At 38.7% G+C, this 72,089-nt stretch overlaps 1 protein-coding gene across 1 annotated transcript; it reads left to right on the top strand.

Annotated features, from left to right (window-relative positions):
- The first annotated feature begins 56,577 nt into the window (after positions 1 to 56,577).
- On the top strand, positions 56,578 to 59,109 carry LOC111920537 (transcription factor MUTE). The gene is made up of 3 exons (XM_023916122.3): positions 56,578 to 56,794; positions 57,593 to 57,985; positions 58,771 to 59,109. The coding sequence occupies exons 1-3, from the start codon at positions 56,699 to 56,701 to the stop codon at positions 58,846 to 58,848; spliced, it is 567 nt and encodes a 188-aa protein (XP_023771890.1). The 5' UTR covers positions 56,578 to 56,698; the 3' UTR covers positions 58,849 to 59,109.
- Positions 59,110 to 72,089: the final 12,980 nt, after the last annotated feature.

Genomic DNA, 72,089 nt, shown 5'->3' with positions numbered 1-72,089 from the left:
TTTACGAATTAAATGATTATTTTTAAATGAAAAATTGTTTTGAAATTTACGGTGTTACAAGTTGGTATCAGAGCCTTGGTTTGAGGGATTCGGATGCACCTTCGGGTAAATCTGGACTCAAACTGAGGATTTAAGACAATTTTTCAAAAAGAAATGTGTTTTTATAAAGCGAATAAGAGTTTCAAAGAGAAAGCAAAAAGAGCAGTTTGTACAATCAGCTAGAGCCCGAACGGTGATTTCCCAAAACACCCTTATTTTGTGTTATGAGATATTTGTGATACATTTTATGAGATATTATGCATGCTAGAGACAGGCTAGGCAATTCATATATTAGGACTAGAGTGGCCTGATTTGTGATGCCTTAGCCTAGGGTTGCTGTTATATGTGATGTGCTTTCGAGTATGTGTTGAGCGAGAGTGTCCAGCAGGAATTTTTTTTAGGGGATTCGAGTAGGGGAGTAATATGGAAGAGGTATCTTTATGAGCATATGAGGAGCTTGCCGAGAGGGTAGCCAGATGCCCACATGGGGCAGAGTTGTTAGCATTCAGTGATATCCATCACGTATGAGGAAAGCGAGCGGATAATAACCTAAGGAGGTTTTTCGTGCTGAAGGGGACACTTCAATGCCCGAATGCTGCTTGCTTCGTGCTTTGTGGAGCACTCAATGATGGGAGTCAGCTACTAAGTGAATATGACGATATTCAGGAGGTAGATGGCTGGCATTATTAGGAGCTCTTCAGCAGCTGATGGCAGAGAAGTGTGGGAATCTAGGAAGAGCCTAATGAGTAACCTTATCCAGATGAGTGAGCTGGCAGAGTAGAGAATTTCGCTGGGGGAGCAAGCACGCACGACGGGATTGGTGAACGAGAAGGTCGAGCAGCTACTTAGGAGCTCCGGGATAGTCCTTGTGGAAAGTATGGGTAGATGTGGTAGGTAGTATGGGCCCGTACTACTGAAAGCAGAGGACCCATACTTGATATAGGGAGTATTCTGAAGGTTCTAATGAGCAGATTGAGGAGTGATGTTATGGCTCGAGTACCATACATCAGAGCGGATTGTGGAGTGGTGTTATGGTTCGAGTACCATACATCGGAGCAGATTGAGGAGTGATGTTATGGTTCGAGTACCATAAATCGGAGCGGATTGAGGAGTGATGTTATGGTTCGAGTACCATACATCGGAATGGATTGAGGAGTGATGTTATGGTTCGAGTACCATACATCGGAGCGGATTGAGGAGTGATGTTATGGTTTGAGTACCATACATCAGAGCGGATTGAGGAGTGATGTTATGGTTTGAGTACCATACATCGGAGTGGATTGAGGAGTGATGTTATGGTTCAAGTACCATACATTGGAGCGGATTGAGGAGTGATGTTATGGTTCAAGTACCATACATCAGAGCGGATGGAGGAGTGATGATATGGTTCGAGTACCATACATCGGAGTTGATGGAGGAATGATGATATGGGTCGGGTACCATACACCGGAGCATATTGAGAAGAGATGTCATGGGATGAGTACCATGGTTCGTAGTGAATGATGCTTGTGGTTCTTCGGTTATCCGGTCATGATTGATGAGGTACAGATTGGACGCTATGGGTTTTAGGCCTGTGGGCCATGATTGAGTTCGAAGAGGCGTCCCTTGAGAGGGAGGTCGAGAGCCTTTCAGAGTATTTTGGTAAGGAGTCAGAGGGAGGGGAGAATTTCGGTCTGAGTTGAGCAATCATTCGATAGAGGAGATGTCACCTTCTATGACCTGGGTGGTGCTATTTATGTTCGTGTGCGAAACATGAGAGGCATGATGTTTAAGTTTTGGGTTTGGGGGTAAACCCTGCAGGTTGTCATGGATGATGATTTTCCACCAGAGTATCAGGTAGCATGTGTGCCGCATGGCAGTGATTTATCATGAGCAGATAGTCAGTTGGGACTGAGATAGTCGAGGACCACGTTACACCTATTTGAGTATAGTAGGGCGTATTGTAGTGGTATCAGTGGGGAGTCCAGTCGAGTTTATCAGTGCAGTGGTTTTTTTTTCTATCTATGTTGGGTATTGAATATGGGAGTGGGTCCCTGTTCTTGGGATGATCCATGTGTTGGAACGTTGGTTGATGAGTCGAGGTGGGGGAGTATGATGATTTCGTGGTTCAGTCTATGAGTCAGTGATGTTATTGGACAGTTGAGTTGTTTGGTATTGGATTGGTACGAGACTTGGAACGACTAGAGGCAGTCGTGACGAGAAGTTCTTGAGGATTTCATCTGAGGTTCAGAGTATATGAGATCGATTGATTTTCTTAAAGGGGATTATCGGGCGTTGCGTAGCACTTTCCAGGGGCAGGTGCGATTTTGCTGGTGAAAATAGTTTGTGGGATGGCTGTGTGCCAATTGGTGATGGTCCGAACCCTGAGTGGGGGAGAACCGGGTACCATATGGAAGAAAGCAGAGATTTGTCAAGAGCGGTTATAAGTGGGGTATAGAGATCTGCGGTAAGAATTCATGAGACCAGAGTTATTGGTGATCGAGGAAAGGGTCAGAGTGAGCTAATGCAGGAAGTACTTGTTTGAGAAGAATGAATGTCTCCACGGCAGGTGGTCAATGGTCAGGAACCTGGTAGTGGTCAGGGTCGTTGCAAGTAGGTAGAGAATGATTGAGTAGCCAACTCCCGGGTCCGTATGCGTATTCTTGCTTGGATTTTGAGCGGTAGGAAAAAGGGTTTCAGAGGATTATCAGCGTATTCCGTAGCGTTAGCGTTTTCTCGTGTTCCAATTGAGTATTTGGATACACCGAAGTTGCGCATTGGGAAAAATGAAGATCTAATTATGGGGTTCAGAGCAAATGTATTATTGTATCTATATGATGCTTGGGGCAGGAGATCAGTGGTTGTGGTAGGATCTTGTGATGTTCTGTTGGGGTGTTCCGAAGTATCCGGGTATGATATCTTGATTTCGGAGTTATTCGAGAATCTTGAGTTGAGACGACTTGTGGTGTATCAAGTATCTATGGTTCCAGTGGGAGCCTTGGGAGTTGTCATAAGGAAGGATTATTTAAGAATGTGGATTTTCTGAAGAAAGAGGTATTTTATTATGACGATTGTCGTCATAATTTATGATGCATAATTGGGGCAAGTGTGTGTAGATAACTATGATAGTCCGCGGAGCATGAGCTAGTGGACATAGTGTGGTGTGGTATAAGAATTAGATTATGGGGTAATGGGATCGAGTGTTGTGATGCTACGGGGAGCCGTAGTATTCACTAGTCAGAGAGTGTTGTGATGCTACGGGGAGCCATAGTATTCACTAGTCAGAGGATGTTGTGATGCTACGAGGAGCTGTAGTATTCACTGGTTAAAGGGTGTGGTGATGCTACGGGGAGCTGTAGTATTCATTGGTTAGAGGGTGTTGTGATGCTACGGGGAGCCGTAATACTCACTGTTCAGAAGCTTTTGGTGATGTTGAGGAGCCGTAGTATTCTTGGTGGCAAGAGAGTGTGTTGATGAAGTGTTCTCCGATCAGAGTATGATGCAGAGGAGTTTTAGGCCCGAGTAGCCTAGTATCGAGTTGTTGGAGCTTGGTGGTTAGGCGAGGAGCGAGGCGGGGGTCTCCTTCTCTTTCGGGAATTATTATATTTTGAGTTGAGTTAAGTTGTGTTTGTCGCAGCATGAGGAAATTGGGAAATGGTATTCGCGCGGGGCGTAGAGTGAGTCACGAGATTAATGTTTTATTGGGACACGGGGTTTCAACTTTGGGTCGGACCCAAACTCTCGACTTGAGTTTGGCTTTGATAGTGGGAGGATAACGAGATGAGATTCTAGACTTCTGAGGTAAATTCTCGGATGGGAGGTATTGTTATCGTCGGATATTTTTACCTATATAGGTCAGTAGTCGGGTGCAAGAGATATCGCGTGCGCAGCTAACATCCGAGGTCGGGGTTGAGTTGATCTTAGGTTAGGTTGCAGTCCTTGTATGAGTTAATGAGAATTTCGTGACTGGTGTGCCATTGGGCTAAGATAGTTGATGCAAGGAGGAATTCAGTGAGACATTTTGGATCATGATTATGGGTAACCGTGGAGGTTTAATTTTTCGGCTGAGGTCGGACCTCGTGTGGTGTTAAAAGAGATATGGAATTTAGAGCGAAGGGTTATGAATGAGATATTGAGGACACTTCTGAGCAAGCATGGTTATGCTTTTGTGTCTGAGGGCAGAGTGTCGGGATTTTTGTTCGGATGGTTTCTAATAGCAGTTTTAGAAGATGTGCCCCGATGGAGTGTGAACCCTTTTATTCGTAGGGGTGGGGTTCGTCAGTTATGGCATGATCAGTTTGGAGGAGAGATAGTCGGTTGTTGGATATGGTCGCATGAGAATCGGAAAACCATTGAGAAAGAAGGGTTGTTATTCGAGGAGCAATTATCATGGTGATCGCTCGAGTAAGCGGTCTGGAGGCGGTTCAGGCCACTAGAGTTTCCGGTTATTGGGAAGGCATATTTCTAGCAGCGAAAGTGTTGGTTTAGACTTTGTTTTGGAGGTTCCATGTGATTTTGGATGTCTCTAGAGAAAGATATACGGGCGGTATGAGGATCATTTCGGTGGTGCCTTTCGGGTTAATGATTTAAGTTTTGGGTGGTGCAGGAGTAATTTCGGGGACGAAATCTAATTCAAGTGGGGGGAGAATTGTAACATCCGGATATCCAGGTATGAGAATTTGAGTATTTTATATTGGGGAATGAGGAGACTCGGCGAGACCAATTTAATGAAGGGACTCGACAAGTCGGTGCTGTCAAGGAAAACCCCAATTGTCCGTGTTTGGGACCTATTTAAAGGCCCTTATGGCCTTCAGTGGTGGCCACCTACACCTTTGAGAGACTCCTATCGAACCAGAGAGCTGAGAGAGTGAAGGAGAGCCATTTTGGATCATTCTTGAGGTGGTTGTGCAATGGAGTAGTCATTTCCAGCAAAGGGAGGTCAAGGGGGGTGTCGATTTAGAGCTTCTGAGCTTGCATCTTCACCATAGAGGTATCAAATCATTCTCCCTTTTCTGTTTTGGGTAAGATTGGTGATTTTAGGGTTTTCTAGCTTCTTTTATGGCTTGATTTGTGGAGTATAGTGTCCTATTGAGTGTGAAGCCATAGATCTGGACCCAAAGAGGTCCAGAGAGTCCCTTCCATCCTGCTTTATGCATTCTAATTGGAGTTTTGAGCTAGGGTTGTTATGTAATGAGGGGTTTCACCCAAATGAGCTTGTAGAACCTTGCATGAGTGCCCAAGGTTCGACCTTTTCGTGGTTATTGGCTTTGAGGGAGTTAGATCTATGGTTTGGTGAAGCAGATCTAACCTCAGAAGGTCATATGAGGGTTGTCATGGGAGCAACTCGCCGAGTCCATAGGCAGACTCGACGAGTCGAGTCGGGGTTGCCCCGCGATTCGTTGCCGAGTAACTCGACGAGTGGAGAGGGAACTCGTCGTGTCTAAGAGGATTAAAAAGGATTTAGAGAACCCGCATGGACTCGCCGAGTCACTCTTGTGTACTCGCCGAGTCTGGTCAGTGTTGACCGTTGACTTGAGTTGTCTTATGTTGACTTTGGGAGTTTTGGTCAACAGAGGTAATAGAGGTCAGGGAGGGGTAAAATAGTCTTTTACCCATTACCTGACTAGAGAGGGAAAGAGTAATCGCCGGTTAATTAGAGTTGGGACTTCGAGTATTAATTAGAGGTATTTGCCTTATGTGTTAGGCGGTGGCGAGTCCGAGGTTCGCATCTACAGATAATTGCTTTCTGATTGTCAGACGAGTCTTCTCATTATACTTTACCTTGAGTAGGTAACCAGAGTTATGTGATAGAGTATTTTTATGCTATGTATGCTATGTATGTTATGTGTTGTACTGCATTATTTCTATGTGATTTATGTTGTGCATGTTTATAGAGTTAGAACTGGAAGGTTCCCAGAGTTAGAACCGGAAGGTCCACAGAGTTAGAACCGGAAGGTTCACAGAGTAGGGACCACGGACCCACAGAGTTATAGCCTCGAGTGGCTAATATGTGTTATGTGTGGTATTTTCGGGAACTCACTAAGCTTCGTGCTTACAGTGTTTTGTGTTATGTGTTTCAGGTTTCTCTCAGGATCACGGGACGGCACCGACTCGATTATACACACCAGAGAAAGAGTCATGTTTTGAGGATCCTGGTTTATTATGCAAGTGAAAATGGAGTTATGTTTTGTAATTCGATTATGAATGAGATTTTAAGAAACGTGTTTTTAAGAATTAAATGATTATTTTTAAATGAAAAATTGTTTTGAAATTTACGGTGTTACATTTCCAATCATAGTCATTTCACAACTCCCAATCCTTATCATAAGTATAAGAATATCAAATTCTTGCCACTTATAGAATATGCTAGATTCTAATATTTTATGCAATGATCCTTTCGTAAACTCATATCTCAAAATCATCAAGACTTGGCCAATCTCTATCAGAAACAAATCTATACATATGATGTCTGTGACATCCCCTAATTTCTCGGCCAGAAAAAACCAATTTAATTTATGCTTTTTAAAATAAAATCAGAGAAATCTTTTTAAAAGATGTTGCGGAATTGGTCCCCAAACAACATATGATAAAAGTTTATCAAAATCCTTCATTAAGAAGCTATATATTTTCCATATATATCAAAACCTCGGGATGTCATGTTCTGATACAAGTCAAAAGCATAAACAAGACATTATAAGCCTTTCAACAGTTATTTACAACTACTGGCCTATAATCCAAAAATCTCTCATCGTCCTCCGACTATGCTCGGGGTCCACTACCTGTAATCATAAAACTGAGTGGGTCAGGCTTGGGAGCCTGGTGAGCATATAGGGTTTTCAACCCACAATAATAATATACTTATTAAGTTCACCAATCAACAATAACCCTGATTACCCATTCCCGTTGTCCTCACTTTACGTCCCTAAACACCTATCACAAGGGACCTAACCTAAGGATTATCATCGGGATGGACACTACTACTAAGGGGTTTCCTCAGCCATACATGTCCTTAAGGCAACCATGAGGGGGATGGAGTACGCCAATGAACATTTAATTCATCAACACCTACAAGTTGCGAACCTGCTAGTATTCCACTGGACTATCTAGAAAGTCTGTGGTCGTCATCTATACTCCGCTAGATGACTACAACAACAACAACAACAACATCGAGGCCTCTCACCATTTTAACACGCATCAACTATTTCATCTACCCATGTTCTACCCAACATATTTTGTAGATAAAAAGCATATACAGTTTAAAACATGTATAAAACATCACTTCAACAGTCACCTCGAATAAACAATTAGCATATTTACACATAACACGTATTTCAAGTTAAATACTTCATATCTATGTGTAAATTGAAAGTAACTATACACTCAAATGTTTTGATGAAAATCGGGCAGCAATTCGTTTCCTAAAACGATCGTTTCTAATAAAACCAGGAGTTTTATTGAGAAACCGGACTCTACAAAAGTCGGGCTTCGAAACCGAAAAGATAAATTTTCTGGGCTTCTCGGGCACTTCGTGGAGTATTCCGGGCTTTGGAATAAGTATCGGGGCTTTGGGGGATGTGAAAATAGCCAAAATAGTGAAAAAAGGGGGCCAAAATTGCCAATTTCTAAATTCTAGCCGGGAGGGTTCGCACCCTTCTATTTATAGAGGGGAGCTTCTGATCGGACGGCTGAGAAGTCTTCTGATCCGACGGCTGAGAGGCTTCACAGGGGGGAGACTTGCATGAGGGCTGCGTGTGCGAAGGGGCTGCTGGCGGCCTGTGATTGGACCGAAGTCCGGATCCGATGAGGGAAGCTCGTGGCTTCTGCGAGGGTTCGGACACGAGAGAGAGGGCACGCGTCGGATCTTCACTGGACCACTTCGAATAAGACCATGTGCTCGGATGACTCAGCAGCTCGGGTGACTCAGCAAGACACGTGGCGCATGCGAGGCGAGGGTGACGTGGCAAAGTGTGACTATGCGAATTTTTCTCGATTTTCGCGCCAAAACTTCTAAAATCTATAACTTTCGCATAAGAGCTCCGTTTTTGAAGTTCTTTATATGCACGCGTAGCTAAAATTTCGATCTACAACTTACGTTTAAACTTCATCGGCTAATTTTGACTTTAAATTTTATATTATTATTTTTAACAGACCGGGACAGGAAATCCGTTAAAATTTCATAACTTCTTCATCTGACGTCCGTTTTCGTCAGACTTTTTACCGTTGTGCTCCTAATGATGAGACCTTCAATTCTCGTTTAGGTTGTGTCGGCTAAAAATCGCTCGATCTAAAATTCGAGTTTTTAGCTATCTACTGCTACGCTGAAACTTCGAAAAATCATAACTTCCTCATACGAAGTCATATTTGGGCGTTCTTTTTATCGAACTTCTCGGTTTAACGAATACTACGACTTTCATTTAGATAACTAAGGCTAAAAAGTAGTTTGTCGAAAACTCACTTTTTACGACATTCAGCACCGTGTCGGTTTTGTCACGAAACTTCGACAGGTCATAACTTCTTCGTTATAACTCGGATTTTGGTATTCTTTATATCCCCGAAATCCTTGTTTCGACCACTACAACTTTATGTAAAGATATCGAGCTTATCTCACACTTTAATTTTGACGCTTATTTTTATTCTTAATTAATTAAGCCCTAATAATTAAGCATAAAACACATAATTCACATAATATTCACATAATTCCTTTTCATTTCTTCAAAATGAGTTACAAAGGTTAACCTAGAATATCAACTCAATATAAATGCCTAGGTTAGAAAACGAGTGTTACAATTCTCTTCCCCTTAGGATGATTCCGTCCCCGGAATCACATACCACTAAGCAACTGCAGGTAGCGACTCATCATGTCACTCTCCGTTTCCCAAGTGAGATTTGGTCCATTTGTATGTTTCCAGTGCACAAGCACTAAATTGACCATCTTCCGTCGTAACTTCATAGTCTTACGGTCAACGATTGCCTCAGGTTCTTCGATCAACCTCTTGTTTTCATCCAACCTTAACTCAGAAATCGGAATTATGTCGGGCACATCTCCTGTGAACTTTCTCAAATAACACACATGAAAGGTGTTATGAATACCCTCCAGTTCTTCCGGTAACTGTAGCTTGTAAGCTTGATTCCCGATCCTCTGAAGAACTTTAAATGGTCTAATAAACCTTGGACTCAACTTCCCTCTTTTACCAAATCTTATAAGTCCCTTCCACGGCGAGACTTTAAGTAAAACCGAATCTCCAACTTCAAAGGTTATTGGTTGTCTTTTCTTGTTAGCATAACTCTTTTGTCGATCTTGAGCAGCTAACATCCTTTCCCTTATCACTTTCAACTTTTTGGCAGTCTGATGGACTATTTCAGGTCCCATAAACTGCTTTTCCCCAGCTTCCAGCCAGAATGATGGCGTTCGACACTTCTCCCCATACAGAGCGTGATAAGGTGCCATCTTGATGCTTGAGTGGAAACTATTATTATAAGAGAATTTTACTAAAGGTAAGTGTTCATCCCAGTTACCTTGGAATTCTAGGGTACATGCTCTCAGCATATCCTCCAATGTTTGAATCGTTCGCTCGCTCTGACCATCGGTTTGCGGATGGTAAGCTGTACTCAAACACAACTTGGTACCCAATTCCTCTTGTAGACTCCTCCAAAACCTGGAGGTAAAACGGCTATCACGATCGAACACAATCGTTAACGGAACACCGTGAAGCCTCACAATTTCCTTCACGTAAGAATTCGCAAGTTTATCCATAGACCATTTCTCTTTGGCTGCTATGAAATGCGCACTCTTAGTGAAGCGATCAACGATCACCCAAATCGTGTCGTAACCGTTCCTTGTTCTGGGCAGTTTAGTCACAAAATCCATGGTGATGTCTTCCCATTTATCCATGGGTACGGGTAAAGGTTCTAAACTCCCATATGGTTTCTGATGTTGTGCCTTAACCCTAGCACAAGTTACACACTTAGCAACATCGAGCTTCATCATCGGCCACAAATAATAGGGCTTTAAATCCCTATACATTTTTGTACTGCCGGGATGAATCGAGTACATGGTCTTGTGAGCTTCTTCCATCAGAAGATCTCTTACTCCGCCCGTCTTAGGTACCCAAATTCTATCTTGGAATACCTTCAACCCTTGGTTGTTTGTATCGTATACTAACGTTTTACCCAAACGTTCTTCCTTTTGGTCACTTTTCTCTAAAGCTTCCTCTTGAGATTTCTTTATACTTTCCACAATTGTCGAGACAACTTCAATTCTCAACGCTCTTGGCCTTTTCTTTTCAAGGTTTACCTTCCGACTGAGAGCATCAGCAACAAGATTTGCTTTACCAGGGTGGTAAAGTATCTCACAATCATAGTCCTTGAGTAACTCTAGCCAGCGTCGTTGCCTCATGTTCAATTCCTTCTGATTAAAGAGATATTGGAGACTCTTATGATCAGTGAAAAGTTTACACTTTGTGCCATAAAGATAATGCCTCCATATCTTTAAGGCAAATACTACCGTTTCCAATTCCAGATCATGAGTAGGGTAGTTCTTTTCATGTTCCTTCAATTTCCTCGATGCATACACGATCACTTTATCCCTTTGGGTCAGAACACAACCTAACCCAACTCCAGATGCATCACTATAAACTGCGAAGTCATCAACTCCTTCAGGCAATGAAAGAATCGGTGCTTCACACAATCTCTTCTTCAACTTCTCAAAGGCTTCCTTATGCTTCTCATTCCAAGCATAAGTAGCTCCTTCGTGGTTCAAAGCTGTTAATGGAGTAGCAATCGAAGAAAAGCCTTGGATAAACCTTCGGTAATATCCAGCTAATCCTAAAAAGCTTCGAATCTCCGTAGGACTTTTTGGTTGTTCCCACTTCATCACAGCTTCAATCTTTGCTGGGTCAACCATTATTCCTTCTTGATTAACCACATGACCTAAAAATTGGACTTCTTGAATCCAAAATTCACACTTGGAGAACTTTGCATATAGCTTCTCCTTTTTTCAGGACTTCTAGCACTTCACGTAGATGCTTTTCATGTCCCTGCTTGCTTTTCAAATAAATCAAGATATCGTCTATGAATACTATCACGGATTTATCTAAGAATGGTTTACAAACCCTATTCATCAAATCCATGAAAGCTGCTGGGGCATTGGTTAGTCCGAACGACATAACCAAAAATTCATAGTGTCCATATCTCGTTCTAAAAGCAGTCTTTTCGATATCCTGCTCTCTCACCTTTAGTTGATGGTATCCCGACCTAAAATCAATCTTTGAGAAATAGTTCGAACCCTAAACTGGTCGAACAAGTCATCGATCCTTGGCAACGGGTACTTGTTCTTGATCGTCACTTTGTTCAGCTCTCTGTAATCGATGCATATTCTCATGCTTCCGTCTTTCTTCATTACAAATAACACAGGGGCTCCCCAGGGTGATGAACTAGGTCGAATGAAACCTTTGTCCAATAACTCCTAAAGTTGTGTCATAAGTTCTTTCATTTCGGTTGGCGCTAATCGATAAGGTGCTTTTGCTATCGGCGTCGTTCCTGGTAACAAGTCGATACGAAATTCTACTTGTCGATCAGGGGGCAATCTGGGAAGATCTTCGGGAAAGACTTTCGGGTAATCACACACCACCGGAATATTTTGCACCTCCTTCTTTTCCATCTTGGCATCAATCACGAACGCTAGATATGATGTACATCCCTTGGCCAAACACTTTCTGGCTTTCATTAGGGAAATGATTCCAAAATTTACTCAGCGTTTGTCTCCATACACCATAAACGAATCTTTCCCTGGCGGGTTTACTTTTACTATCTTCTTTCTACATAGTATTTCTGCATCATTGGCGCTAAGCTAATCCATTCCTAAAACTATGTCGAATCCATTTAACTCGATAGGTAATAATTCCTCTTGGAACTTATTCCCATCCAAGTCAATAAGGATGTTTTTCATACGATGGCTAACAGGTACAAACTTGCCACTAGCAATCTCGACTAATAAGGCATTAACTAGCCTATCTACAGGCAAAGCTAGCTTTCTACCAAATTCATGCAATATAAAGGAGTAATTGGCTCCAGAATCAAACAAAATTTGGGCAGGCAATTCGGTTACGAGAAAGGTACCTGAAGCGACATCGGCTTCTTCTTTCGCAGCTTCGAGTGTCATCTGAAAGGCTCTCGCCTATGACTTTGGTGGTAGATTGGGTTTCGCTGCGTCCTTCTTCTTCGGGCAGTCCCTCAAAATATGCCCTTCTTCATTGCACCCAAAACATACGTTCTTATTGAAGGTGCATTCATTGGCATAATGCCCTGGCTTTCCACATTTGTAACAAGTGACTTCCACGCTGCACTTCCTAGCATGTTTCTTCTTACACTTGTCACACCACTTGGCTTCGCTTCCTCCTCCAAACTTTCTCGAAGCAGTCTTCGAGAATTTGTTCTTTTTATTGGAACCTGAAGTTCCTTCAAACTTTCTCTTTTCGCCAACTTCAACCTTGTTGGCGGCTCTCCCTTTTATCATATCTTCAAAAGAATTGGCAGCCCAGATAGCTGCCTCCAAAGTAAGTGCCTGACGTACTGGCACTGCGTACTCCCATGCAAGTCCCTTTGCGTACCTGTCTATTTTTGCCAACTCATCTGGGACAATACGCAAAGCAAACTCCATTTTGTCTGTGAAGTTATTCGTATATTCGTCAACGGTCATACTCCCCTTCTGCAACATTAGAAATTGGTTTTCTAACTCAAGCACGTTTTGGGCCGAGTAATACTTGCGCTTGAAGTGCACTAAGAACTCTACCCAAGTAAATTGCAGTGGCTCATTAGGGCTTAGGGTTTTCCCCAAAGTGCTCCACCAACGAGCAGCACTACCCCTGAACTGACGTACTGCAAACGTAGTTTGTAACTTGCCTTGGCAATCAAAAGTCATGAAAGCCAACTCCATTTCCGAGATCCAGTCCATTACTCTGACAGGATCTTCTTTTCCATTGAAGGTCGATGGCTTGCAAGTCATAAAGTCCTTATACTTGCACCCATTTCTCTCCATTCTACCCTCGTAGTTATTCCTCCCAACCACAAGCAGTTCACTATGACCAACCGATCTACTTTTGTTCCCTTCTTCAGATCGATCGTCATTTAGTTCACGTTGTTGAATAGGAACTGAAGGTTCATCCCTGTCGTTCAACAACATTTGCCTTAATTCCTCCCTCTGTTCAGCCAACATGGTCTGAATCATAGTTCGTACTCCAACCATGGTGATGGGTTCGGGTGCAACTCGTACTATAGGCACCGATTCCACCACTTGGGGTTGAAGTTGTTGGTTTCTTTTTGCATTTCCAGCTCCACTCCGAGTTCTTTCCATTACAATCTATATACCGAATAAGGTGAATTTAGGTCTTTATCCTTGTTAGACATTTCAATTCCCTTATCACTCTGAAACGTTTACATGTTAGTTCTAATCTCGTATTCATACGCTTAGAATCCTACACACATAAGGTTTCCAGATCCGGTCTACAACAGACCATAGATCCGAACAAATAATGGCACACATGGCAAACACATAGCATTTAGCACATAAGGGCATTTTAGGCATCTTCCCTAAAATAAACTAGTGTTCGTGTATAAAATATGGTAGACACTCATCTCACAATCATCACTTAGCATTCTAAGTTCAAGTCTAGAAATTCTATAATTTCTTAGTTCGCTTAAACTAATGCTCTGATACCAACTGTGACATCCCCTAACTTCTCGGCTAGAAAAGACCGATTTAATTTATGCTTTTTAAAATAAAATCAGAGAAATCTTTTTAAAAGATGTTGCGGAATTGGTCCCCAAACAACATATGATAAAAGTTTGTCAAAAGCCTTCATTAAGAAAGTATATATTTTCCATATATATCAAAACCTCGGGATGTCATGTTCCGATACAGATCAAAAGCATAAACAAGACATTATAAGCCTTTCAACAGTTATTTACAACTATTGGCCTATAATCCAAAAATCTCTCGTCGTCCTACGACTATGCTCGGGGTCCACTACCTGTAATCATAAAACTGAGTGGGTCAGGCTTGGGAGCCTGGTGAGCATATAGGGTTTTCAACCCATAATAATAATATACTTATTAAGTTCACCAATCAACAATAACCCTGATTACCCATTCCCGTTGTCCTCACTTTACGTCCCTAAACACCTATCACAAGGGACCTAGCCTAAGGATTATCATCGGGATGGACACTACTACTAAGGGGTTTCCTCAGCCATACATGTCCTTAAGGCAACCACGAAGGGGATGGAGTACGCCAATGAACATTTAATTCATCAACACCTACAAGTTGCGAACCTGCTAGTGTTCCATTGGACTATCTAGAAAGTCCGTGGTCATCATCTATACTCCGCTAGATGACTACAACAACAACAACAACAACACAACAACAACAACATCGAAGCCTCTCACCATTTTAACACGCATCAACTTTTTCATCTACCCATGTTCTACCCAACATATTTTGTAGATAAAAAGCATATACAGTTTAAAACTTGTATACAACATCAATTCAACAGTCACCTCAAATAAACAATTAGCATATTTACACATAACACGTATTTCAAGTTAAATACATCATATATATGTGTAAATTGAAAGTAACTACACACTCACATGTTTTGAAGAAAATCGGGCAGCAATTCGTTTCCTAAAACGATCGTTTCTAATAAAACCGGGAGTTTTATTGAGAAACCGGGCTCTACAAAAGTCGGGCTTCGAAATCAAAAAGATAAATTTTTCGGGCTTCTCGGGCACTTCGTGGAGTATTCCGGTCATTGGAATAAGTATCGGGGCTTTGGGGGATGTTAAAATAGCCAAAATAGTGAAAAATGGGCCAAAATTGCCAATTTCTAAATTCTAGCCAGGAGGGTTCGCACCCTTCTATTTATAGAGGGAAGCTTCTGATCGGACGACTGAGAAGTCTTCTGATCCGACGGTTGAGAGGCTTCGCAGGGGGGAGGCTCGCATGAGGGTTGCGCGTGCGACGGGGCTGCTGGCGGCTTGTGATTGGACCGAAGTCCGGATCCAATGAGGGAAGCTCGTGGCTTCTGCGAGGGTTCGGACACGAGGGAGAAGGCACGCGTCGGATCTTCACTGGACCACTTCGGATAAGGCCATGTGCCCGGATGACTCAGCAGCTCGGGTGACTCAGCAGCTCGGGTGACTCATCAGGACACGTGGCGCATGCGAGGCGAGGGTGACGTGGCAAAGTGTGACTATGCGAATTTTTCTCGATTTTCGCGCCAAAACTTCTAAAATCCATAACTTTCGCATACGAGCTCCATTTTTGACGTTCTTTATATGCACGCGTAGCTAAAATTTCGATCTACAACTTCCGTTTAGACTTCATCGGCTAATTTTGAATTTAAATTTTATATTATTATTATTTTTAACAGACCGGGCAGGAAATCCGTTAAAAATTCATAACTTCTTCATCCGACGTCCGTTTTCGTCAGAATTTTACCATTGTGCTCCTAACGACGAGACTTTCAATTCTCGTTTAGGTTGTGTCGGCTAAAAATAGCTCGATCTAAAATTCGAGTTTTTAGCTGTCTACTGCTACGCTGAAACTTCGAAAAATCATAACTTCCTCATACGAAGTCATATTTGGGTGTTCTTTTTATCGAACTTCTCGGTTTAACGAATACTACGACTTTCGTTTAGATTACTAAGGCTAAAAAGCAGTTTATCGAAACCTCACTTTTTACGACATTCAGCACCATGTCGGTTTTGTCGCGAAACTTCGACTGGTCATAACTTCTTCGTTATAACTCGGATTTTGGTATTCTTTATATCCCCGAAATCCTTGTTTCGACCACTACAACTTTATGTAAAGATATCGGGCTTATCTCACACTTTAATTTTGACGCTTATTTTTATTCTTAATTAATTAAGCTCTAATAATTAAGCATAAAACACATAATTCACATAATATTCACATAATTCCTTTTCATTTCTTCAAAATGAGTTACAAAGGTTAACCTAGACTATCAACTCAATATAAATGCCTAGGCTAGAAACACGAGTATTACAATGTCTCTCACTCAAAGTACATTCCTTTGAACATCCTTTTTGCATAAAAGTTTATAATCTAGACATAGATTCTCAATATCCAACTCCCAATATGGAAACATTTCCATATTTTCCATATGACAACTCATTCTTAATAGAATCTTATCTATTCATAATAATGTCGATATGGTCCATCCAATACCATACTTCCAACTACTCACAAGCAACCAATCTTCAGTGAACTTTGGATCGTCCTTTGATAGTTGTTTAATTATCTTAGTCAAAACCGATTCTTGTCCTTTTTTCCTCTTAATGCGCTAGACATTTGGAAAATTTTAGAATGGTCAAATATTATAGCACTTGCAATTGATCCTATACCCGAAGTGTATGGGACACGATGCGTAATGTCTTTCATAAAGATACAATACTTTATCAATCTTCTGCCATAATATTTTATGTGTTACGTTCTCACAATTCGAACTATGAAGAGGGATGCCATAATCATAATCGAAATTTAAGAGCACACTATGTATCCTTGACTAAATTTATTAAAATTCCACAATCTAATTCTTTAGATTTGAAATGAAGCATAATATTCTCTCCCATAATTATAGCAAAAAAAACATCTCTTCAACCCCTGCAACCTTGCAAAGTGAAACTTTTGTTTTTCTATAATTAATATTGCCAACTTGCAATACTTAAATAATAAGCATGCTCCCACTAACATGACGATTATATTCATTCCAGCATAACCCTTATGCTCCCACTAGCTTTGATGCGTATTTAGAAACCAACTAAACTTCTATGAATAAATACTTATTGACTTCCAAAGTTCATTGTTTCTAATACAATATGCTTTGATAAGCCTTTATCTAAGCTTCTCAAAATCATACACCTTTCCTTAGATACCTTATATGTGTGTCTAAACTAATTCAGAACTTATCTTACTAAGTCCTAAATGTTCAAACTAATTGCCAAATCTCATAATTCGAACTATGAAAAAGGGATGCCGTAATCATAATCGAATTTGAGAATGCAATTTACATAGTTGCTATCTCCTTAAAATCTCTCTTAGTGAAAGCGTTTCCTCACAATCATTTTCATGAAGGAGAGAAACCTTATGACACTTAGATTTTATGGTGTATGTGTTCCTATCCATCTGAATTTTCCATTACCATAATCGAAAGATAATGTTTGTGGAAAATTCAACCTCTTATGGACAAAACTTGTCCATTCTTAATTTCTTGCCATCAAGGGTCCCACCATTTCTTCCAAGTTATCTAGCAGCTCACCTATGCCAGTCATTATACTTTCATTGAACAAGGTGTTTACCTTATGCAGTCTATTGAGAACTCGTAGAACTCATATGCATAATCACTCAATTGGAATGACAAAGAAATAGAATTTTGTCAACACGATAGGTTACAAACCTCAAGTCGTGCGCTAGTGTTTACTCTTGATAAATTCTTGAATCCTTTCAAGATCTTCCGACTCCCATTGACCTCTTGACATATTAGATTCTCTTATCAAGAACCTGTCTTGATAAACAAATATCCAAAAGTTAGTGTGTGTCTATGTCAGCACAAAACATTACACACATTTGTTCTTAGTTGGTCTTTGGCTTCTTCAAGACATCACAACATACTAAATTCAAATGTGTAAGAGTAGGAAAACAATTTTCTACTTCACATTTGATGAATATGTGTCACTTAATTCATAATCTTGGAGTACGATTCTAAGACTTGAGTTTGGAACGAAGTATGAATCATCCTTTTGATTTAACCATTTCAACAATTTCTGATTCATCTTCTTAGCCATACCAGTGCACTAAGATGTCCTTAGAGGATCAATTGTGATATGGTTCTTAATCCTTAAGATGATCATAAAACCGATACAAAAGTACTTGTAACAACGTAATTTTCAAAACAAAATTTTTATTTTTCATCAACCAAGTTCATATAAAAATATTCTCAAATATTTCCATAAGTAGTTTTTGAAACATAACATTTCCCAAGATCATAAAAATCAAACTCTCTCTCAAGTGTGTACGAGTCACGGCGGCGCCATTCCACGGTTCTCGCTAGTACCTGAAACACATAACACAACAACTGTAAGCATGAATGCTTAGTGAGTTCCCGAAAATACCGCATACGACACATACGCCACTCAAGGCTATAATACGACCCTCCGGTCGATGTGTCTCAGTGGGACCCTCCAGTCCCGTAGCTCGTTGGACCCTCTGGTCCGGTCATAGCTCGTTAGGCCCTCCGGCCCGGTCTGTATCGTTGGACCCTTAGGTCAGGTCTATAATCATCATACAACGTACATATAACACATAGCACATAATCTCATACGTAACACATAAGACCCTCTGGTCAACATATAATACCACTCTAGGTACGTATAGTGAGAAGACTCACCTCAAGTGTCTCGGTAAGTCTCTGACTCGGTAGAAATATGATATGGCCTCCGCCTAATCACATAAAGTAAATACTCTCATAAATATAACTATGCTCATACCTTTCTTAACACCCTCAGAAGGGTAAAAGACCATTTTACCGCTCTCGTGGCTTAAAGGCCTCATTGTTGACCAAATCCTAAAAGTCAACAAAAGTCAACGTTCAAACTTTGACCCAACTCGTCGAGTGCACTTGGGCGACTCGACGAGTCTACACGTGTCCAGTAATTCTTTAGTCCCGCTTGGCACGTCGAGCTCCTCCCCTTGCTCGACGAGTCACCCCTGGCATGAATCACGGGGCCACCCCTACTCAACTCGCCGAGTCTCAAGAACAACTCGGCGAGTTCCGCCTTGAACTGCAGTCCTCTAATCCCCCTCTGACTCACTGAGTTATTTCCCTAACTCGGCAAGTCTACCCACTGAGTGGTTTACGGGAAACCCTAACCCTACTTGCCGAGTCTGATCTATGGACTCGGCGAGTTCATGCCATGCACAAACTCCATAGACCTCCTGAGGTCAGATCTATTCCATTAATCCATAGATCTGACCTTCCCAAACATGATAATCATGTAAAGTTCAGACCTTGACACTCAAATAGCATCTAGATGGTCTTAGTTGGTGATTTAGTCCCAAAATAGCATCCTAAGTTCATGACTACCAAAATAACTCCAAAAAGCCCTAAGGGTTAAGGTCTCTGGACCTCTTTGAGTCCAGATCCAAATCATGAACTCGAGAAGGGACCAATTGCTCCACAAATCCATCCTCTAAGGGGTTAGAAAACCCTAACTCTAGGAGTCAACACCAAATCTGAAGAATGTCCGAAAAAATACCTCAAGATGAAGTCTATGAGCTCTAAAATCACCAGTATCACACCTCCTTCAGCATCCTCGTGCCTTGGTTTCCTCATTCTTGCAATTACACCAAAAAATGATCACAAATGGCCTCTCCTTCCTCACATACGCTCTAGATCTCTTAGGGTTTCTCTCTGGGGTTTGGTAGCCGCAAATGACGGCCCTAAGGGCCTTTAAATAGGTCCCAAACCCAGGAAATTAGGGTTTCATTAAACAGCATGGACTCGCCGAGTCCACTCATGAACTCGCTGAGTCCAGCTGTGAACTCGGATAAGAATCCGCAACCATACTCGGCGAGTCTAAACACTAACTCGCTGAGTCCCCTCTCAACTTCCAAAATATAAAGGAATAAAATATTATACCTTGGATTTCGGATGTTACAATTCTCCCCCACTAGAATTAGACTTCGCTCTCGAAGTCTTACTCTGCAAACAAATCTGGATGCTGCTCCCGCATCTCACGCTCCGGCTCCCAAGTCAACTCTAACCCTTTCCGATGCTGCCACTGGACCTGCACCAGAGGCACCGCCATGTTCCTTAAAACCTTGATCTTCTGATCCCTAATCGCCACTGGTCTCTCAACATAATTCAGGCTCGCATCCACCTGAATATCTTCTAATGGCACCACCGCCGACTCGTTGGCTATACACTTCCGCAGCTGCGACACGTGGAAAGTGTCATGAATCTGACCCAACTCTGTAGGTAACTCCAAATGGTAGGCTACCCTGCCCACCCTCGCGATCACCTTGAAAGGACCAATATATCGGGGTCCCAACTTGCCCCTCCTCCTGAATCGAATCACTCCTTTCCAAGGAGAGACCTTCAGGAGCACGAAGTTGCCGACCTGAAACTCAAGCTCGGACAGGCGTCTGTCCGCATAAGTCTTCTGACGACTCTCGGTGGTCAACAACCTCTGCCTGGCCTGCTGAATCTACTTTGTCGTCTGAAGCACGATCTTGGTACTACCCATCACTCGCTGCCCTACTTCTCCCCAGCAAATGGGGGTCCGACACCTCCTCCCATACAACAGCTCAAAGGGTGGCATACCAGGGCTCGAATGATGGCTGTTGTTGTAGGAAAACTCTGCCAAGGGCAATTACGTGTCCCAACTCCCGCCGAAATCCAACATACATGCTCGGAGCATGTCCTCGAGCGTCTGAATCGTCCGCTCACTCTGCCCGTCAGTCTGTGGGTGGTATGCGGTACTAAAATGCAGTCTTGTACCCAATTCCTCATGAAACTTCTTCCAGAATTTGGAAGTGAAACGTACATCTCGATCTGAGACAATCGAGATCGGCACTCCATGCCGCAATACCACCTCTCTCACGTACATCTCAGCCAACCTCTCCGTGGAAGAGCTCTCACTAATAGCAAGGAAATGAGCGCTCTTCATCAACTTGTCCACAATCAACCAAATTGCATCGACACCTCTCGCAGTCCTTGGCAATTTGGTGATGAAATCCATGGTAATATGTTCTCATTTCCACTCGGGAATCTCTAACGGCTGCAGCTTACCATGTGGACGCTGGTGCTCGGCCTTAACCCTGCGATAGTTCAAGCATCTCTCTACAAACCATGCGACATCCCTCTTCATACAGGGCCACCAATACTCCCTTTTCAGGTCCAAATACATCTTAGTGGCCCCGGGATGGATCAAGAACTTCGATCGATGAGCCTCTTCCATCAAAATGGTAAGCGTCCCGCCCACAGACGGTACCCAAATCCGACCCTGGATTGTCATGAGCCCCCGGCTATCGGTAACGAATTCCGATATCAGCCCAACAACTCGCTCTCTCTTCTGGCTTTTTGGCCTCACGGCCTCAACCTGACCCCCACGAATAGCGTCCAACACCGAGGTCATCACTGTCAATCTCAAACAAACATCTCGCATCAGGGAGCCCTCCACCCTACGGCTCAGTGCATCGGCTACAACATTAGCCTTGCCCGGGTGGTACAGGATCTCACAATCATAATCCTTGACCATATCCAACCACCTCCTCTGGCGCATATTCAGCTTGGGCTGATTCATCAAATACTTCAAGATCTTGTGGTCTGTGTATATCGTACACCGAACCCCATACAGATAGTGTCGCCAGATCTAGAGGGCGAACACTATCGCTCCCAATTCCAGATCATGAGTGGGATACCTCGACTCATGAGGCTTAAGCTGCCTCAATGCATATGCTATCACATGCCCCCTTTGCATAAGCACCGCTCCCAATCGGGATATCGATGCATCACAATATACCATGAAATCCTCCATCCCTTCCGGAAGGGCTAACACTGGAGCTTCGCATAATTTCTAGCGAAGTGTCTCGAACGAGGTCTGCTGCTCCGGACCCCAAGAAAATGCAGCACCCTTCCGGGTCAACTTGGTGAGTGGCATGGTGATCTTGGAGAAATCCTTAATAAATCTCCGATAATAGCCAGCCAAACCCAGAAAGATCCTGATCTCGGTGGGTGATCTCGGCACCTCCCACCTCATGACCGCCTCAATCTTGGCTGGATCGACCAATATCCCATTCTGGTTGACGAGATGCCCCAAAAACTGAACCTCTTGTAACCAGAACTCACATTTGGAGAACTTGGCATAAAGCCTCTCCGATCTCAGAACTCCAAGGATCTCCCTCAAATGCTCCTCGTGCTGTTCCCTAGACCTCGAATACACCAAAATATCATCAATGAACACAATCACCGACCGATCCAGCATCGGCCAGCACACCCTGTTCATGAGATCCATGAACGCAGCTGGTGCATTGGTGAGCCCAAAAGGCATCACCACGAACTCGTAATGCCCATAATGAGTTCTGAACGCTGTCTTCTGGATATCTTCATCCTGAACCCTCATCTGATGATAACCTGACCTCAAGTCTATCTTGGAGAACCAAGACGCTCCCTGCAACTGATCGAACAAATCATCAATCCTCGGCAACGGATAACGGTTCTTGACCGTTAGCTTGTTCAACTCCCAATAGTCAATGCACATCCGATGCGAACCATCCTTCTTCTTGACAAAAAGGATTGGCGCTCCCCAAGGTGAGCTACTCGGTCGAATAAACCCCTTCCCCAACAGCTCCTGAAGCTACGAGGATAACTCCTGCATCTCTGGCGGCGCGAGGCGATAAGGCGCTTTGGCAATAGGAGCTGCTCTCGGAACCAAATCGATACAGAACTCCACTTGCCTCTCGGAAGGCACACCCGGTAGTTCCTTGGGAAAAACATCCGGAAACTCGCACACTATCGGAACCTCATTAATCGAACTTGGCCTCCCAACGGCCACTCGTGCGTCTGACACATAGGCTACGAATCCACTACAGCCTTGCTGCAAACTCTGCCTCGCCCTAGCGGCCGAACAAAACGCTGACCCACATCGGGTTCCCTCGGTGAACACTGTAAGTACTCCCCCACTAGGGTCTCATATCGACACAAACTGACGCTCACAGTCTATCACAATTCCATATCATCTCAACCAATCCATACCCACTATAACACACACATCCCCCATCGCAATCGGAACCAGATCTATCGGAAACTCCACACCGAAGATCTTAAGGACATATCCTCAAATCACATCTGTAGCATACACTGCTCGCTCATCAGCTATGGAAACTCGCAGAGGTTGACCCAACGCCTCTCGACGGATACTAATGTGCTGACTAAATGCTACGCAAACAAACGACCGACTCACACCCGAGTCAAATAATAGCAAAGCAGGCACAGAACTCACAAGAAAAGTACCTACGCATATCATCATATAACCACAATAACTCAACTCAAATAAAAGATGAATATAGAATACATACCAGCCACAACATCGGGCGCCGCGCGGACCTCCTCCGTAGTCAACTGGAAATCTCTCCCACGAGCCTTCGGTGCCTCAGCCTTCATTGGCCGAACCTCGGTAGCCCTAGCAGTAGGCGCAGATCCCTATGCTGATCCCTAAAGTAGTTGAGGGCACTCGGCCTTCCGATGGCCGGTCTGGTTGCACTGAAAGCAAACCGAAAATCCCTTGGGGCAATCCCTCGCGATATACCCCTCCTTCCCGCACTTGTAGCATACTCCAGCCCTGCACGACCCCTCGTGACTCTTGTCGCACTTCCCATAAGTACAACCCTTCGCGCCCCCAGATCTCGAATTAGCGGGTCTAGCCCGCTTGGCAGCCGGCTTATACTGAGCCGGTAGCCGATCCACCCTCTGTGACTCGGCCTCCTCCCTGGCCTGAGTCTCCAACTCAATCTCCCTCTTCTGGGCATTTGCCTGGAGCTCAGCAAATGTCTGGTAAGTCGAGTTCGCCACGAACTCCCGAATATCTCCCCTAAGAACACTCAGATAATGGCTCATACGAGCTTGTTTAGAAGACACCTGCTCAGGGCAAAACATCGCCCTCTCATGAAACTTCTTGGTGATCACTGCCACAGAATTAGTACCCTGCTTGAGAGTCAAGAACTCCTAAATCAACCGTTCCCTCTCCACCGAGGGAACATACTCGTCTCTGAACATAGCGGTGAACCTCTCCCAGGTCACCTCAGAAATCTCTGCCAAAGTGAAGTTCGCCGTCACGAACTTCCACTAATCCTTCGCTCCCAAGCGGAGCTGGTTCAGAGTGAATCATACCCTCAAGTACTCTGGACAAGAACACGTATAGAAACATCCCTCGATTGTCAGAGATCCATCTCATCGCAGCAATTGGGTCCTGCGTCCCATCGAACTCTGGTGGCTTCGTGTTGTTGAACTCCCGAAACAACAACGAGTCACCTCCCTGAGGGAGGCAGCAGCAACAACAACCATAGCTGCAGCTGCCATAGCCTCAGTTAGTGCTGCATATCGCTCATTAAAGGTATCAATAAATGTGGTCTTGATGTCCCCAAACATCTCTGGAATCTCAGCCCGGATGGCAGCAGCCAGCTCCTCATGAATCAATCGACGGATCTCCTCGTCGTTGGCACCACTGCTCTCAGGTGTATGTCGAGTCCTTACCATGATGCCTATGAAATACAACAATATATATCAGAGACTCGATCGAGCATACTCATACTCGATGACACAACCCTACTCGTCCTCCGTTGTCCAAAGGATTCTTACTTGGAATACCTACTAATCCGGTGCCTTCAGTAGTACACGCCCTATACTACTGACCACACCGCATCAGCATTCACCCCAAGTCCTCCGCCTTGGATCCTGGATCACATTTACTCTACTCTCATTATGCATTGGCTACCCTCCGATAGACCTCTCATGAGTTCCTAACTGCTATATACTCGCTCTCAAAGCAACTCAGCAGCAGAAATCTCCTAGGCTAAGGCATCACAAATCAGGCCACTCTAGTCCTAATATGAATACGTACCCTACTCTAGCACGCATAATATAACATAGCATATCTCATAACACATAATGTAAGGGTACTTTTGGGGATTCGCCGTTCGGGCGCTGGCTGATCGTACACACGGATCTGCTCTGTTTGTCTCAAAACTCTTTTTACTCTTTTCAAAAATTTTACTTCATTATCAAAAAATTTCCTCAAATCCTCAGTGTGAGTTCAGATACGCCCGAAGATGCATCCGAATCCCTCAAACCAAGGCTCTAATACCAACTTGTAACAACATAATTTTCAAAAGAAAATTTTCATTTTTCATCAACCAAGTTCATATAAAAATATTCTCAAATATTTCCAACAGTAGTTTTCGAAACATAACATTTCCCAAGATCATAAAAATCAAACTCTCTCTTTCTCTCTAGTGTGTACGAGTCACGCCGGCGCCTTTCCACGGTTCTCGCTAGTACCTGAAACACATAACACAACAACTGTAAGCATGAATGCTTCGTGAGTTCCCCAAAATACTGCATACGACACATATGCCATTCAAGGCTATAATACGACCCTCCGGTCGATGTGTCTCAGCGGGACCCTCCAGTCCCGTAGCTCGTTGAACCCTCTGGTCCGATCATAGCTCATTGGGCCCTCCGGCCTGGTCTGTATCGTTGGACCCTTAGGTCCGGTCTATAATCATCATACAACATACATATAACACATAGCACATAATCTCATACATAACACATAAGACCCTCTGTTCAACATATAATACCACTCTAGGTACGTATAGTGAGAAGACTCACCTCAAGTGTCTCGGTAAGTCTCTGACTCGGTAGAAATATGATCTAGCCTCCACCTAATCACATAAAGTAAATACTCTCATAAATATAACTAGGCTCAGACCTTTCTTAACACCCTCAGAAGGGTAAAAGACCATTTTACCCCTCTCTTGGCTTAAAGGCCTCATTGTAGACCAAACCCTAAAAGTCAACAAATGTCAACGGTCAAACTTTGACCCGACTCGTCGAGTGCACTTGGGCAACTCGACGAGTCTACACGTGTCCAGTAATTCTTTAGTCCCGCTTGGCAGGTCGAGCTCCTCCCCTTGCTCGACGAGTCACCCCTGGCATGGATCGCGGGGCCACCCCGACTCAACTCGCCGAGTCTCAAGAACAACTCGGCGAGTTCCGCCTTGAACTCCAGTCCTCTAATCCCCCTCTGACTGACTGAGTTGTTTCCCTAACTCGGCAAGTCTACCCACTTAGTGGTTTACGGGAAACCCTAACCCTACTCGCCGAGTCAAATCTATGGACTCGGCGAGTTCATGCCATGCACAAACTCCATAGACCTCCTGAGGTCAGATCTATTCCATTAATCCATAGATCTGACCTTCCCAAACATGATAATCATGTAAAGTTCAGACCTTGACACTCAAATAGCATCTAGATGGTCTTACTTGGTGATTTAGTCCCAAAATAGCATCCTAAGTTCATGACTCCCAAAATAACACCAAAAAGCCCCAAGGGTTAAGGTCTTTGGACCTCTTTGAGTCCATATCCAAAACATGAACTCGAGAAGGGACCAATTGCTCCACAAATCCATCCTCTAAGGGGTTAGAAAACACTAACTCTAGGAATCAACACCAAATCTGAAGAATGTCCGAAAAAATACCTCAAGATGAAGTCTATGAGCTCTAAAATCACCAGAATCACACCTCCTTCAGCCTCCTCTTACCTTGGTTTCCTCCTTCTTGCAATTACACCAACAAAATGATCACAAATGGCCTCTCCTTCCTCACAAATGCTCTAGATCTCTTAGGGTTTCTCTTTGGGGTTTGGTAGTCGCAAATGACGACCCTAAGGGCTATTAAAAAGGTCCCAAACCCAGGAAATTAGGGTTTCATTAAACAGCGTGGACTCTGTCACACCCCCGAACAGACGGCGGAAACGTCCGAGGGCTATTGTGACTCAATTGAATACCATCACAATGAATATACATGAAACATAACATCATACAATACTACGCATTGGAATATTACAACTGGTTGCGTTTACATTCAGTACATAGTTCAAAACATTACATTCTCAAAAGTAGATTGTTCAATACTAGTTAAACAAACAACAAGACATCACTGAGTACATTTTCCCCTTCGGTTTACCTGTTACCTGAGAATACAAGTATTTTGAAAAACGTCAACATATGAAATGTTGGTGAGTTCATAAGTAATGTTTGAAAATACAGTGGTTTGTATTGTTTTGAAAATCACCAGAAAATCCGATATTTTCTGAAAAGAACTTAGTATAAAAAGTGTGAAGATCCGTAAGTATGCTTGTTTGTTTCTATAAATGTAGGAGTACGATTTGTAAAACTCGGTATGTAATTTGTAGGTGTATTAATTGGAAACCTTAGGAAAACCCGACGCTTCCCTATTACTTTGCATTAAATAATTTATGTTTTGTTACTTCGTTACGACAAGTGTATTCGTTGAGTTCTGGAGACGCTGGATTAATTGCGAGTTGTGAATTGTTGTAAACGTACATTAATGAAAACGACCAGTTGACAACCGTACAAACGATCCCTTAGGCGTCGTTTGCACTATTCACTTAACCCAACCACCTGGACTCATGTAGCCCCACAACCGAGGGGAAAAGAAGAGGGTGCGAAACCCCGGTATTTCCCTACGTCGTTCAAGGCTATCGTGAATGCGAAGGACCCTTAGTCCGACTCGCATTTAGTGAATTCTCGACCTTACTAGCAGCACCAGAAGGCCCTTGGGGTCCAACAGCACAAAGCCTGTAAGAGTCCTTTTACACGAAATTAGGTCATATAAGACCCAACTACATGTAAGCGAGGTTCCTTCGGGCCTAAAGATCATGTCATCGGGCTAGCTAGGCCCAACAAGCATGATTTGAAACTTTTGGGCCCAAAGACGGTGTATCGACGTCTGGTGTATTCTCACATGTGTATTGACTTCCCGAATTTTCCGCGTGTGTATTGAAGTTTCGTCGTGTTAGTAATTTCGGATTCATTATTGATTCGAGACCGAATCAATTCGTTTGATAACGAGTTTTGGTGTTGAAGGTGTATTGTAAATTGCCGATAGTCGAGATGCTAATATTTCCTCATGACGGATTTATTATTTAAAACATTAGGATGTGTCTTTATTTCAGCCCCTTTCTTTTGGATAATTACACATTTAGCCCTTTGTATAAAATAAATTTCTATTTTAGTCCTCAAACCATTTTTCTTGACACTTTAGTATCAAAACTTATAGAAAAGTTATTTTTCAGCTCAAAGATTATTTGGAAAACAGTTTTAGTCCACCAAATGAAATTTTTCTTGGCTAGAACCCTCATTTTCGCAGTTTTTACACTTTTGGCCCAAAATAGAGAATTTTTGCATTTTTGGTCCCTTTTAAATATGAAAAACATTTTTAACCTTTGAAATGGACTTGGGACACTAGTAGTCCCCTGTTTTACAGAAAAATGCATTTCCAGCCCCTCAACTTTACAATTTTCGCATATTGGGCCTTATTGGGCCGAAAAGTTCATTTTTGGCCCATTATGCTTAAAAATTCACATTTTAATCCTTCCAAAGAGTAAGTTTCTGGAAAATACCTTATTGAAACGTTTTGACACATTTCATCCATCAGAATTTGTATTTTGTCATTTTGGGCCCTTTAACTTTATATTTTCAACATTTTGAGTCCAAAAATGGGATTTTTAGCCCAATGAGTTCATGTTAACCAAGTTGGTTATTTCTCTAGAAATGATTTGTGTGTAATAATATGTTTAACACTTGTTTCATACATCCTAATGCAAATCTCGATTTTTAGGACTTTTTGACTAGTTTCAACACCATAATCACATATAAACATGTAAATAAGCATAGAAATCATACAAAGCATACACATAATCATAGATCCACACATTTTCTTGTATTCCCCCCCCCCCCCCACAAAACTTATAAAAACCGAAAATAAGGGGGTATGAAGCTCACCTTTGGGTGTGGTTTCGGTTTTGGAGGAGAAAATGAGAAGAAATTCGGCCTTAGCAACCTTCCTTGGAAGATTTCGAACTTGAATGCTTCTTAGGTGCTAGATCATGAGTTTGAATGGATTAAGAGGTGATTTTTGGATGAAATGAAGTAGCTAGTTTAAGGATCTAAGAGATTTCTTACCTTAGATGATGATTTTTGTGTACAAATCCTCTTGATTTCTCCTTAGATCTCGAAATATGGATGAGTTATGAGAGAGTTTCCTTGAGAGAAAAGTGAGTGAATTGTTTGTGTGTGTGTGTGTGTTTGGAATCGGCCAAGAATGAGAGAGAGGGAGACGAAGGAATAGATCTTTGAGGTGATACATGCATGGAAGTATGTGATATGTTGCATGGAAGTCCCTTGGATAATTGTGAGGTGTCACTCACAAAGTCAACCCTCTCTTCTTTTGGGCTTGGGCCGAGAATGAGGAGGGTGTGAGGAGATTTTTGGGCTTTTTGCCCTTAAGCCCATGTTATAGCTAGGTTGGATGATTTTTGGCCTAAAAAAATATAAATATGATTTTTATGACCCATTAGGTTAGATTAGATTAATTATGGTCCAAAATGGTTCATATAGTTAATCTATCTCATTCTAGGCCCAATATGGCCCAAAATATTGTGTTAAATGGAATTGGGTCCAATTAGAGCCCATTTAAAGGTTCTAATCCCATGATAATCAAATTGGAAGCTTATCGGTCCATTGAGTCCAATAAGGAAGTCCTAGTCCAAAATGGACCTAAACAAGAACTTCTAGGGTTTCCAATTGCTTGTTGACTATTTGTTGCACTTGTATGGTGTATTAGTTTGAAAATTAGATGTCATAGAGTAAGCATCTTACATGCTCTTTAAGTTTTTGATTCTACATTTTACTTGAGTGTAGAGATTACATGACACAAAATTTCTAGTTGTGACATCATCCCCCTGTTAGAGGGAATTTCGTCCCAAAATTCTGTTTGAAAGCTAGATTTGAGAATGCTAGAATAGGTGAGGGTACTTCTGCTTCATTTGGTCTTCGCTCTCCCATGTGAATTCTGGCCCATGCTTCGCGTTCCACCATACCTTCACGATTGGAATGCGGCTTTGCTTAGTACGCTTCACCTCCCTGTCCATGATTTCAACCGGTTCTTCCACGAACAGGAGATTCTCGTTGATTTCGATTTCGTCAAGGGGAATGACGAGTGTTTCATCCGATAGGCACTTCTTTAGATTAGAGACATGGAACACGGGGTGAACACTGTTTAGCTCTACAGGTAGCTGCAGCTTATACGCCACTGGACCTATTCGGGCGATGATCTCGAAAGGCCCGATGTATCGTGCGTTCAGTTTTCCCCGTTTTCCGAAACGAATAACCCCTTTCCAGGGTGAGACTTTCAACAGTACTCGATCATCGGTTTGAAATTCTAAGGGCTTTCGTCGTTTATCGGCGTACCTCTTTTGTCGGTCGCGCGATGCTTGTAATCGAGCTCTGATTTGGACGATCTTTTCGGTGGTTTCATGAATGATCTCCGGTCCCGTTAGCGCCTTGTCCGACGTATGTGTTTTTGCTAGTTGAGTATCGCCCACCTCAGCCCAACATAACGGTGATCTACACTTACGCCCGTACAGTGCTTCGAAAGGAGCGACCTTGATGCTCGAATGATAACTATTGTTATACGAGAATTCGACTAAAGGTAAGTGGGTATCCCAAGACTTCCCAAAGTCTATCACGCATGCGCGGAGCATGTCTTCGAGCGTTTGAATGGTTCGTTCGCTTTGACCATCCGTTTGGGGATGATAAGCGGTGCTCATGTCGAGATGAGTTCCTAATGCCTTATGGAGTGATTGCCAAAAATGTGAAGTGAACCTGCTGTCCCTATCCGAGATAATAGATATTGGCACTCCGTGGAGTCTCACGATTTCTCGAATGTATAAACGTGTCAATCTCTCCATCTTGTAGGATTCTTTTATTGGCAGGAAATGGGCAGATTTCGTCAGTCGGTCGATTATTACCCATATGGTGTCTAGTCCATCCGACGTTTTGGGTAGCTTGGTCACGAAATCCATAGAAATTCCCCCCCCCCATTTCCACTCAGGAACCACCAGTTGCTGTAATAACCCTGAGGGCTTCTGGTATTCCACCTTTACCTTGGCACACGTAAGTCATTTACTAACATAGGTGGCAATTTCCGCCTTCATGTTGGGCCACCAATAGTGTTGTTTAATATCCAAATACATCTTGTCTGAGCCAGGATGAACGGAGTATCGCGTCTTGTGGGCCTCCTTCATAACTACCTCCCTAAATCCTCCGAGTTTAGGGACCCAAATACGGTTCATGAAATAGTATACTCCATTCCCCTTTGCCTGTAGGTTCTTCTCCATCCCGTGCAATGCTTCGCTTGCCCTGTTTTCTGCTTTCATGGCCTCCGACTGGGCTACCGCAATTTGAGTGACTAGGTGAGATTGAATGGTTATAGAGAGAGTTTTCGTATGACGATTTGAGTACTCCTTCCGACTTAATGCGTCGGCTACCACGTTGGCCTTGCCCGGGTGGTACTTGATTTCACACTTGTAATCGTTTATCAATTCAACCCATCTTTGTTGCCTCATGTTTAACTCTTTCTGGTTCAAGATGTGCTGGAGACTTTTGTGGTTCGTGAAGATGGTGCACTTCGTACCATACATGTAGTGCCTCCAAATTTTCAGAGCGAAGACCACGGCTCCCAATTCCAGGTCATGGGTCGTATAATTTACTTCGTGCGTCTTTAGTTGGCGAGATGCGTAAGCTATCACCCTTCTACGCTGCATGAGAACGCAACCTAAGCCCTGATTTGACGCGTCACAGTAGACCACGAAATCTTCCGTTCCCTCTGGTAGCGATAGTACCGGGACGCTACAGAGAGCTTGCTTCAGGGTTCGGAATGCGCCTTCTTGTTTGTTCGTCCATTTGAATGGTACGCCCTTTTGTGTAAGCGAGGTAAGTGGCTTGGCGATCTTAGAGAAGTTTTGAATAAATCTCCTATAACAGCCTGCTAGACCCAAGAATTGACGGATTTCCGTGGGTGTTGTCGGGATTGCCCATCCTTCAACAGCTTTGACTTTAGAGGGATCCACATGAATTCCATCTTGGCTAACTACATGACCTAGGAAGTTCACACTCCGGAGCCAGAACTCACACTTGGAGAGCTTTGCGTATATCTTTTCCGATCGCAGAGTTTCTAGGACTTGTCGGAGATGTTGGCCATGCTCTTCTTTACTTCGAGAATAGACGAGGATGTCGTCGATGAAAACGATGACAAAGTTGTCGAGGAATGGTCGACAAATTCGGTTCATTAGATCCATAAATGCAGCAGGGGCATTTGTTAGACCGAAGGGCATTACGACAAAATTCATAATGTCCGTAGCGAGTTCAAAAAGTGGTTTTTGGGATATCCTCTTCCCGTACTTTGAGTTGGTGGTATCCGGACCGTAGATCTATCTTAGAGAAATAACTAGCTCCTTGGAGCTGGTCAAATAGATCATCGATTCGCGGGAGTGGGTAGCGATTTTTAACAGTGAGTTTATTTAACTCTCTGTAATCGATACACATTCTAAAAGATCCGTCCTTCTTTTTGACAAAAAGGACTGGAGCTCCCCATGGCAAGTAGCTAGGGCGGATGAATCCCTTGTCCAAGAGCTCACTGAGTTGGCTGGACAATTCCTGCATTTCAGTAGGGGCTAGCCGGTAGGGTGACTTAGCGAGAGGAGTTGCTCCTGGAACGAGGTCAATTCGAAACTCCACTTGTCTCTCTGGGGGTACTCCTGGAAGATCTTCAGGAAACACGTCTGGGAACTCACATGCTACGGGAATGTCTTGAACGTTAACCTCTTCCTTGGTTTTATCAACTATGTGAGCCAGGAGCGCCAAGTTGTTCTTTCGTAGATATTTTTGTGCCTTGATGCACGAGATGAGGCGAAGGTTCATGCTAGGTTTGTCTCCGTAAATTACTAGGGTTTCGTGATTGGGAAGGCGAAGGCGAACGGCCTTCTCGTGACACATAATTTCAGCATGGTGGGGGCTTAACCAGTCCATGCCAATAATCACATCGAAACTCCTAATTGATACAGGCATCAAGTCTATTCGAAAGACATGTTGATTGAGGGTTAGGTTACATCCGATGTAGATTTCCGTGGTAGATTCGGTTTTCCCATTGGCCATTTCCACCGTAAAGGTTTCATTTAGCTTCTAGGGCTGTTGTTTTAATAAATGTTTAAACTTATTGCTTACGAAACTTCACTCCGCTCTGGTGTCAAATAGGATGCATGCATAAGTGTGATTTAGGGGAAACGTACCGGTAACAACAGCGGGGTCCTGAATCGCCTCTCCCTGACCCATGGTCAGCATCCTTCCTATTCCTCCGTTTCCTGGATTGTTGTTGTTAGGGCACTCTCGGCGGAAATGCCCAGTCCTTCCACACCCATAGCAGGTGTGGCTAGGCCCTGCATTGTTGCCGCCGATGGTGACGTTGTTGTTGTTGTTGTGGTTGTTGTTTCCTTGTTGTTGGTTCTGGGGAGGGTAAATCTTGCAGTACTTCGCCGTGTGTCCCCTTCGATTGCAACTGGTGCACTGTAACTCCTTGCATTCTCCATTGTGATGGAAACCGCACTTGTTGCACTTGGGAAGATTACCGGAATAAGGTCTTGAAGCATTTGAAGCAGCTGAGGCTGGAGCATGTGGTGTGGCTGGAACCGGTGCGGTGACAGCGTTAACCGCCACTGTCTGCTGCTTTTTAGAGGTCTCGGGGCCCTGACGCCGCTTCCTCTTATTGTTCTTCCCCTTCTTGCCATCAGCTTCCTTCTTTCCTTCAGCCTCCGCTGGCTTCTCACCCTTCTTGTTGTTATGGTCATACAGCTTCTTTGCCAATCTTTTGGCGCTGTCATATGTTTCAAGGTTTGCAGCTATCACATTTCCTTGAATTGGTGATGTTAGTCCCCAGATGAATCGCTCAATCTTCTTTCCTTCCGAGGTGATCATACCCGGGCACAACAGAGACAGTTCACTAAATCTCGATATGTAGGCATCGATATTCGCATTCTGCACAGTGAGGTTCCACAGCTCTTGCTCCATTTTCTGAATCTCACCTCGTGGGCAGTATTCAGCCATCAACATTTCTTTCATCTCCGCCCACGACATAGAGTTGGCTACAGGAAGTGTCATGGCTTCCACATGTCCGTTCCACCAGGTGAGCGCTTGATCGACAAAAGTGCAGGCCGCGAACTTCACTTTCATCTGCTCAAGACAATCGCATATCTCGAATACCGATTCCACCTTCTCGATCCATCGCTTCAGAGTGATCACTCCTCCAGTGCCATTAAAAGTTCGTGGTTTGGCATTTGTAAAGTCCTTGTAGGTACATGTTTTAGTAGGTCCTTGATTCATCCCGTTGTTCGAACTCCCTGCCCCTTGCCCGTTGCCTCCTCCATTATTCCTTTGATGAAGTTGTGCCATAGCTGCGGTGACCGCAGCAGACACGGCTGCCTGGAATGCAGTGGAGTCAACTTCGGGTGGGGTTGGTCCAGGGTTTCCGCGAGTAGGTCGGCGAGGCATCTTTTTGTCATGAAACGAAAAGATGTTGAGTGTTTGGGGTTTCTGGAAGGTTGTGACCCTACGGACTAGGTGTAACGTACGTACTAAAACATTCCTATCATTCAACATACAATCATAGATTTCTCAACACATAGCAATTTGTAATATCATAACAAGGCACGTAAAAGTTTACTAATATTATCCGCATTTGATATATAAAAATTTTGCTCGTAAGAGCATACATGAGTGACACTAGTTCGACAGCATAACGGCTCTATGAGTAGTGTAGTCACTTAAACATAGAGTCGGGGTACATAGCATAGTTCCTAATGACCTACTAAGATAAGTCTAACCCTAACTGCGACGATCCGCGTCCGGTGGTGGTGGCGCTGAGGATGTGGATGCTCCCTGAAGACGAGTCACCAATTGTTCTGCGTCCTGAAGTCGAGACTCCCACCTTACCTGCCTCATGTGAAACTCCCGAAGGACGTCACGTGTCTCCTGTTCCGCACGCTCGACCCTAGTCCACAGCTGGCGTACCTGATCAGCAATGCCCTGAGCCAGATCGTCGGTGTCCCGTAAGCGTCTCACCATGACCGGTAGGGCTCGGTCGGCCGGTCCTCCGTCCCTCAGGTCAAAGAACTCGCGCGACATGCCGAATGGGGGTCGCTGTCCCTGCTGTCTGCTCCATCTCCAAAGATCAATACCCCAAGGAGGGGTAGGACCAGTGGGGCCCACACGGTAAGCAGGCACCCTGATCGGGTAAGGGGTTGATGACTTTGGACTCTACGTCTGAATCACCCCCTTCGTTGTCATCGGGTTCCTCTTCGAAGTTCTCTTCGTCTTCTTCGGGTTCGGCAGGCTCACCCTCGAATCCCGCTTCCGGTTCTTCGTCCGATTCTTCCTCGGGGTCTTCCTCAGGCTCTTCCTCTAACCATCCGTTATTCCCCTGATTAGGGAAATAGGGATCTCCGGGGTGATGAAACCCAGCCATGCTGTTTGTGTGAGTATGTAAACATGCTAACATTATTCCTAGGATGCTACAACTATTGTACAGAATAAGCAGGCGTTCTCTTTTTGGTGACAAGGGGTATAGTTTTAGGTTCCCTAGCTATCACGATCTCATCAGAACGTGTGTTAGTTTTACTTTGGAGAGAATGTAGTTGATCAGGCTACATCCACTCCTTTGTACCACTAAGAATAGTCCTGAATTAACCGAGATACTAGCATTATTTTGTTTGGTTCGGCGTTATGTTCTTTGTTCCTAATGCAAGCAAAGGTGTTTTATCATTGTATTTTACTTGTTTTGTTCAGATTTATGTTAGTCCCTCTTTTGGTTTATAGTTGCATATCAATGTATGGTTCGATATGCTAGTTCACTATAAACAGAGCTCTGATACCAACCTGTCACACCCCCGAACCAGACGGCGGAAACGTCTGAGGGCTATTGTGACTCAATTGAATACCATCACAATGAATATACATGAAACATAACATCATACAATACCACGCATTGGAATATTACAACTGGTTGCGTTTACATTCAGTACATAGTTCAAAACATTACATTCTCAAAAGTAGATTGTTCAATACTAGTTAAACAAACAACAAGACATCACTGAGTACATTTTCCCCTTCGGTTTACCTGTTACCTGAGAATACAAGTATTTTGAAAAACGTCAACATATGAAATGTTGGTGAGTTCATAAGTAATGTTTGAAAATACAGTGGTTTGTATTGTTTTGAAAATCACCAGAAAATCCGATATTTTCTGAAAAGAACTTAGTATAAAAAGTGTGAAGATCCGTAAGTATGCTTGTTTGTTTCTATAAATGTAGGAGTACGATTTGTAAAACTCGGTATGTAATTTGTAGGTGTATTAATTGGAAACCTTAGGAAAACCCGACGCTTCCCTATTACTTTGCATTAAATAATTTATGTTTTGTTTCTTCATTACGACAAGTGTATTCGTTGAGCTCCGGAGACGCTGGATTAATTGCGAGTTGTGAATTGTTGTAAACGTACATTAATGAAAACGACCAGTTGACAACCGTACAAACGATCCCTTAGGCGTCGTTTGCACTATTCACTTAACCCAACCACCTGGACTCATGTAGCCCCACAACCGAGGGGAAAAGAAGAGGGTGCGAAAGCCCGGTATTTCCCTACGTCGTTCAAGGCTATCGTGAATGCGAAGGACCCTTAGTCCGACTCGCATTTAGTGAATTCGCGACCTTACTAGCAGCACCAGAAGGCCCTTGGGGTCCAACAGCACAAAGCCTGTAAGAGTCCTTTTACACGAAATTAGGTCATATAAGACCCAACTACATGTAAGCGAGGTTCCTTCGGGCCTAAAGATCATGTCATCGGGCTAGCTAGGCCCAACAAGCATGATTTGAAACTTTTGGGCCCAAAGACGGTGTATCGACGTCTGGTGTATTCTCACGTGTGTATTGACTTCCCGAATTTTCCGCGTGTGTATTGAAGTTTCGTCGTGTTAGTAATTTCGGATTCATTATTGATTCGAGACCGAATCAATTCGTTTGATAACGAGTTTTGGTGTTGAAGGTGTATTGTAAATTGCCGATAATCGAGATGCTAATATTTCCTCATGACGGATTTATTATTTAAAACATTAGGATGTGTCTTTATTTCAGCCCCTTTCTTTTGGATAATTACACATTTAGCCCTTTGTATAAAATAAATTTCTATTTTAGTCCTCAAACCATTTTTCTTGACACTTTAGTATCAAAACTTATAGAAAAGTTATTTTTCAGCTCAAAGATTATTTGGAAAACTGTTTTAGTCCACCAAATGAAATTTTTCTCGGCTAGAACCCTCATTTTCACAGTTTTTACACTTTTGGCCCAAAATAGAGAATTTTTGCATTTTTGGTCCCTTTTAAATATAAAAAGCATTTTTAACCTTTGAAATGGACTTGGGACACTAGTAGTCCCCTGTTTTACAGAAAAATGCATTTCTAGCCCCTCAACTTTACAATTTTCGCATATTGGGCCTTATTGGGCCGAAAAGTTCATTTTTGGCCCATTATGCTTAAAAATTCACATTTTAATCCTTCCAAAGAGTAAGTTTCTGGAAAATACCTTATTGAAACTGTTTTGACACATTTCATCCATCAGAATTTGTATTTTGTCATTTTGGGCCCTTTAACTTTATATTTTCAACATTTTGAGTCCAAAAATGGGATTTTTAGCCCAATGAGTTCATGTTAACCAAGTTGGTTATTTCTCTAGAAATGATTTGTGTGTAATAATATGTTTAACACTTGTTTCATACATCTTAATGCAAATCTCGATTTTTAGGACTTTTTGACTAGTTTCAACACCATAATCACATATAAACATGTAAATAAGCATAGAAATCATACAAAGCATACACATAATCATAGATCCACACATTTTCTTGTATTCCCCCCCCCCACAAAACTTATAAAAACCGAAAATAAGGGGGTATGAAGCTCACCTTTGGGTGTGGTTTCGGTTTTGGAGGAGAAAATGAGAAGAAATTCGGCCTTAGCAACCTTCCTTGGAAGATTTCGAACTTGAATGCTTCTTAGGTGCTAGATCATGAGTTTGAATGGATTAAGAGGTGATTTTTGGATGAAATGAAGTAGCTAGTTTAAGGATCTAAGAGATTTCTTACCTTAGATGATGATTTTTGTGTACAAATCCTCTTGATTTCTCCTTAGATCTCGAAATATGGATGAGTTATGAGAGAGTTTCCTTGAGAGAAAAGTGAGTGAATTGTGTGTGTGTGTGTGTGTTTGGAATCGGCCAAGAATGAGAGAGAGAGAGAGAGAGAGAGAGAGAGGAAGGAATAGATCTTTGAGGTGATACATGCATGGAAGTATGTGATATGTTGCATGGAAGTCCCTTGGATAATTGTGAGGTGTCACTCACAAAGTCAACCCTCTCTTCTTTTGGGCTTGGGCCGAGAATGAGGAGGGTGTGAGGAGATTTTTGGGCTTTTATCCTTAAGCCCATGTTATAGCTAGGTTGGATTATTTTTGGCCTAAAAAAAATATAAATATGATTTTTATGACCCATTAGGTTAGATTAGATTAATTATGGTCCAAAATGGTTCATATAGTTAATCTATCTCATTCTAGGCCCAATATGGTCCAAAGTATTGAGTTAAATGGAATTGGGTCCAATTAGAGCCCATTTAAAGGTTCTAATCCCATGATAATCAAATTGGAAGCTTATCGGTCCATTGAGTCCAATAAGGAAGTCCTAGTCCAAAATGGACCTAAACAAGAACTTCTAGGGTTTCCAATTGCTTGTTGACTATTTGTTGCACTTGTATGGTGTATTAGTTTGAAAATTAGATGTCATAGAGTAAGCATCTTACATGCTCTTTAAGTTTTTGATTCTACATTTTACTTGAGTGTAGAGATTACATGACACAAAATTTCTAGTTGTGACAGACTCGCCGAGTCCACTAATGAACTCGCCGAGTCCAGCTGTGAACTCGGATAAGAATCCGCGACCATACTCGGCGAGTCTAAACACCAACTCGCCGAGTCCCCTCTCAACTTCCAAAATATAAAGGAATAAAATATTATACCTGGGAATCCGGATGTTACAATACTCTTCCTTTTTCTTAGATTTGAGAAAACTTTTATCTTTCTGTCTAATTGATTCTTCTTATTTGTTCTGCCATTCATTGAAACCTTTTCAATGATTCAGAATTCTACTTAATCTTGTAAGCATAACCACATTTAATAGACTTTTAGTAAATTATAACGAATAGTTTTATTGTTATTTGTGGTGGACTTAACAATTGCACAACATTGTGTTTTATTCCTTTAGTCCTTTACTTGACTCACATACTTGTGTGATCAAGGAATTAGTCTTAATCCCTTAAGTACCAAGATCTCCGTACATGGCATGATTCAAATCATATGATTCCAAGTTTCTGTCCAATTGCAACTTAGGTGATGAAATCTGTCCTTACTTAGAAAATTTTTATAATAACATAACTAAGAATCACATCCATTTATAGAAATACACAAACATCAATGATTTCATTGCAAGGATATACATAAATAAGACAAATCAAAATTTATTTTATTCATAAAAGCAGCGGAAAATATGTCCTTACAATGCAAGATCAACTGAAAAACTATGTAATCAAATATTCCTAACAACTCTATCATAACTTTCTAAGCTCAAAATCTGATCTTCGAATCCATGCGATCGTGATCCATTTCTTCGTGATCAGACTCATCTTGCTCTTCCATCAAGCTTCTTCTCTTTTCACTGATCCTGCAAAACATTCAAATGTAATCTTATCACATTATGTATTAAGAATCAGTGAATAGGAACTTAATGGAGTTATATAGTGGATTTTACCTGAAGTAGAGCCAACCGTCTGGACTCTCCCATCTCTTAGATCTCTCAGGTAGACTGGGCAACTTCGTCTCCAATGCCCCTTTTCTTGGCAATAAAAGCAAATTGACTCTTTTGGAACAGCACACGGAACTACTTCCGACTTTGCCTTTCTCTTATGATCAAACTTTTCGACCATGACATGCCTTTCGTTGCCATTGCCTATATCCATAGAGGTCTGGAAGGCAGATCCACCAATCAACTTTGCTTTTCCCGTGCGCCAAATCATTGTTGATTCAGCAACAATAAGCATATAGGTGAGATCAATGAGGGTCACATCGTGGTTCATCATATAGTACTCTCTTACGAACTCACTATATGAGTCAGGAAGCGACTGAAGAACCCAGTCAACAGCCAGCTCCTCACAGATAGCGGATCCCAACATTCTTAACCTATCAATGTGTGACTTCATCTCTAGGACATGTGCACACACTGATTTTCCTTCTTCATGTTTACTTGCCAAAAGGGCTTGAGTGAGTTTGAACTTTTTGAGCCTTTGAACTAGTGGGTTAGGGAGAATAATAGGAGGAGGTGGAAGAAGTGAAGCATGATCTCGTGTTTCTCGATCGAATCGTGGAATATCATCTTCATGTGGAAAGCTTATTCCACGGGATTTGGGAAGACCATAGTTGTCATACTTTGACATCTACAAAACGGGAGAAAAATTCAAGTTAGTTTATTGATTGAGTCCTTAGTAAATCACCCAAACAATATATTAAGGCTAGGACCCAACACAATATTCCACAACTTGGGAGAGGGATGCCGTAACCCAAATTGCAGAACATTTGAAGGTAAGTGAATGACGATTCACTAATTTTCCACCATGAAAAATGAAAAAGAGATTAAGTTTTAAACGTATTGAAAAACTCCTAGATCCTTTGAGATTCATTGAACTTTTCAATGGCATGTATAAATCTCGATATGCCCCTCGATTTGTGACTGGGATGCCGAGGATCACAAAACAGGGTGTGAATAACCATGCAAACTTACATGATGCCCCCAATGTTACAGTCACCTATTCGATGTGCCGGTTAACCACACACGCCCCACTGAACTATGACAAATATTAGGTCACCATTTGCTACCTTTGCTTAGAACCATTTAGTGTGCCGGTTAACCACACACGCTCCACTAACGTCTTCGCAAGGGTACAAAGTGTAATTTCATGGAATTGCATCAAATTCACTTTTGCCTAAAGTAACTATGATTAGGAATTTTGTATAAAACATTTAGTTACTTTATACTTCATTATTATTTTAATGGAAAGGATTTGTCCTATCCTACCCGTTCGGCTAACGACCCTCCACCAATCAAGGAAGCGGTGGGTGAGAGTGGACACCCATTAAACGACCATTTTATAGGCCATAACCTTATATCCCCCTTATAGATCGGCTTCGTGAATGAGGCCTACTAACGGTAAGACTAGCAGTTTAAGTTATACATATATAATATTAGACTTTTAATGTTATATATAGTATAAGGGTGTATTTTACACTTTTAAAATACTAGGTGGTCTAATTTAATAAATTATACTTTTAATTTAATTAAATGTAAATCATATCACTATGGATCTATTAACTCTCTTTTAATTATACACTTAATTAATTTAATAAAACCATAAGGGTGCAATTTGAACTTTTTCAAAACTTAGGGTTTTTGAATTTAACATTTAAAAAATTAAACCTTTTAATTAAAATTTAAATTCCAAAACTTGAGGGCAAGTTTTGAAACATTTCAAATCATTAGGGTTTAGAATTTAAATATTTCAAAATCAAACCTTTTAATCAAAAATTTAAATTCCAAAACTTGAGGGCAAGTTTTGAAACTTTTCAAAACACTAAAGATCAAATAACAAATAATTTAAATTAAACAATTAATTTAATGATTATCTAAATTTGACCTAGTCAATATTACTTGCAAGACAATTTACCATTTTAATTCAAATAATCAATTATTATCATATAAGGAAATTATCATTCAATCAAATGGTAATTATCTTTTGTTTGGTCAAGGATATACTCAAATATATGACAAAATTCGAATATTAATGACCCAAAGTAATAAAGGCAAGTATCCTTAAGCAAAATAGCAAGAAATCCCAAAATTTGCACTAACTGACGCTCGAACTCGCCGAGTTCCACTGTGAACTCGCCGAGTTGAAGCTACTCGCCGAGTCCACAATGGAACTTGCCGAGTTCATCAGTCAGGAGCACAAAAAAACGATTTTCAAAGCTTGAACAAATAAACAAGGCATCAATACAATAGAAACCAACCTTGCTCTGATACCACTGATGGGTTCTAGCCATAAGAACATCTTATGTGCTCATGCAAACCCTAAAGCTTGGATCTAGGTTCTTTTATTGTACATGCAATTCATCCAAGACTTTAAACCCTAGATTTAGCATGTGATAATCAATATTAACACAAGAATGGGCTTTAGATCTTACCTTGATTGTTACGTAGTAATAACAATCTCAAATCCTCCTTGTAATGGCTTTAGAAAGCTTAGAGTCACAAGTGTCACTCCTCTAATGGCTCACAAACTCGAAGAGGAAGAGGATGAAGAATGAGAAGGGAGGAGACACCCAAAAATGACTGGAAACCCTAAGGAGATTCTTAGCCACATTTTTGGTGCCCTAGGAATCCTTAAATAGTGAGGCTATTAGGGTTATCTAACAAGGAAACCCTAATTTGACTGGTTAGGGCCTAAGCAGCCCATTGACTCCCTCCTTAGAGGCCTTGGATGATTTCTAATGGGTTTCCCCATAGAATTCGTCCACTCCATCCTCTATGGAGTCCATTAGCCCAATATTCAGTTATCACACAATTGACAGTTCCAGTCCCTTAAGTTTAATTAATATCTTTTAGCCACAAAATTAATTCTTAATTAATTATTGACTAATATTAATTAAACAATATGATTTCTCCTTTAATATATTATTCTCATAATATATTAATAAATCATAATTAATTCTCTCTCTCCATAATTCATCCTATCAAGTTGTTTTGGTGAAGGCAACCCAAAAGGACCATGCACCATTGGGTCAAGTACATACCAAAATAGTTATGGACTTAGACACTAATCCAACACTATTTACCTAAGAGATCTAAGAGATGGGAGAGTCAAGACGTATGGCTCTACATCATGTAAAATCCATTATCTAACTCTTTTAAGTTCCTATTCTATATTCTTAATACATGATGTGATAAGATTACTTTTTGATGTTTTCTAGGATCGAAGAAAAGAGAGGAAGCTTAAGGGAAGAAGTGAGCTGAATCTAATCGTGAAAAAATGGATTTCGATCGCATTACTTGAAGATTGGATTCTTGAGCTACTACTTGGAGTTAGAATAGATTGCTACGAAATATGTAATAACATAGTTTTTTGAATTGAATTGCATTGTAAGGACAAATTTTTCCGCAATAAAATAAATTTTTTGATTTTATCTTATTTATTTATCCTTGCAATGGCGTGTATGAAAAATTGATGTTTGAAAGTTTCTATTATTAACAATAATGGATTTGATTCTTAATTATGTTATTTGTGGAAATGTTGAGAATTTACCAAATAGGGAGAGTTTCTCATCGCCCAAGTTTCAATTGGACGAAAACTTGGGATCATGCAACATGTATTGTATGATGAATAAAAAACTTTCACATTTGGTAAATTTAGACTAATTCTTTGACAAAGTGTCAAGTGAAGGACTAGGAAATCGAGTACACTAGGTTTTACGTTGATCAAGTCCACCACAAAGTGATAAAGATGTTCGTCATGATTTACTAAAGTTTGGTAAATATGGTTATACTTATAAGATTGAGTATAATTCTGAGTTAATTGAAAGAGTTTCAATGAATAGCAGAACGAATAAAGAAGGATCAAGTAGGCAGAAAGATAAAAGTTTCTCTGTTCTAAGAAGAAGGGAGAGTACCTTTTATTGTGTTTTATGATAAGTCTTAATGATTAAGAGCCATATCTCAATAGATCCTCTAAGTGAATCTTAGTTCATTTGTATGTCTAAGAAGAGGAATCATGAATTGTGGAAAATGGTTAAATCAAGAAGTCAATCATACTTCATTTCAATATCAAGTCCTAGAGTTATACTCCAAGATTGTGAATTGAGTGACAAGTCTTAAGAAGGTTTATAACACTCAACAAATGTGGAATTTGGAAAACTTTTCTTATTCTTGCACATTTGAAATTGGTAAGTTATGTTGTCTTGGATAAGACAAAGACCAACTAGGACCAATTATGTGAAGTGTTTTGTCTTGATAAGAACTACACTAACTCTTGAATATTTGTTTTGTCTAGAAAAGTTTTCTGACAAGAGAATCATATATGTCAAGAGATCAGTGGGAGTTTTAACGATCTTGGAAAAGTTTCAAGAACAAATCAAGAATAAACCTTATCGATCATCACTAGCACACGACTTAAGGCTTACAACCTATCGTGTTGACATTATTTTGCTTATGTGTCATTCCAATTGAGTTAATTATGTATGTGACTTCTATGAGTTCTCATTTGAATGCATAAAGACAAAGCGCCTTGATCGATGGAAAGTACATTGATATGTAAGTATAAGTTGCTAAACTACTTGGATGACATGGTGGGCACTCGTGTTACCATAAGGCAAAGAATGAAGATTAAGAAAGTTCAGTCCATATGAGTTTGGATTTGTCGCAAACTTGGTTTTGACAAATTCACATGGATAGGAACACATACACCATAAAATTTAAGTGTCATAAGATTCCCTCCTTCATGAAAAATGACTGTGAGGAAATGCTTTCACTAAGAGAGATTTTAAGAAGATAGCAATTGTGAGAATTATATTCTCAAATTCGATTATGGTTACAGCATCCCTTTCCATAGTTCGATTTGTGAGATTTGGCAATTAGTCTAACATTTGGGACTTATTAATATAAATTCTGAATTGTTTAGACACACATATGAGCTATCTAAGGCAAAGGTGTATAAAGTTAAGAAGCTTAGATAAAGGCTTATCAAAGCATCTGGTATTAGAAATATGAACTTCATAAATTCAATAGGCATTGTTTTCTGGAAGTTCAGCTATTTTTCTGAATACATGTCAAAGCTAGTGGGAGCATAAGTGTTATGCTTATATGATAATAATCATCATGATAGTGGGAGCATAAGTGTTATGTTTGTATGATTATTATGGCAAGTATTGCAAGTTAGCAATATTAACTATAGAAAAACAAAGATTCAATTTGCAAAGTTGAATGGGTTGAAAAGTTGTTTTTGCTATAATTAAGGGAGAGAATATTATACTTCGTTTCAAAAATCTAAAGCCTAGATTGAGAATTTTTCATAAATTTAGTCAAAGGATACATAGTGTGTTCTTAAATTTTGATTATGATTACGACATCCCTCTTCATAGTTCGAATTGTGAGAACATGACACATAAAATATTATGGCAAAAGATTGATAAAGTATCATATCTTTATGTAAGACATTATGCATCGTGTCTCATACGCTCCGGGTATAGGATCACTTGCAAATGCTATGATATTTGACCATTCTAGAATTTTCAAAATGTCTAGCACATTAAGAGGGAAAAAGGACTAGAATCAGTTTTGACTAAGATAATTAAACAACTATCAAAGGACAATGCAAATTTCATGGAGGATTGGTCGCTTGTGAGTAGTTGGAAGTATGGTATTGGATGGACCATATCGACATTATTATGAATAGATAAGATTCTATTAAGAATGAATTGTCATATGACAAATATGGAAATGTTTCCATATTGGGAGTTAGATATTGAGAGTCTATGTCTAGATTAGAAACTTATATGCAAGAAGGATGTTCAAAGGAATGTACTTTGAATGTGAGACTTCTCGTCTATGGAATTGTCTTGTAACAATTTTCGATAGGAGTACTTTGTAATTTCATTGGCCAAGTCTTGGTGACTTTTGTGCTATGACTTTGCGAAAGGATCGTTGCATAAAATGTTAGAATCTAGCATATTCTAGTAGTGGCAAGAACCTTGTGTTCTAACACTAATAATAAGGATTGGGAATTGTGAAATGAGCATCACTGGAAAAGTTTTTCAATTGACTTCCAGAATAACTAGGTTATTCGAACCTCCACGGTCGGTCATATGTTGGAAGTAAGTATGAAGGAAGACTGTTATGAAGAGTCTGTAGATTGTCTAAAGTGTTTAGACATAGCACAAGTTTGCTGCAGAGTTCATGATGCTTTGGTAAGATTAGATTATTGGATTAAACCCACGCTCATGTGAATCACTTCATGGATTTTATCACAAGTGATTGTGAGTCGATAATATTGTATATTCTTGAAACCAAGATGTGTGAGTTGTTATTTGTTGGTCGGTTGCACATTGATAATAAGAAAACACACAATTTACTTGGTGTTATAAAACTTATTGTTGTGTGTGATTCGATCAGTAAATGCAAGCGAGCATTTGAGTTGAGGTTTATCCATTCCTTTTACCCAAAGTGGGATAAAAGCGATATCTGTGGGCCTATCGATAATTTAGTGATGACACCTAAGTGCTTGGCCAAGCCGAGACTAAGTTGATGTGTTCAATTGTAGTCTGTTGTCAGTCGTCATAAATCGGAAGTCGGGAAACAGTATAGAGAGAATGATTAAAATTCATGTCTTATGTCTATACGATATCTTGAGAATGGAGGAATATATAATCCCTTATCTAAAGGACACACTATCTAATAAGATCAGAGTTGACAGCGGCTTTTGAAAGCTACGATTGCTGATCAGGTTCTGAAGTCATACGAAAAATAGTTATTAGACTTATCCAATTGGGAGATTGTTGGATTAGTGTCTAAGTCCATAACTATTTTGGTATGTACTTGACTCGATTATGAGCATGGTCCTTTTGGGTTGCCTTTACCATAGCAATATGTAGGATGAATTAAGGAGAGAAAGGTTTAATTATGATTTATTAATATATTATGAGAATAATATATTAAAGGAGAAATCATATTGTTTAATTAATATTAGTCAAGAATTAATTAAGAATTAATTTTGTGGCTAAAAGAGATTAATTAAACTTAGGGACTGGATTTGTAATTATAAGATAATTGCAATTGGGCTATGGATTACGTAAATAATATAGGTTGGACGAATATTATGGGAAGCCCATAAGGAATTTGTCCAAGGGATATGTTAAAGGAGTCCATGGGCTACTTCGGGCTTAAGCAGTCAGATTAGGGTTTCCTAGTTGTAAACCCTAATCGCCTACATGTATATAAAGGCCCCCTATGCACCAAAAACGTGGCTAACTCTTAGATTAGGGTTTCCAGCCGTTTTTGGTGTCTCCCCTCTCTTCTCTTTTTCATCTTGTTGCTTAGTAGTGTTTTTGTCTCCATTAGAGGTGCAAAACTTGAGGCACTAAGCTTTCTGAAGCCAAAGATTAGATTGTTATTGCTATATAACAATCAAAGGTCAGATCTAAACCCTATATTATGTTAATATGATTAATTGTATGCTAGATCTAGGGTTTATAGATTTGGATATTCAATTGCATGTTCATTAGACAAACTAGATCCAAAAGCTATTAGGGTTTGCATGTACACCATATGATTGATGTATTGCTCGAAACCCATCATTTAGGACTTATTGGGTCTCGGGACTTCATTCGTGGAACTTCTCATCCTTACACGTGTATTCGTTGAATCACCCACATCAGGTGAGTTCATACCCCCTTAATCAACTTTTTAAATTACTTTAAATGCTTTTATGGGGGGGGGGGGATACGAGTTGAATCATACTAGTTATTATATCAATTACATGTGATTAATAACTAGTATACAAATGGATTTCACTATACTTTTAGCTGTTTTGCCAAACAAACTACTTCAAAATGATTTCTCAAACGCTTTTACATGTTAAACTCTTTATCAAACTTGTTTTATATACTAAATCTTTCCTTTCAAATTCTGTTATAACTATGTTTCAAACAAAGGATTTCATGTACTTCAAACTATGTTTCAGACAAGGGATTTCTATTACTTTAAACTGTTTATGTCAACAAACTTCTTTTAAATCGTTTTATAAATTGAAATCAAGTCATCGCTTTTATTATTAAACTCTTCAAATGTTTTATAAAACTTCTTTTAAACTTTTATATTGTCAAATGCATGCCAATATATGTATAGTTATGTAAGTAATGTTTAAAGGACTTACGACTGCTAACTCGCTTTAATTCCTTTTCCTTGTTTGGATGTGGCCTTAGGGTATCAGTTATTTGTCCGAATGTCGTCTAAATATTAGTTACATATTATGTATACATATGTAGACATGAAAGTTCTATTAGTCTGTTCAGTGCCTTTGGGTAGCAAAGGCATACCTGCATTTAGTCACATACATACATTACTAGTAACAATAATAGGTATAGGTTAGGAGATACTATTTACTATTCCTAGTATAAGGAATCACACAAGAGTCAGTTCATTGATGAGTCTATATAAGTATACTACATAGTATATGAAGAGATACTATTACATATTATATGAAGAGATACTATTACATATTATATGAAGAGATAATACTATATACTATACAAGGAGAATTACTACATACTATACGGGACTGACCATCCTACACCTGGCTCCTAGCTATAGCAGGACCTGTTCATCGACGGATGTTCTCAGTTGTATTGTTCGGCGAGTTACCACGCTGTGTTTATCCGAGACAAAAGGATACGATTTCAATGATTATATAATTTTCCCTATTACTTTTATCTTGTGACACATTCACATAAAGGTTGAGGTAGACTATATTTTGATAATAATAGTTGTACATGGGAAAAACCTTCATTCATATAGAGAAGCAAACCTTCAAAACTGTCGGGTCTTGGTAGAAGACTACTTTTTATACTAGTAGGAAATATGGTATTTTCTAGGGTTTTCATACTTATACAAACTTTTTCATCAAACATTTACAAGTCTTTTCTTTATAGTTTTATGTTGTTTTTTTTTATCCATTGGTAGATCATATTCATTAGTAGGCATTGGATTGTTGTTGTAGGTCTAGTTATATTATATATACTGATGAAGTGTTTTTATTGGGCAGAGTGTATCTGTAACTAGAGATGGGCTGATGAATGAGCATCAGCATGAGGAAGTGCATGACATTATGATAGATTCCTCTATTTCTCAATCCCAGCATGTTGACTTGGAAAGAGAGTTGGCACCTTGGGTCCCTGATGATGATAATCTAGAATGCCCTGAATTGGACAATACCTTTGATCGTCATTGGAACAGGTTCCAAGTTCTTTCCTTCCAACAGTTTAGTGCATCTATAATCATATATATATATATATATATATATATATATAAATTTATAATTATGTAATTCACTATTTTATCTTCGATGTTTTGTGAAATAGGGTATGAATGAAATATCTGCTTTTGGTCGTGCCCATATTGGTATTAAAAGAATGGGTGAGCTTGATAGACAGATAGGGGACCTTGACTTGACTGTGTTGTGGTATGTAATATGTCAATTTTAAGTGTCTATGGTTATACTCTCTATCCATTCCATTTGGTATGATCTAGTCAATTAGTTCCTATGATTGACTGATCTGCTTATGAATTCTATGAGATATTGTGAACAACTTAGATTTGTTAAAGTACTAACTCTTTTTAGATTAAATATGAATAACTCAAAATAACAAGTGTTTTTTCTGATGTGTTTGCAAAGGAAATGGTGGAAGATTCACCTGGAATGGGTGTATTACCACAAGATGGAATGAATTTGAGCAAGAACATTGCATGCAAATCATGAACCTAAAAACTGGATACAACAAATCATGCCTGTAAAGTAAGCTTTTCCCTAATTTCAATATAAATTCAAAAAAATTCCTAGTTTCAATAATGCGATTCACATATAAATCACATGTAATTCATATATGAATTATATGTAAATCACATGTAATTCACATATGAATTAAATCGGATTCACATGTAAATCACATATGAGTTACATGTGCTTCACATGTAAATCGCATGTAATTCACATATGAATTACATGTTATTCACATGTAATTCACATATGAATTACATATGATTCACATGTAAATCGCATGTAATTCATATGTGAATTACATGTGATTCACATGTAATTCGCATATGCATCACATGTAATTCATATGTGAATCGTCTCCGATTCATATGTTAATCACATTTGTATTTTTGTAAGTGTTGTTGTATCAATCAAATTTTTTTTTTTAATTTTCTTGTAGATTTTGAAGAAATTGTGGTGAACAATGAAGATGCAAGAATGATAAATTGAAGAAAATATGGAAATATTGACACGAAAACATGAACATGCTTTGGAATTTTATAGCATTTTTTTTTTGTTTTTTATATTTTATTTTGTATCGAATAAATACTTATTCTATTGTGTTTAGAAAATAGTAAATAAAATGAGTTTTCTTATTATTTCCTTACAAATATTATAGTATATGAAATATGTACCTAAAATGTTGATTTTTTTTTCTTAAAAAATTATAGTATTTTTTAAATATTCTAGTTTTTTAAAAAAAAATTATTGATTTTTAAATGCTTCTAAATATATTGCAGTTTTTTTAAACATATATATATTCAATTTTTTTTAAAAAAATCATGTTTTCCATACAAATTAAAAGAATTGTACTTTTTAAAAAAAAATCGAAAAATACTCTTTTTAGAAAAGTCCGAAAATTTGATTTATAATGTAAATTTTTAGACCTTAATATTAATATTTCTAATAACACAAAAAATTAAACATTAAATGAGATTAGTAAAAAGACGATCATGCCCTTAATGAACTAATTTTGATCTAACGCTCCACTTTTAGTTTTCTAGTTCTCGGGTTCTCGGAAAACTATGAGTTCTTAACCGATATATATATATATATATATATATATATATATATATATATATATATATATATATATATATATATATATATATATATATATATATAACATCCTAGAAAAACCCTATGTATTATAGGTCAATGTTTAAAAAACCCTTATATTGTTTTTTTTGTACAATTTAACCATTATTTAGTTTGACCTTGATTGTTTTAATGTTTTGTGACCGGCTACTCTTAACCAACCGGTTATTTAATAAATGACGTGGTTTTTAATAGATGACATGGAAAAACTAGGTTAAATGAGTCCATCTGATTATTCTTTTCTTCAAAACTTGCGTTCCTCTGCTTCTTCTTTTGAGTTCTTGTTGTGCAACTGAAATGGGAGATCGATCATACGGATCTTCTTCTTCCTCCTCAACTTCTAGCTACAAAAATGTACTGTGTAAATTTGGTGAACAACCAATGATTTGGACTTCAACGACCAAGAAAAACCTAGGCCGACATTTCATTCGATGCCCTAATTCTATGGTATAAGAATTTTTTGAAGATTGATGTTGTTTCTCTGATGTTTACTCAAATACTTCATTTTTTTGTAGGATTCTTCAAAAGATTGTAAACTTTTTGTATGGTTGGATGAGGATTTGCATCTTCACATGTATAAGATTAAAGTTAATGGGTTGAATAGGAAGAATATGGATTTGTTTAACGATAATATGATCCTTTCCAAGAAGAATATGGAACTGGAGAAGGAGAACATATGTCTATAGATGAAATTGATGAACGTTGAGGTGAATTAAAAAAAGGAGAATGATATGTTCATGGTTAGGGTGATGTTTTGTATTGTTCCCGTTAGCATTTTCATTTGCTTTATACTTATGTAATATAGAAAGTTATGTTCATTTAATATCGCTAATTATGTAATAGGGCAGGTTAGGTATGTTAAAGTATTGTAATCATGCTTAAGCAATGTACCGTGAATCAATGTTTAAGCAATGTATTTTGAAGCCATGTAATTTAAATCCCTTGCACATTCATACTATCTTTCTGGTGTGGTTACTTTGTTTATGCTTGTATGTAATTATCCTTTGTATGTAATTATCTTTGGAATTAATAAAAAATATGTAATCTTCCTGGTGTGGTTACAGACAATAGTGGGTGTGGTTACAGACAACAGGGGAGCTTTCCTGAAAGTAATAACAAGTTGTCAAAAAAAAATGTGTTAGTGATCTAAAAAGAAAAAAAGTTAAGTGGGAACTTTCTTGTAAGTAATTACAAGGTGTCAATATTTAGTAAATTGTATCATAAACTTTTAACCAAATAGTGTAGCTAATGCATACTTAATTTTTTTTAACAGATGCAGCTGCCATTTTTGCATTATTTGATCCTTTTCAAGGCGTTTAGAAGCAAAAGATTATGTTCTTTGGATCAAGGGTAAAAACGGAAAACAGAAACAATAATTTTTTTAACAAACGCAACTGCCATTTTTGCATTATTTGATCTTTTTTCAAGGCGTTTAGAAGCAAAAGATCATGTTCTTTGTAGGAGGGGTAAAAACGGAAAACAGAAACAATAATTTTTTAACAAACGCAGCTGCCATTTTTGCATTATTTGATTGCGTTTAGAAGCAAAAGATCATGTTCTTTGGAGCAGGGTTAAAAACAGAAAACAGAAACAAGAAAAGGAAAACAAAAACACAAAAAATTCCTATAATGCCCCTGATGTGCAAATGATTATAGGTTCACATGAAAGGAAAAAACAAAAAAACAGGTTCACAGAAAATGAAAACAAAACACAAAAAAGGAAAACAAAAACACAAAAAATTCCTATAATACCCTCCATTTCAAGACTGTCATAGGAAAGGAAAAATAGAAAACATAATAAAATGGAACAAAACAAGTTATCTTACAGGAAATAAAAAACTAAAACTGAAGGATAATATGGAACAAAATGCAAAACAATTAACATAACTTGTTAAAGGGACATAATTGAATTACATTTCAATAACAAAAGAATAGGCATACTAGATTCCAAGTATCACAATTCATCACAAAATACTAGAGTTTTGTCCCATTTCGGCTCCTAAATCTATTATTCCAAATTAACAAAAGACTAGAGTTTTGTCCCATTTCGGCTCCTAAATCTAGTATTCCACCTACATCCTTATCCAGATGGCTTTCTTGGTTTGAGCTTTTCACAGATAATAGGTACATCAATTGCTATCCCGCCAACCACTTGAGATTGATCTTCCCAATTAGCTGCAAAAGATATCAAAGTATTACATTTAATATAAGTTAGAATACATACATACATATATATATATATATATATATATATATATATATATATATATATATATATATATGAAATTATTTCTTACCATTTTCAATATCAAATTGAGTTTCAGGCACTCCATCATCTTGAGTTATAAAACTCCTTCATCAAATTGTGAGTCAGGGAAGTTGCATCATATGTGTACTTTCTCCCCTTTCCATTTCAGCCCTATATAGTTCTTCCTCAAAATTATCAAACATGTTTTATAACTTCATTTTCCGTTGGTGAATCAAACATTTCATCTATAAGTGACCTTCCTCCTCTACCACCACTTGTACCTACATATGATCCTCTTCCTTCTCTTTCCCTAATTGGTCCTCTTCCTCCTCTCCCACCACTTGTAGTTGGTTGTTTTGAAGGTGCTTCATCAGAATGTGGTTTTTTAGGCCTACCAGGAGGCTTCTTTTCCTTAGGAGGGGCACAATCTTTTCATTCTTGCATGTCCTAGCATTGTGCCCTTCTTATAAACAGTTGTGACACTTCTTTATTTTTCCTTTACCCGAAACAGTTGAATACTTTGTCTTTTTTTCAGTTTGGTCTCTTTTTCTTTTAATAGAAAGCCTACCTGGAATCCTGCGTTCTTTTGAGGGCAATAGCTTATCATATGGAGTTTTAACCCATAAATTGCTTCCATTTAAAGGAACAATGGAAGTGCTATAATCCAAGTGATACTTTTCCTTCTTGAACCAATCACTTACATAGTCAAGGAGATTTTAGTGGGTATGGTTTATAGCCACGCATGTATGTACACATGGAAGGCCAGACAAAACCCATAGCCTGCATGTGCAAGTCTAACCTGCCAAGTCTACCATATATCCTTCATAACCATTTCTAACCTCCAATTGAGGCCCACTTGGGATAACCATCCAATTCCTATCAAATATGTAGAGTTAGTATAATATTTCTACATTTTATTATAGAACAATACAGTTTGTAAAAGGGAAATGATCCATACCTCATGTTTTTGTGCCATTTTTTCATCTTTTTAAGTATATATCTTTGGAGCAACAACAATTTTCCATGAATTTGTACTCCTTTTCATTGCATCAAACCTCTCCATCACATGAAGTCTAATCTCTTCTAACATGGTTATCAATGGTTTCCCCCTAGCACCAATGATTGTAGAGTTAAATGACTCGGATATTCCGTTTTCTACAGCCTCACATGCCCTATTTGTTGCAAAATAGGCCCTACACCATGTTTTAGGATTCCTTTTCATGAGATCATCATATGCATCATTGTTCAACTGTTTCATCTTTTCCATATTGTTTTTGAATTGTTGATCTGTTGTGGACATCGCAACTTCCCAAAACAAGGTTTTATAAATCTCTCCACTGAAATGCTTATAGAAATTGGCACAAATATGACGGGCACATTGGCGGTGCTCAACATGTGGCATCACCTCCTTCACGGCTTCAAGAAGACCCTGTATTTATATACAATATAAGTAGGGGCTATTTTGATATAATAGTGGGATGTTTTGCCATAAGCAGGGACTGTTTTGTCATTTCTAATATGTCAAAATTTTCTAAAAAGTGTCCAAAAATGTCCATAGGGGTTGTGTTAACATCGGGGCTGTTTTGTCATTTCTAATATGTCAAAATTTGCTAAAAAGTGTCCAAAAATGTCCATAGGGGTTGTTTTAACATAAGGGTTGTTTTAACATAAGGGTTGTTTTATCATTTCTAATATGTTGAAATTTACTAAAAAGTATAAAATTACCTTATGTTGATTTGATATTAAAGTAACCCCATTTCCTTCAACTGTTTCAATATCCGATTGTAGTAACTTGATGAACCACTTCCAATTATCCTTATTTTCTACATTCACAACCGCCCATGCGATGGGGTAAATTTGGTTGTTTCCGTCTCGACCAATGGCAGCTATCAACTCCCCTTTAACTTTCCCTTTTAAGAAACATCCATCTAAATCAATCACCTTACGACAACCTTTCAACCATCCTACTTTTAAAGCCTTCAAACAAATGTAGAATCTTTTGAAATATTTTCCATCCGGATTGACATCAACTCCAGTTTCAATAGTGCTTCCTGGGTTTGATCTCAAAACTTCATTACCATAATCCCATATCCTAGCATATTGATCAACCAACTTGCCATCAATTAGTGTAAAGGCTAATGCCCTTGCCCTTTCACATTGACCTCTGCTAAGCTTTAAAGAATAATTCTGTAAAAAATCAGCTTTCATTTCTTTGACTTTTGTTTTAAGGTTGCGAATTAGGTCATTAAGATAATGGTTAGCAATCCAACCCAGAGTTATCAATGACCCGAGGCTGTATTTTCATGCACAAACATGTTTCTTTTCCAAAGATTTCACTTGCCAAGTAAGTTCATTCCCCATCCAAGATTCCCAACATCTAAATGGACACTTATTCTCATCACCTTTTTTGCCACATCGTACTAATATCCTAGAACGATCACACTTGGCAAACCTTAATTGGTAACCATTAGCCACCGCATAATTTGTTAGACAAAGCTTGAACTGTTCTGGGCTTTCGTACTTTTCCCCCAAGTGTGGTTCCATTTTATTCCAGGGTATCCTGGGGTTGTCTACAAGATATTGGTCCCTAAATTTCTAACCTATATCATCTCTTTTGTCAGATTCTTCATTTGAAAAGCTCCATTCAGCATCATCAGATGATATGTCAGGCAATTCCACTTCTCCTTGTACCAAATAATTCAAAAAATGATCCCATATTGTTTTGTCCATTGTAGAAGCAACATATTCTTCTCCATCAGAGTCATCATCATCTGTTTCATTCAAATCCTCCATATAAACTTCAACTTCGACATTTGAAGTTAAAGTCATAGCTGTTGGTTAAGATTCCTTAAAGAATCAATGCAGACAAAGAAAAAGTAAATAACACATGCAACCTATTATAGAAGACAGTGAACGAGAATTTCAAGTCGATTACCTTTTTTTATTGTGATTAACCATTGATTTTACCGCTGATTCCACAAAGCTTTCCCTTGACAAACCCTTTTTTTTTACAGAATGATCGATTGGAGGTGAAAAGCGAGTCGATGTACTGGAGTCATATGACACGTACACTAAAGAGATCAGGAAACCTAGGTTTACCAAATAAAATAGATATATCACACGGTTTGGAAAATAACAGTGGTTTAATCGAACAAAGAAATAATATAATGATTTTTTTAAGCATTAACCAATAATATATAGGGTTGATATATATATATATATATATATATATATATATATATATATATATATATATATATATATATATATATATATATATATATATATATATATATATATATATATATATATATATATATATATATATATGGCCGACGGTTGACTACAATTATTTTTTTCTTTCATAATTCATGAGCATGCATGAGCACAAGGCAATGTGCATGACAAATATGAGAATTAACCCCCCGCGGAGGCACGTAATATTCCCCAATATCATAAAGCTACACCAAAACTATATATATATATATATATATATATATATATATATATATATATATATATATATATATATATATATATATATATATATATATATATATATATATATATATATATATAGAGAGAGAGAGAGAGAGAGAGAGAGAGAGAGAGAGAGAGAGTAAAAAAATAACTAACTAACCTCACGAGACTGCAACACATAGCATTTATAAGAACATAGCTTGTAGTATGCAGTACACTTACGCACACACACACAAACACAAACACAATCCACACACGTAAACACACCTTATACATATATCTATATTTCTCCACATACGTCGACTGTGTGTCTTTCTTGACCCAGAGTGTAGAAAATACCTTTCCGAAGGATCGCAACATGTCTCATATAGCTGTAGAGAGAAATAGGAGAAGGCAGATGAATGAACACCTCAAGGTCTTGCGATCAATGACCCCATGCTTCTACATCAAACGGGTTGGTATATTCCACTCTTTAATGTCGAACCATGCTCAAAGTGTTTGTAATTCCATTCATAAGGCAACAGATCTAGGCTTATTACATCATTAGGGTTTTCTTTCTATGGTTGTATGCCGCAGTTGTTTATCAATGTTTCTGTCATATGGCATAGCCATGCGGTTTCCTTCTAGTCTCTGTTTTGTGTTTCAAAGTGGTGCTGCATAGAAAATTACCAATTATATGATTCAACAAACTATAAAACTTTAATAAATCTACCTATTATCTTTTCAAGGACGCAGACCGATATAGTGATTTCATATAATTCTCAAACAAAATTATAAGCATACTTGCTAGAACCAATCTCTCTACATGCTAGCCATATTCTTGCGTATTTAGTTAGTAAGTTTTTTTTCGCCTGAATTGACAATGATTTTATTGAAAATTAACAACTACCAACATGTGTTTAGGGAGTAAGATGATTCTTAGTAAGGATTTAAATTTCCTTAAATGTCGTGGACGACCCAGAAAAAAAAACCCCTTATCCTTATTATACGTTTTTTATTTTTAAATAAATATATATACATATATAACTTATATAAAAAATTGGATCTTGTGCACCCGCACACTTACACCTCTCTACGCCCCCATGGTAAATAAAGTACTGCTACAACAGCGTATTCAAAGTCATATAACATAATCTAGTTTATCACGGTTTCTTTCAATATGTTCCAAGTCTATCACATTTGTCACATGGGATGCTTTCATCAATGATAGACTAAGTAGGATTTATTTTCATTTGCGCGCCTGATATGGTAGGGAGATCAAGCCTCAATCATAGGAGGTGTAATCGAATTCATCAAGGAGATGCAACAAGTCTTACAATCATTGGAATCAAAGAAAAGACGTAGGAGCATAAGTCCTAGTCCTGGTCCAAGCCCAAAGCCATTACTGCAACCAAGCACCCCGCAATCAGAACGATCTATAGTTGTACACGAAAATATCAAAGAACTGGGAGCATCTTGTAATTCACCAGTTGCGGACGTGGAAGCAAAGATCTCGGGGTCAAATGTGGTCTTGAGGACAGTATCACGAAGAATTCCAGGTCAAATTGTGAAGATAGTCAATTTGTTGGAAAATCTTTCTCTTGAGATCCTACATCTAAATATCAGCAGCATGGAGGACACTGTCCTATACTCCTTTGTTATTAAGGTACACAGCATTTCTCATTTTTGTTAAGACTCTTAAAAGTCCTACGTCCAAGGTAATGAAAATAGAAACATGTCGTGATATCATCCCCAACAAGATTTATTTAATTATAAATGAAAGATATTCCTTAACAAAATTAACCAATTCGCCTATACATCTTTTCTATTATTAAACAATTTTGCATCCATGCACATGAATTACGAAGAGATTAGGGAAATAATAAGCCATGCCCAAGGACACTGTTGAGCATCCTCGTATATCATGAGCTGATAAATGAAGATTAAACCTGAGACCTAGTAATGTATCCATATTCGTAACTCGTCTTGTTTTCTCTTGTAATAAGCTAAAATATATTCATTACTTTTAGTTGATAACACAAGAGTAAACTAAGTAAATAACTACGTACGCCCATATTTAATCTTAAACCCACAACACCAATTAGCTTTAATGGTTGGATAGGTTCCTGTTTTACATAAGACTACTAATGTCATGTATGAATGCGATCGATACGGGTGATAACCGACATGATTGTTAAGAAAAAAATTAATTGATAAATGATATACCCCTCATGCTAACAAATCAATCAATAATAGAAATTCAATCTTAGTGGACAATGAAAGGAGATTGTAAGCACCCTTCTGAAGGATTTAATAAACCTATTATCTATGCTAATTTACCTTTGTAGTATATCCTCGTGCGTATCATAAACAAATTATTTTGATGTCATTCATCTATATTCAATTTGTGTGTACTAATAATATGTCCACTGGATTAACTTTATCCTGCAGATAGGACTCGAATGTCAACTTAGTGTTGAAGAACTTGCAATTGAAGTGCAGAAGAGCTTTTCACTTAATCTTACTTAGCTCCATGCATCCATACAATCACTTATGTAATCTTCGATCTGGTTGTGGCTTCGTTTAAATTTATATGTTCTAAATAACATGAAGCACGTACCATGTGTGTTTTGGTTCTTAAAACCATAAATAGTAATCACTGAGCCACTTGCAACCCTTTTAATTTTTCATTATCGAAGAATAGATTTGTTTCAGCTTTAATTTTCCTAGAACTATTATATTTTCAAACTGGCCTTCAATGTAATAATAAAGTATTGACATTGGAAGTTATGTTTTTTCCTTTCAACGTTTATCTCATGCAACTTTCACAGTTCTCTTTCCTCAGCACCTCTCTCTCTCTCTCTCTCTCTCTCTCTCTCTCTCTCTCTATATATATATATATATATATATATATATATATATATATATATATATATATATATATATATATATATATATATATATATATATATATATATATATATATATATTACCAGCCTTGCTTTCCCTTCCATAACACGATCAATATATTTTGTATCGATGATAAAACAATGGCAATCCATTATGCCTATGAATACCATAAGATATGTATCTAAACGGTGGAATGAAATTGGATTGCACATAGTTAATCTTCCTACATGCTACTGAAGTTCATAAAATGTGCCTCATATGCCGTCGCGATAACTTTGTTGATGAGCTCCAAGAACTAACCACACCACACACAGGATGGAGATCGGGATCAACGAATCTTAATTAACAAAACTACTAAGCTAGTCTTGTTGCTTTTGCTTTTAATAACTATACCATTTGCTTAGAGAAACAAAGGGACAGAGTTGAATCCAGCACCACCCATCTTCTCATTAGGTTGGTTCTCAAGGGTAATCTTTCGATTAAGCGAGACTTCTACCAAAAATCATAGTATCATTTCATTAATATTTCATAAAGCAATCACTAATCTCATTTATAAATAGATAAAGTCATTTATCAACCAAAACAAAGTTTGCATTTATTATTCTCTATTTTTGCATTGGACAATCATAAATCAATGAAAGTTAATACAATAGTGATTTTAATTCCAACCAAAATTCCTCAAGTACTTAATGTGTTTCCTAAATAAACTATTCAAAAAACCTACGGGTTACGGGACGGCTTTGGATATCTGTTGATTCGGTGGATAAGGGTATGAGTTTGATTATTCAAAATTTTTTAAACGGGTTTGGATCAAGGTCGATTCGTTCCAAATCTTCTCCATTGCCAAGATTGGAAGTCTAGAAGTCAACTCCACGAGTCCTATGTAAAAATAGTTTGGTCTTTGGCTTTTTCCCTTTGGACTTTCGATTGGAATTAAAATTAAAAGTTAGACATGATATATACAATATAAACATATAATTCTAAAATTTATATGGGACGGATTATAAACGGAGCGGGTTGGTGATGATCCATACCTGACCTTTTTAATAAAAGGCTTAGCGGGTACGGGTCGTTACGGGTAAATGAATCAAAAACCATGCTCAAAACTCATATAATTCTTAAGGGTTCGGATTGGATCAGAGTCAAAACCCACTCCATTGCCAGACCTATTTCAAGCCCAACCCTCCCATTAATAATATTATGTTTTTTGTGGAACCCATATTTTAACATCATTCTAAAATGTGAAATTTTTTTTGTCAATAAAAAAGGAAAATATGCCTAGCAAAATGCTAGAAGAAAAGCATCAAAAAGCTACAACACAATCCAACATTCAAGTCAAGATATTGTTTGTTTATTAAAAGGTCACATGGTTGCAAGTGTTTTTTTGTATCTGCAAAAGAAGATATAGATGCTACATAAATGATATTTATCACATTGATCATAGATCATACTAAAAAAAACAAACTATGTGAAGGTGGTCGTGGCAATGTATATCTAGACTAAACAAGCATTGGGGCAAACATATTTGGTGTCTAGGGGGAGCCACCCCTTGAAGGCTAATCGATATCAAAGTGTTTCAAGGACCAGTTTAATCATAGTTTATAGGTTTTACCTTATTAAAATATTTTAGGTCTATTTTGCTCCTAGTGTGGCTTTATATGAGTGTGTATACAATCCGGTTGTATCAATAAAAGTCTCTCTTTCATGTTTGCCTGTGAACGTAGTCAGTAAGTTTGATCGTGTGAACCAACATTTATTTAAGAACTCGAGAACCAATTTTCCGAAGAAAAAAATCTCAAAACACCTCCATAGGACCTAGTAAAAGATCTGTTATGCTTGAAAGTCATATTAAAATGACATTGTTAATTAGCATATGATCCTAAAGGGTTACACTAACAACAATTTAATACAATTGAGTATTTATTACAAACTGGTTTTAATAAATATTCATAAACTATTATAATTAAATGGAAAAATATTTATTTCATAGAAAAAAAATCAATAGCAAGTAACATTATGTTTCATATGGTATGAATAAATATATCATGTAAAACATCTTGAACTAGATAAATCTTTTTGTCTTTTACAAAAAGGATTAAACTTTTTATTTTATATAATTTAATTTATGAAATATAAAAGTCATCCTTTTCCTTTTTCACTTTATTGCTGAGAATAGAGAGAAATAAAGAAAGGCCATGGCCCTCTTGTTTGTTTAATCAAAAGTATTAGGCATGCATGCATGGGCAATAAGATGGTATAGTGTCAAAAGTGCTTAGTGGGATAAGGACTCATGGATATTGATTCAACTTTAATACTACTCTTGAGACCTTCATTTTGGTCACTCTTGTGAGACCAAAACCGTAGATCACTCCCTCTCTCTCACTCTTCTCTTGCGAAAGTGTTAGAAGCTTCAAATTACTTGTGTTTGCTCTCTTTGAATCAAACTTGGGTTTGGTTCAAAGCTTTAGAGTTCAATCTTCTCCATCAACTTCCTAGCCTCCCCTTGTGGATCTAAAGAACAATAAATGTTGTTGTTTCTTCATATCTTTTATGGTTGGTGTTTTATTTCAATTTTTTGGAAAAGGATCATTGATAGGTTGTGACTAGTTTATAATTGTTCAAAATATTCAAGTCTTCCGTTGCAGAAACCTTATGTTTTTTTAAACTATTTTTGAAGTAAAACCTAACAATTGATATCAAAGAGCCACCAAACAAGTTAGGTTAGATTTTTTTTTTTGGAAAAATTTAGTTTTGTTTACTTTTGTAAAATGTTTTGTAATGTTCTTTTATTCATATGGTATCCAATAATAAGTAACTAGTTTTTCATCTTTATTATTTTATGTGATATATTAGCTTTAGACTAGGTATATTTTATGTAAAATGTATCAAAATGAAGAGGAAGACCATTTTGAAGATGATGAATGACGCCAACCGTTTTATATGATTTTTATAAAAGTTCATAACTTTTATAAAAGACTTACAAAATTGCAACAAAGTAGGTTGTCATTGCAAGTGGGAGCATGAACTCAACGTGGAGTCAACATGAAGATCATTTGGTCCCTTTTGTGCCTTTAAGAAAGGTCGTGGCATTTTTATGTTGGCTCACAAAAGTGTCAGCCAGGTCATGGTTTGTTTATGTCTAATGCATGTTTGTGTTGTTTATTTTTTTAAGTAAATATTTTGTGTAACTGATAATTAAGCTTTTCACAAACTCAAACTATTTTTTGGATACAATAAACATGACATTGAGTTTGGTTTTCAAAATGTAAAATGTGAACTTAAGATGTAACAAGTTATAGTTTTAAAATAAAGACAAGTTTTATAAAAATGTTAATAACGACAAATTTGGAAATAGTAAATTATAAGTCTAAAAATGTTGATTTTGAAACTTATTGAAACTCCAAAGTATTAATAGTAAAATGAAGTTTTATTAAGTAATATAAAAAGTTCTAAAAGGCTCAAACTCAAACCTAATATTAGATACTAACTTTAAAATTTAACCATGTCAAAATAAAAATATTTATGTGAACCTTAAAAGTGATTTTTTAGAAATTGATAACATGATGAATTGGATGCTTGGAATTATCATGATGTCACATATTTTAGAATAGAATAATAAAAACATACCTTTCCAAAAAGAAAGTTGTCATAACTAGCAAATTAACTAGGAAATTCTATATTTTTATAAACAATAAAACGACAACAATTGTAACCATAACTTGAAAACATGTATGATGTCTATTCAATGTCAACAAACTTCCATTAAAAATCCAATTGTGAGGCCCAAAAACTTTATACAAAACACTTCAAATAGTCAACTAAGGATTGAAACCCTTAAGAATCCCAGTTTAAGTTCATTATGGACTACTATTTTCTTTATTGGGCCTAATGGAACAATAAGCTTCCAATTTGACTATTTTGGGCTTAGAACCCTTAAATGGGTACTAATTGGACCCACTTTCATGAAACTTAACATTTTGGGCCATAATGGGCCTTAAATGAATTGGTTTACACCTAATGGGACTTGTTGTGCCGTAACTAATCTAATTAGCCCTAATGGGCCATAAATACATTCTTTTATGCCAAATTGGGCCGTGAATACACTTAAGGGCCCAATGGGCCAAAAACCTTCTCTATGAACCTCCTAATTTCGAACCAAGACCAGAAATGGGCCAAATTAATCCACCTCTTTCCTCTTTAGCCCATTCTCGGCCTAAGTAAAAAAAAGAATTAACAGAGGATTAAAAGGAAAGTGACACCTCATAATTACCCAACATGTTTCTAAGCATTATACTCCATACATCCATGCAAGAGTTGCATGTATCAAGGAAAAACCATTTCCTTTTCTCCTTCTCGGCCGAGAATCAACACACACACACACACACACATCCTTAATTATTTTTGCAAGAACTCTCTCAAACATTCTCAAAAGTCTTTCCTTTCCCCCTTCAAATTTTCAAAGAACTAAAGTGCATTCAAGAGGATCCTTTATTAGATCATCAAATCTTTGGTAAGTCACTACTTCTTCCTTCATTCTAAGCTATATCATTCTTCTTAAATATTTATTTCATGATCCATGCTCTAGTCTTCCATTGAACTCGAGATCCACACAAGGAAAGTTTATTAAGGCCAAAAATTACATCATCTTCTTCTACTTCTACTCCAAAACCGAAACATCAAACCTCAAGGTGAGTTCATACCCCTTTATTTCGGTTTTCATATGATTTTGGGGGAGAATACAAGTAAAAATGTGTAGATCTATGTGTTATATGCTTGATATGTTTGATTTCTTGATTTATATGGTAAAAATTTGTTAGATCTTTACATATCTCGACATCTTAAGCAACAATGTGTGAAAATCCATGAACTAAGACACCTTATACATCATATTATCAAGATAAAAGTTTTTTCATGTTTAAAATATAAGAATTCAAAGCAAAAATCTTGTTAAGGGTCATTTTTATCAAGAAAACAAAAGATAAGGGTAAAAAGTGACATTTACGGTTTTATAAGGACTAAACAGGTCATACATGTATAAATTTTTTTTATGACAACTATGTTTCTCAAAGGGTCAAAAGTGTAAATTTTAGCCTAATGGGCTTAAATTTTGGGTCTCACGATTTGGGCCCAAACTTGCGAAAAATAAAGATTTTTGGACTAAAAATGTTACTTACTCAAAGTTTGAGCCATAAATGTAAATAAACCAAATTCAGGGTTGAAAATAACATTTATTTCTAAATTGGGACTAAAAAGGCAAAGTTTTTGAGAAGCGTGCCGAAAGTGTAAAACTTACGGGATAATGGGTCAAAACATGTAAACTTTTATCAAATAAGGGCTAGAAATGTTAAATAATTATATTTTGGAGTGAAATTGCAATTTAAGTTATTATTGGACCAAATATGCCAAGAAAAATGATTTAAGGACCAAAAATGTTATTTTTCATCAAAAAAGACTAAAAATGTCATTTATGCTAAAAAGGGGCTGAAAATGTAACTTTATGTGAAAAAGGGGCTGAAATGGTCAAATAAATATTTTGGGTCAAATATGTTAATTTTTAAACATTTGGACCAAAAATATAAAGATTTATAACATATGGATTTAAAAACTTATATATATAAAACCATAGTGTTATTATAAATCAAACATCGAGTATTTTAACTTTGTAATTAAATGCTTTGTGTAAAACAAACCCTATACTACAATTAATATCTATAAACGGATAAACGATACGATGGTTGGGCCTAGTATTTCCTATTGGTGCTTATTGGGCCTTCGTAACCTAATTATACGATTATTAGGCCCAATATAATCAATACATGTTTATTGAGCCTTGGTGACCCAGTTACATGCCTAATAGGCCCTCATTAGATTTTATATGCTATTGGGCCTTAGTGGCCCATTTACATTGCTAATATGACTTGAATTATTCATCATCTACTTGATGGGTTATAACGTGTCCGGCGCATACTCGACAGCCTGGAAATAACTTACATGATTAGTGGGCCACAGATTGTCCTTTTTTGAGTTTGTTCGGCTTTATTCATTCATAAACACTAAATCATTAAGCGGTTTGGAAATTCAAAATATACTTAACGGTATACATATTTATGGGGTAATAATTGGGATCTAGTGGGAATTATCGGTTGGCACCAACGAGTGTTCGGCCGTAGCCTGTAGTTATAATTAGAGTCTCTTGGAGCGAAAGCGAGACTTTGTGTATAGATCTATACGAGGGTGTCACCCCCACACCTGAGTTGTTCGCTACAGTTAAACTCGGCCAGTCTAGGGTGATAAAATCTTGATCAAAACTGGCATTTGGAAAAATGTCAAGACATGCGAATTAGTCATTTATCATGCATGGTTATAGCGACTCATGTAGAGATCCATTACCATCTATACATTCATGGGAAATCAATTCCATACATCGTGGCTATACAAAACAACTCACACGATAATGCAAATATTACCATACTGTTTTAGATCGGAAAATATCGGATTTTCCGGGAAATACCATCATTCACTTTTTTTTATTTACCTCAAATACAAAACAAGGAAAACTTATTGGACTCAGTCGTTTATACATGTTTTGAAATCACACACACACACACACACACACACATATATATATATATATATATATATATATATATATATATATATATATATATATATATTGTAACGCCCATAAAATTCAAGCCAAATTTAAACTTTTTAATATGTTTTTAAACCATTAATTTATTATAGTTTGTTTTCAAAATATTTTAGACATCACAGTATTCCCAGAATCAATCATGAAAATATGAGGAGGTGCACGATCACACATTCGCCTTTCCGTAATCATCAGAAGTGCCTGAAACAAAATCAACAACTGTAAGCCCAAAGCTTAGTGAGTTTCCCCAAAATACCAACGCCATACAAACATAACCATATCATATAACCAATACAGAACAACATGCATAATGAGTTGTCAGCCTGACTGGACCGCCTCATAGGCCTTCAGTCTATCTAGACTGCTGTCTGAGCCTTCGACACGTCTGGACTGCCTCGCAGGGCCTACAACCTATCCGAACTGTTCGTCGGGCCTTCGGTCTGACTGAATCCCTTTGCAGGGCCTTCAGTTTGTCCGGACTGCCCTAGGTATGTTGACCTCCAACACAAAGTAGGACCACATCAGCCCAACCCAAATCAAACAAACATGTGTACATAAAATCATACACATGCATATATATATATATATATATATATATATATATATATATATATATATATATATATATATATAACAGTCATACCAATCTAACAGATCACCAATCATAGCAACATCTTATAACCAGGATACCGATCTAACAGATCATAATAGCATACAACATCCTATCTACCAGGATACCGATCTAACAGATCATAACAGCATACAGGCATACCATAACCAGGATACCGATCTAACAGATCAAAATAGCATACAACATCCTATCTACCAGGATACCGATCTAACTGATCATAACAGCATACAAGCATACCATAACTAGGATACCGATCTAACAGATCATAATAGCATACAACATCCTATCTACCAAGATACCGATCTAACAGATCATAATACAAGCATACCATAACCAGGATACCAATCTAACAGATCATAATAGCATGACAACACCCTAACTACCAGGGTACCATTTAGCAGAGCATAACAACATAACAACACTCTAACTACCAGGTCATTAAACATATCACCATCCTAATTACCAGGATGCAAATCAATAAGCATATCATGCAATAAACTCGAATACAAATCCGGTAAGGGCCGGCATTGGTGCCTTAGAACCTGCTGATATAGTGAGGAGAACTCACCTGACACTGCTGAAGTCCCGCAGGTAAAACTCCAGTTGCTGGATGACAGCTTCTCGAACTGTCAACATCAAACAATACCCAATTAATAATTGGTCCTAAGCCCAAAGCCTAACTCACACACCAAAGGCCCAAAAGTCAAGTAATGGGCCAAAGCCCAACATATGGCCTAATTTTCCAAATTAGGCCCAAGCCTATACATGGTCTTATTCTGAGGCCCAACATCATGTAATCATTAAGGCCCAAACTGTGGCCTATCTATGGCCTAATTTTCCATATTAGGCCCAACTCTCATATGGGACTTACCCTAAAGCCCAACAACATATTCTAATCCATATGATTATTCTTGGATGGCCCATTAGTAATCCCATAACCAAGGCCCAATGGGAAAAGCCCAACTCAAGGCCCAACATAAAATGACAATTAGGGTTAAGTGTTTCTAGTTAACCCATTAAGGACTTAATGCCTTAAGTCCATTATTTCTTTAACTTAATTCGCCAATAATTATTATTTAATATTTCAAGTTATTACAAAATTCCAGTGTGTGCGTGTCCCGACCAATTCCCGTAAATTAGGGTTTTCCAAACCCTAATTAGGGTTTCCTACCCCATCTCAGCCCATAATCAATTGGTTGGGCTTTTAGGTCACTTTGGGCCTCATTGGGCCCATTAAGTCTCATTGGGCCCACTAGGGTTTCTTAGGGCCCATTAGGGTTTCATTGGTCCCACAATGTCCAAACATCCCTCAAACGAGGTCCAAACGCAATCAAGACACACCGCCACCCGACATGGCGGCCGGTGGCGGCAGGAAGCGGCAACCACCACTCTACGGTGGTGGTTTGGGTTCTCCTTTTCATTATCTCTCTTTGGTTACAAATTTTAATATTATCCACTTAACACACACATACACTAATAACACATACTAATTACACACACAGCCACCTCACGGTGACTGGTGGCGACAGAACTATGGCAGCAGGCGGCTGTTGGCGGTGGCGAGACGAAGGCGGCCACAATAATGCTTTCTATGACAGCCACCATGGCCGACATGCATGGTGGTTTTTCTCGAGTCTTTTTTGGCCAAACGGACCTACATCTGCCTCCCTTCTAACAACAGTGGCCTTTTAATGGAAGAAGCATCTGATTCCAGCCACCCCTGTAGTGGCGTGAGGCAGTCGATTGGAGAGGAGAGAAGAGAAAAGACGACATGGAAAAAGAACTCGCATCAGCAGCGGTAGTAGCGAAGACCCAACGGTTCGTTGTCCCTATTGGTGTCACACCCCAAAACCAAGAACGACGGAAACGTTCTGGGGCGGAGGACGTCATGTATAGTATCACAACACAGTAAATGTAAATAAGCAAACAACATCATCCATTGCATTAAATATATAATTTTTAATACAAGTGTGTTCTGTACAGTTATAGACACCAAAAATAATGTATAACAAAATAATATGAGATGAGTCTTGAATGCACTCCATCTTCTCAAAAGCTGGCCTCGGTACCTGTCTACTGATGACCTGAGAATACAAGTTATTTTGAAAGAGTTTATCAGCATTAAGCTGGTGAGTTCATAAGTATTTTAGTGTCAAGGTTTCTTGTAAAAACGTTTGAACCTGTCTCAATGTATTAGTCTGTAAAAATGTAAGTAAATGTTTGAAAGTGTTTGTAAAAGTTTGAATCACTCAGAAAATCCTATATTTTCTATAAAAGTAACCTTCTACCAAGGCTAGGCTGTTTTGTAAACCTTTCTGTTGTAAAAGTGTGTGATTACCCAAATATAACTATCATTTGTTAAAAATATAGTTTGTACATTAATGCTTAAGTGAGGTTATCACTAAAATATATAATGGGTAAATCATTGTAGTACTGTAGCTTTGTATATTAAGACTACTGCTGTACTAAATACTACTACCTTAAACCGGATTTATATTAAGGTTTATTGTGATTAATTGCACCATGCTATCGACTGATAATCAACGACATAATGAATGGTCGTAATAAAAGAAATGACGTTTGGCACCCGTAGACCTGCAGGTCCGGCTGTAGCTAGCAGCAAGGTGTAGGATAGTCAATCCAGTATAGATCTATACGCAAACTCACGCTCTCCCTCCAAGAGAATTCTGGCTACAACTCGGGCCATGACATTTAAGGCATGCCCGATACAGTGGATCACAATTGTTCAGTATTCATGTATATGTATTGTTTCTCGTATATCTGTATATGTATGGTTTCTCGTATATCTGTATATGTATTGTTTCTAGTATATCTGTATATGTATTGTTTCTCGTATATCTGTATATGTATTGTTTCTCGTATATCTGTATATGTATTGTTTCTAGTATATCTGTATATGTATAGTTTCTAGTATATCTGTATATGTATTGTTTCTCGTATATCTGTATATGTATTGTTTCTCGTATATCTGTATATTTATTGTTTCTAGTATATCTGTATATGTATTGATCCTGCGTTACCCCGATGGTAACCAGCTAATGATGTACTGTTGAGTATGACTATGGAAGTACTTTTATGTCTATACATGTATATATGATATATAAGTAATATGGAAATGACCTTCGGAGGGTCACCCGAAATCCCACCAGACCACATCCAAATCGAGGAAAAGGAAATAGGGCGGATGGCATTCCTAAGCCTTTTGAACATTATTTATATACCTATACATATATGGGCATGCAATTGGATATATATATATATATATATATATAAGTATATAAAGTTTTCATAAAACATTTGAAGCATAATTATAATTTCAAGGGAAGATTGACCTGATGTCGATCTATAGAACATTTTGAAGGCATAAGTTGATAAAACAGTTTAAGTATAAGAAGAATTTGTTTGAATCACATTCTATAAGTAAGTTTGGATAGTAAAGCAGTTTGTAAAACATTTCAATAGTAAAGCAGTTTGAAAAACAGTTTGAACAGTGGTGAAAATCGTTGTGTTCCTAGTTATTAATCACATGTGATTAAACACAATCACATGTGATTGAAGCAATAACTTATAAGTATTTGACTTGTATTCCCCCCCCCCATAAAGTGTTATAAAATATTTAAAATCGTTTCAAAGGTTGATTCAAGGGGTATGAACTCACTTGTGGTGAGTCGTTTGAATTGCAGTGTCGGCTACCGTGCTAGGTGACAAACGGAGACTGGTTTACACGCACGAGCCTAGTTATCATATAATAAACATATATATAACTAATTAGACATATAATAACTTAAATAAATAAGTTAAGACACTTAGAAAACATTTAAACACTTTTATGAGTGTTTAGGGTTCAAATGGTTGCATCTAAGTTGCTACGGGACAAGGCAAAAGGGTTTGAAGCATCAAATAGCCTTGTATAGGAGTTCACCACCCAAAAAACCCCACACCTTGGAGTTTACGGCCGTAAACTCATAGGTTTATGGCCGTGAACTCCTCAAATGGTGTTTTTGGGTGTTTTGTGGTGTTATCTTGCATCTAGAACACTCCTATCTTTATTGGAATAATGCATGAAGTAGTTTTAAGGCTCTAGAACACTCCATAAGGGAGTTTACGGCCTAAGGTCCTTCACCTTAGAGTTTACGGCCGTAAACTCTAGGAAATTAATTGATTTGAGGCACTTAAACATCAAGAATGGCATCCATGAATTTATCTAAGGCTAATGGGGACAAGAGGCACACTTTGGTGCCTTCACTTGGAGTTTACGGCCCAAGTCATGTTCCTTGGCCGTAAACTCCTTCCAAGGAGTGATTTCTATGTGTTCTACTCTCCATTCTAGTCCCAAAGGTGCAAGGTAAATTGTCTAAAGGCTTAAGGGTAGCTTGGAATGATTTTTGTCCCACAAAAAGGGGTTTACGGCCCAAGGGAGTTCCTTGGCCGTAAACTCCTAGAAACTTATGGTTTTTATGGCCTTTTGATGTTCTAAACAAGTACAAGCACTAGTGGTTAAGTTCCTTAAGCATTTGGGGAAAGTTTTAGGGCATTTAAGCCCTTGAAAAGGGGTTTACGGCCCAAGGTAGTTCCTTGGCCGTAAACTCCTAGAACTTGTGTTTCTTGGATGCCTTTTGGCCTATTAAGATCATATCCTAACTCCTAAACAAGTTGTCTATCAAGGGATCGGGACTAGGAAGCCATAATGTTCCATTTTGGAGTTTACTCCCCAAGAACGATCTTGGGCGGTAAACTCCCGGATCTTGAAATCTAAACATGTTATTGTTGCTAATATGCATTAAACAAGTATTGAAACACATATAGAAAGTAGACTCACAATCTGGGATGAAAACCCGAAGATCCGTCAAAGAGAATATGGCTTTTCTCTATTTGGAATTGTGAATAATGAATTAATATAATTCAGAAAACTATTTATAGTCCTGGAATATTTTGGCAGAAAATATTTTCATTCCTGATGTTGGACTATAACAGTATGAAACTTGAAATGCCCAAGTTTCACAAAACCAGGAGTATCCACTCTCCTGATATCATCTAAAACATAACCCTAATTTACACAAACTTGTTCGGAAAAGCTTGAAAATCACTGAAACTGAACTAGCTTCTATTGAATAGATGATGTTCGTACAATGGAAATTTCGGGTTGTCACAATTGGCAACTCCGTTTGCAACAGCGACGGCATAGCAGTAGCTGGTGATTTCGACCTCCACAACGGGGCTGGCGGCCCTCATCATCTCTCTCTTGATCGTCTACGATGTCCAACAGCAAGATGGACACGATAAGGTCATCATCGTCGACGAAATGGCAGCAACGGAGATTTCATGGGTTCCCGATCAAGCAGCCACGGTAGGAAATGGTGACAACGACACATCCATGTGGTATTCTGGCCACACTCAAAGTCCAACGATGTAGTGATGGCAGGTGCTAACGCTTTATACCATCTCCCTTGAAACATTGAACCATAATGACAGAATTAGTCCCTCATCCTCTATTTTCTTTCAAACATAATCCAAGTATTACCATTTCTACCCTGGCTTCAAGAATCTTTTTCAAATCTA

The sequence above is a fragment of the Lactuca sativa genome, chromosome 7 (assembly GCF_002870075.4).
Source record: "Lactuca sativa cultivar Salinas chromosome 7, Lsat_Salinas_v11, whole genome shotgun sequence".
NCBI classification, from domain to species: domain Eukaryota; kingdom Viridiplantae; phylum Streptophyta; class Magnoliopsida; order Asterales; family Asteraceae; genus Lactuca; species Lactuca sativa.
The sequence above is the reverse complement of the archived record's forward strand: the minus strand, read 5'-3'. Positions and strand labels throughout refer to the sequence as shown.

What these genes read in the sequence shown, in the direction of transcription:
- LOC111920537 (XM_023916122.3), top strand. Translation starts at nt 56,699, where the DNA reads ATGTCTCATATAGCTGTAGAGAGAAATAGGAGAAGGCAGATGAATGAA. An exon ending in CATGCTTCTACATCAAACGG is followed by an intron (nt 56,795 to 57,592) that starts GTTGGTATATTC and finishes CTGATATGGTAG; the next exon opens with GGAGATCAAGCCTCAATCAT. An exon ending in TATACTCCTTTGTTATTAAG is followed by an intron (nt 57,986 to 58,770) that starts GTACACAGCATT and finishes TTTATCCTGCAG; the next exon opens with ATAGGACTCGAATGTCAACT.